Raw genomic sequence first — 60,948 nt, forward strand, 5'->3', positions numbered from 1 at the left:
GATGTTTGAAACAAAAAAGTGAGGCCTGACAATTCAGTTACAGGCAAACAAACAAATGGTTTGCAACAGAAATACAGCATTCCAATACTGAATATAAATGTGATGTACATTCCTGACTTCACATTTTATTTACATAGGTAGTTATAATCTGGAATTGGAATTATGAACCAAAGGAAAAGCTGGAAGGTATCCGTCATCCTCATCCTTTGGTCACAGTTGCAGCTGTTAACTTTGCATGTTATCTCAAGCCTTTCCTGTGTAACAATTTGCTGTTGGAGTCAAAGTTAAGAAATGGAAAAGAAACAGATAATGTTGTATAGTAGGGTTATGACCAGAAGAAGCAAAAGAAAAAGGCCTTTCTTTCTCTTCTCATTATCCTATATAAATTCAGAGTAATTCCAGTTCAAAGTTAAGGAAGGGTAAAAGTTACAGAAGAAAGAGATAAGAAGAGGTGTTTCTTATTCCTTTGTTACAATGTACTGGCTTTCAGGCTTCGTTTCAATTTAAAAAAAAAAAGTTATGGTCAATCATAAATAAAAAAGTTAATGCTGTATCCTCTTGTATAAGCCAAAAATCATTCTACAATATGGTTCTTTTACTCCAATTGGTACTGCTTTGGTTTTGCAGCCTTCCAGGAATAACTGAAAGTGTGTCTGAGGTTGGTGGATCAACTGTTAGATTACTTACCTGAATCAAGTTTTCTTCTGAAAATCTTGCCCACTGATTTTAGTACTGCTGCCACTACTGTTAATAGGAATAAGGAGGACCCATATAACAAAGCACATGAAATGTCAAATACTCCTCCTTGGGTTGAGTAGCGCTGCTAAAGTTTAGCAGGAACTTCCCCTAAATGCTTCAAAATTGCTCCTCTGCAACTGTAATGTAATCGTGATCTGAGAAATTAAGAGGCTTTAGTCTAGAAACAGAACCATAGTCACTGATTTCCAGTGTGCTATGGACAGGCAGTTTTGCTAGTATATCACCTAATACAGCAGTGGGTGCTATTGTACGTCACTTTTTCAGCTTCTAAACTGGGGAACTATGTTAGTTAACCTTATTTTGCTTTTTATTCTTCTTTTAGTTGCTTTTTCATTGAAGGCAACATTTTTTACACAGGGAGATGTGAGGGTCTTTAAGATATTTTTTAGATTTCACCCTATCATATGGCTTGGCAATATGGTGAAAACTTAGCAATTGCCTGCTGTCAGGATGATTTAGTACTCTGACCACAAACCTCTGCTACTATCTCCTCCAATAAGGAAATATTTAATTCAGAAATGCATCTCTTCATGTCTGTTCCAATGTGTCTCAGAGATACAGAAGAACGATGAAAAGGGAGAAATGTTGTATGTGGGCTAATTTGATTCATCCCAGGGAGGAATAGAAAGCAGTGGTAATTTTTGAAGCAATGCTGTGAGAGGAAAAGTTGTTCTTTTCTTTAGTAGAAGGGAGTGACAAGCTTTCTTAGCTGTGAAGGCCCACATAAACACTAGCAGAAGCTTGGTAGATAGTTATTGTATAGCAATTCCGTAGCAGACTGACTGTACTTTGAATTTTAAGAGCATTGCTTTGCTAAGTCATGCATTACTTTCCTATTTAGTAATCATCAAGCAGAAATGCTGGTATTCAGCTTTTTTCTTTCTCTTTTCTAAGTTTTATAGTCAAGGCCGGGTCTTTGAACTGTCAGTGTCCTGATCCTCGCTCCACTGAAATCAACAGAAAAATTAAACTAATTGAAGTTGAATGGGTATTTAGTCCTGTGTTGTAGCTTGCTTTAACTACATCACGGTTTCTGTAAACTCTTGCCCCCTCTAGTGTCAGAACTTGGCTCCTGTTTCCCCTAAAGCATTCGAGCAAGGTATGGCAAACGTTGCAGGACTTGGCATTTCATTAAATCCAAATTGTGCCCTTCAGAAGGTCACAGCTCCCAGTGGTTCCTAGATTTCCTCAGTTCTTGTATGTAAGAGTAATATTCGATTGTTACTATCAAAGTTTACTCCTCTAATCACATACCATCAGCGCCAATTTTACCATCACCGTCCTTATCTCCGGCAGCCAGAAGAGCCTTCGTCTCTTTGTCTGATAGGTCTCTTCCCTCTGGGGTAAAGCCCTTCAGTACAAACCTAAAGAGGAGGCATGGAAAAAAGGAAAGGGTTTTTTTCCAGAGCAGTTTCACTTTGTATTTGTACTCCTGTTTTGATATGTAAGTTGGAACCCAGGTCTGTATCTTCTGTTATTGATGTTCTTTTACTTTCAGGAGGAGCTCTTTACTCTTGAACTGCATTTGACTGAAGAACTATCAGTAAGGTATTGATCACTCATTTGTTCCAGGGTTCTGCAATAAAAGCTACTGCTAGCTACCTCCAACACACTTTAGATCATATAATCAGCAAACAACTGATTATTGTACACAAATACTACTCAAGAGATTGAATTGTATTCTATTCTCTAGAGTCTTGTAAAAAAGAAAACGGGACATTTGACTCTTAAGGTGAGGTTATCTGAGAAAGGACATATCTTTACTTACTTTAATTCTTCCTCTTCGATGAAGCCGCTCCGGTCTTTATCAAGAATATGGAAAACCTTCTTCACATCTTCTGGGCTCTTCTTTTTCAATCCTACCATCTCGAAAAACTTCTTGTAGTTGAAAGATTCAGCCGCTGTAAGAGATGACAAGCCAGAGAACTGCTTAGAAAAATAATTGAAACGTATACCAACGCATACCCGTGGTTTTCTTCCAAACTGCTGTCCCCCCTACCCTGGGAGGCACCATCTAACCCAACCGTGGTAGGAGCTAGATGTACACACTGTAATTTTCTATGCTTCACAGGGACCAAGTCAAATAAAGGAAGAAGGAGGGGGCCAGTGTCTCCGTTTTGCGAATGGAGAGCTGAACTACAGAGGGATGGAGACTTGCCCAAGGTCACACGGGAAGTCTGTGATAGAGTTGGGAGCTGAAGTCTAACCTGCTTGGTGTCATTTTAATGCCTTAAACCCGTTTTTTCGCTAAGTTTTACGCTGAAACGGTCATCTGGGGGCACATGACTATTAGATCACTGTCACTTTTTGACATTTCCATACCTGAGGAAAAAAAAAAAAACAAACAAAACCCAAAAACACGCTCTTGCTCAACTACGGAGCCTAGCATTGACGGGAAGTGTTCCGGAGCACATGCCTGTTACAGTTCTGTTTCGTTTTTTTCCTGAAGACTTACTAGAACTGAGTGTTGCGTTTCGACAGCTGAAGCTATGTGCAATCGTGGTTTGTAAGCTCAGACGCTGCAAGGGAGTGCCGTGCTGGCTGCTGCCTGCAAGACCTTGCGAGGCACGGTCGCCGGGGAGGGGAGGCGGGGGGGGGGGAAGAGAAACAAACCCAGAGCCCTTGAAATCGGAGCTGAGATAAATGAGTTTACCTGCTCCACCTCTCCTGTCCTTTAACCGCACCCGCTTTTGTCCCACCCCTGTAGTTTAACGACAGTGGTGTGGATTAGAAATCCAATGCAGTGACCTCCAAAACGTGCTGTGGACTTTTTTTTTTTTTTTTTTTCCTGGTGCATCCTTATTCCCGCCGCAGCTTTTCGTATTACGTAAAATTAAGGAGGCTCAGTCTTTCGGGATCTGTTTGACTGAGATCTGTCATTAGTTGCTGCTAATTGCACATGCTCCGGGGCTTGGAGCAGACCCCAGAACAATGGAAACTAATGAGAAAGGCAGCTGCTGGATGGAGCAAAGCAGTTTGTCGGTCCCTTCGACTCTCCGGCTGCTGAGTTTATTCGGGCTCAGCGAGTTTTGCGCTTCTGCCTGTGTGGGAAGGTCATCGCACAGAGCAGGACAAAGAGGTTGCTCTTCTGGCTGGCGGGATCAGGCAGGTAGTTCGGGGGTAAATATAACCTGTGCATCCCGCAGCACCATTGCTGGCGTTTCCTCGGGAGCAGCCTTAACTACCTGGATCCCTGTAGGCACGAAGAGGGTTTGCTGTCAGTTTAGGGGTCCCGATGAATTGGAGGGGCAGGGAATATCTGAAAGCCGGAGGAGTCTGAGGGGGAAGTATGGACCGCTGCAGCCATTCGTCCTGCAGAAAGCTTCTGCAGTCGAGCGGTGCACCCGCTTGCTCTACTGTTGCCTTCTGCTCCATCCCGAAATGCAAAGCCCACCCCGTGGATTCCGCATAGGAACTAAGAAAAGAGCCGTTTCTTATCTCCTTGAAACGAGAAACAGCAGTTCCGTAATACCTGAAATTGAATTTCGGGGGTGAGTGGGAAGCTGCCGACATCCACGGCTGACTTCCCTATCCCACATCAAGATATAATCCACCCCCGTTCGCCGAGGATTTTGTTCCCTTTGAAAGTATCCTCTCGGTAGAAGCAAAGTCTGTCCGCAGTTACTGCTTGCCTGCCTTTTAAATAAATACTTCACCTCTGTAACGTGCAGAGCAACTTTGCTGAGGATGCAGCTCTGCACTTGATAAACCTGTCACGCTTTCACTGCACTCCTGAAAACACATCCTCATTTGATATTTTGTCCAGCCGGATCCTATAATCTTTCCCGATCTTAAATAGATGCACTGCTATCCTTAGCTGAAGAGACGAAAGAGGGTAAAAGAAGAAGAAGGAAAAAAAAAAAAAAAAAAAAAGCACTCACCTGAAAAGGCTCCCACAGCCTTCTTGATATCCTCAGCGCTGAGCACGTCAGTCATAGCCATCCTGCAACTGTTTGAACAGGGAAGCAAGTGCGAAAAGATTAAAAAGTGCTTTTCTCATCATTTCTGCTCATATGACCAAAGCTGCAGTGCTGTGTGGGGATGGCACACCGGGAGAGGCTGGAGCCGTGCCAGCTATATAGCTCTGCGTGGAGAAGTGCCACGGGCTGTCGCTCTCCAGTTTGCAGAGCACCAAGGAGTCCACAGACGCGAGGGTTCGGCTCAAGAGAGGGGACGGGGGATGCCTTTGCGGGGACCGGGGTGGGGGAGGACGCGAGGTGAGGGGTCGCTCCCTGGAAGGTTGGAGCCTGAGCCTTACTGGAGCAGCGCCAGAGTCTGTCGTGATACCGGCGGGAGAAAGAGTTGTGCCAAGGTCAAGTTCTCGGGTGCGGTGGAAGAGGTAGTGGTGCAGAGCAGAACCTTTTCCTTTAGTAAGTCAGGACGAGCTTTACCAGTTATATTCGGTGATGAGTAAGGAACTGCAGCATATGCCAAGCTTCAAGCTGCTCTTGAGGTCGGGAAGCAAATGTAATGTAGCTTTTGAACATTTGCCTTATCGCTCAAACACTTTAAACATCTCCCCCTTCTCCCTCCCCCCTCCCCTTCGCACACATATTCCTTTTAGACCTCGTTTCTTTCGGGCCAGTCCATATTAAGCATCATCCTCGCTGAATTAATTATCACATCCCTGCGAATCCTACAGATCCCGTTTGTAATGCACAATATGCTGCAGAATCTTCCGCGATATGATATGGTGGAACGAGATGCGAGGCTCGTGGGGAGCTCCTGTGCAGTGGTGGGCTTCTCAGGCGGGACCGGACACTTCCCGACATCGCCAAAGAAGAAAGATTTAGGAATTGTAATGTGTTTTCTAGGGTTGTTTTTTTTTTCTCCAAGAAACTGTGCCCATATGGCAAGTAGTCCAGCTCGTTCTCAGAGCTTGGGCAGGAGCCATTAGGCTGAGATAGCCAAGGTTAGGGCCCAGTAGTAGGGCAGATCTCCGCAGGAGCATTGGCATCTCAGCTTCAGGACAGACGGGGGAGGGCAGAGCGGTGGCAGCGAGGTCCCCACGCTGCCACCAGCGGGTACAGCCCGGTCCCGCTGACGCAGTTGCACCCTTGTCCTGAGAAAGCGGCCTGGGAAAGGAGGCGGCTGCTGCAAAAACTCGGGTCGCTCCGTCAGTAATTCCTCAGAGCTTTCAAAACTACGAGCCCCCATCCCTTTCCGCGCGGCCCAAGTTCAGATACAACGGATGAGTCATTAGCATGTCACTGAGCGCAGAAGGACGGAGGAGGAGGTGACATTGGGGTCCCCCCTCTTTTTTTTTTTTTTTTTTTTTTTTTTTTTTCCCTTTCTTTTTTAAACAGCGACTCTTCGTTGTGGGAGGGACTGTCGTTTTTCTCTCGCTGGAATTTTCCCCCTCTCCCCCTCTCCCCCCCCCCTCCCCCATTTCCGTGTATTTCCTGAGATACAGGAGAGGCTTGGTTTTCTCCAAGGACAAACAAGGAGACGGATGGAGGAGCCGAGTCCCTCTCCCTAGGCCGAACGCTTCTTCTTCCTGATGGAAAGGAAAAGAGGAGCTGCACGCTCGGATCCTGGACCCGAGATAAGCTGCAGTCCCGTAGAAGGGCTCCACGCACCTTCCCGCATGGGCAGCTCTCCCTCAGCTGCCCCCCTTGTTTCGGCGCTGAGAGGTGAAAGGGGGTGCGGTGAAGACAGTTCCCGGGTTACTCGCGTCTCCTGCTTTAGCGGGGTTCGGCTTGGAGAACGGAGTTGAAAAAGCCTCGTGTAGCACAGGTTAAAACCCAATCGTTACTCCGTTTTAAGCTTAGGTTAAATGTAGACCCATCAATATACAGCTATTTACAAGAGAAATCAATGTGCACAAGCTTCTGTAATTGGCGTCCCTTTACTTTTCCTTAACTGGCGGAAGAGGGAAGAGTCTCTCCTCGTTCCCAAGTGCAGATACCTCCACCCCTATGCGACCTGACCGTCCGCTTCCCTGCCCTGCTCCCTTCGGCATCGGTGCAGCTTGCAAAGGAGCTGGGCCTCAGCCTCCACCCTTTCTTTTGCTCTCTTACGAATCTTTTCCAAACCCGTTGCTGAGGTTTCCTCGTTCTTGGAGCCACCGACCCTCCTTTTAGGTCCCTGCAAACGGGGAGGCTCCCCACCAGCGGCCAGGGAAGATGCTCTCCTTGCAGGTGACTCGTGTTTCGGTGTCAGCCCGGCTCTGCTGACAAGGCAGAGCACATTTTGGAGGGCTGCCCTCGGCGGTAACTCAAGCCGGTGGCTGGCAGAGGCGATGCGCAGCGCTGCCTACCCTGCTGGCAGACGCCCATCAGCTTAACTAGCCTCACGCCAAGCAAACCGGCCAGAGGCGCGTCGCTCCGGGCCGTCGGAGCCACATTCCGCGCCCGCCTCCCGGGGCTGGCAGCCCGGCAGCTCCCGCCGCATCCTTAACGATGCGCGAAGCGCTCCCCTTTCCCCCGCCATCGGATCCGTCAGGGCCGCCGCGGCCTCATCGTGCTGTGACGGCGAAAAGTGAGAGGTGCCAGAAAAACGAGATCAGGTGGAGCCGTTCGTGAAGCGTAAATAGCATTTCCCCCAGCTTCCCGGCCCCTGCTCAGAAGTCGGGAGGCTCCAACTTCCACGGGGCCAGAAAAGTGAAAGCGGCGACACACAGGTTGACGAGGCGGACGTTTGGGGACCTAACATGGAGGGGGTGGCTGAGGCCCGTCCCTAATCTCAGCGGTACATCCGTTTAAGGGACAGCTAGCAAACTTCTAGAAGCTTTTAACCACCGAGCTGTAGTCAGAACTGTTATGTTATTCTAATATAAGGCAGGCGTTTCACGAATTGACAGTTTCACGCTCGACCCTTCACCTTTTTTCTCATCATCCCTGCGAGATGAATGACGCGTTTTTCTTTATTTCTGAGATTTTGCCAATTTTCCTGCCCAAACTATTTGCAAAAGGCACGCTGTGGATTTCCAAGTTGTCTGCACAGAAGCTCTCGTATGGATCAACTCCCCCTTCCACCGGCGCCAGAATGATGATATTCTCACTAAGTAAACGATCAAGTAAATGAAGGAGGAATTAAACCGCCCTTCTCAAAAGCAAACAATTCAAGGAGAATTGCGTGAGCAGCAAGAAGCCCCCACGCCAAACGTTGAAGAAGAAACCCGGGAGTCCTTTGCGTAAAGGGTGACACGTTTCCTCCATCTTCCTAATGACCACACCAAGGAGAACAACTTCATCCGGTCGCTTACGATCGTCTGTGCATAAGGAGAAATTTCACTTCTGCGACGTGTTTTGGTTTTTGCCTTTGGTTCGCGACTGAGCATCCAGTAAATTTTGTTCCCCGAGCCTTCGTTGGCATCCTCCTTCACTTCCCCTCCTCCCCTACCTTGTTTTGTTATTTCCATTTTCTCACTTTCTCCCCTCTTTTTCTCCTCGTTCCCTCTCAATGTGTTCACCTATTTCCTCCCTTTTAATAGCCCTTTCTTCTCTCTCGTTTTCAGTCTTCTCTGCGGGGAGCCATTCCTCTGTGTTGGGAAGATTTGCACCTCTTTGGGCTTTTGTTTGTATGCAGGGGGATAGGGTCGCAGTGATGGCAGATATCCTTATCTGCATTCCTTCGGGTGAAGGCTCTGTGTTCCTGCTGGATCAGCCGAATCCACGTTTGCTGTGGAATTTTGAACATTTTCTTGCCACTTACCTTTTGGATCTCTCCTAAGCACGCTTGAAAAGGGTGTTAGGTATGGAGGTGGTCAAAAAGAGGTGGAACTCGGGGTGGGAACCCCACTTATATAATCTCTCTCGCTCTTTCTATTTTTAGCAGGTGATACCCACTCCTCACTGGTATCAGATATTGAGGGATTTTGGTGGCGGTGTCACATTTATCTTTCCCTTAACTAATCAAGGAACACTATTAATACTCCTTGGCACTCACCTTCCCCGGGCCGTGAAAACCTATTACCTCGGCAAACTGACGGTCCGCTTGAAACTTTATTGTTAAGGGTAGAGGCAGGCGGGATGAATCAGCTATTTGGGGGCAAATAGGAGCTTCGTCTTCCATCAGATGGAGGTGGCGGCATGGGGAAGATCAGTCGCGATGAATCAGGAGGTTCCGTTCGAGATATGGGACCCCGCTCAGAATGAAGGGAATAGGAAGATGCAGCCTCCTCATCAGAGAGAGGGAAAGAGAAGAGTTACGCTCAGGTGTTTGTCCTTTTCTCTCTTTAGCCCCGGCAGATACTACTCGAAATAAGAGGGAAGAGCCCTAAACTGCCTCCGGCACCTAAAGCTGCAACGTTCAGCTTATTGAAGGAAGGCAGAAAAATTTTTTTCCTGCAGGCAACAGCTTACAGAGGGCATCTAACATTTTCATTCTGGGCCGCAATGGGCAAGGTGCTGTAGAAGTCTAAAAAATGTACAACCTGAGTTTTCTTAGGAGAGGCAGAGCGTTGTAAATGAAGAGATACCATATATACAGTCATAATATATTGACTGTAACATTTTCAGTATATAAATTCTCTTTATACTGAGTTACTCGTTCCAGGGAAAGACACCTTTGAAGACACCTCAATTTTTACTCTGTCAAGCTATAGTAACAACAATAAAAATGCTATTGAGATGCATTTGCCATTCTGTAATCCATCTGGGGACGCTTTTCCCGATATTTAATGTTGGGATTTTTTTTTCTGGCAAGGGGAATCACTTTATAAAGGACTATGAATCACATTTATCTGGAGTACATTTGTGAGTAAAGAAAATATTTTTTTTCTGTTTCAGGACTCAAACCCAGCAGTTCCTGGGTTAAAAAGCAACCAAGTCTGTTGTGATATAACTGAAATTTTCTTTTGGGAAAGGTAGGTGCTGCAAAAGTGAGATTTGTTTTTTCTACCTCGATTAATTGATCCTAGAAGGGAGGAAAGATAATTGAGGTATGTGTGGCATAAGAATATTTACAAATATTTCTCTACTGCCAGTATCATTTTGGTGATGAGTTTTGCAATGAACTGGAAATTCTCCAGCAGCTTTAGATAATCTCTAAAGAGGAAGCTTTATTGAATCAAACACGACAAAGGTTAATTCAATCAGATTAATGTTCTCTCTCTTATTTATTTTTATTACATTTCCTGTAGTGGTTTCTGAATTTTCAGTGTGCTACAGTAGTAGGGGAAGTAATATTATTTTTCAGGTAGCCTCCGTTTCTCACAAACACTGTGCCTGTGCCTTAGCTCAGAGCAGGTGAGACTTTGTATTTAATTACAACGTGAGATAGCTGACTCTTGTTGGTCCAAACGTTTCAACCAACAGCTGTGTTGCCTTTGGAACAGTATGATTCAATGCTGTTTGCTAAATTCAGTGATGTGGGGTTTGCGTTACACTTTCACACGTTACATACCCTTGATGTAGTACCAAGATTAGATTCTGGTTTAGAGATACCAGTGTCTCGTGGAGGTTAGCGGGATGCTCTATTTCCATTTGGTAGCTGGCAGAACAGCTCTTCTCTCTTACCTTCTTTTGGCAGCTTAGAGAGGATAAGGATTGTAGGATTGTCTTTTTGGCTACTGGAGTGTGACTTCCATTTCTGTCTGCTCCATTGGAATGAGTGCATTTGTCCACTGGTGAAAGGAGAGCAAATGCTGGGCTAGTCATTGTGATTCCTCTGTGTAATTCAGCCGTGTGAAAGCAATCCTGATTAGTGGAAATCCTTCCTTATCCTTTTAGTTAGTTCCTACTAAGGCTTATTTACAAAGAGAAGAAGCAGATTTACGAACTCATTGGGCATATAGTGAGGTCTTTGTTATATGTCAAGTATTTCATTAATTAAAAGAGATTTTGTTGGTGGTTTTTTTTTGTTTTGTTTTGTTTTTTTGTAAGAGGAATACAGTCAAAATCTGACACTTATAGGTTATTTGTACAAATCTGCCTGAAGCTGAAAGACATGGAGAGTTGTGGGAACAGGATCATTGAGAGCTCACCTATGTGAAATGATAGAATTCAGGGAGGAAGTTTATGTTACTTCAGTCATCAGTTTCAGTAATGTGGTTACATATTTACCATCATCTCAATCGGGCTCATTCAGGAAAAAGATTAGGGCTGGGCTTCCCCTTTAGGATACATATATACTGCAGAGTTAATTGGGATGCTCATCCATTATAATTTCTTTTTCTCTTTCCTACCACACAATTGGGAATTATTAGGAAGATGAGATGTCAAATCCCACATTAGAAGTTCTCCAGAATTTTAGGACAAACCTCTCCTGGCAAAAGTACCATTAAGCCTTTCATGTTGGTGAGTACAAGTTGTAGCTTTATCAAAAGATACATTTACATAGTAAAGAATGTAGCACTTATTAAACTTAGTCTGCCAAGGATGTTGTGATGTTGACAGCTTTTATGTGTCGGAGAGGAGAATGGGCAAATTCATGGAAGAAAGATCCATCGAAGGTTACCAAACTCATAGAGGCCACATCCAGCTTGTGAAGTTCCTGAGCTAAAGTGGTTGGGATTTGGGATAGGATTAGGTGAAAGTGTCATGATGTGATTCCCTTGTGCTTACATTCCTCCAAAGGCTTTTGTCTATGTCCTCTGTTGGGGACAGGATACTGGGTTAGAGGACTAGAGGAAGCTTATTTTGGTCCTGTATAGTGGTTCTTAACTTATTTTCTTCAGTGTAATTTATAATACTACACACGTGTGAAAAGTGGAAGAATCAGATGGACAGAATGTATATGAAAAATAAATCAGTTAAAAGAATGACTTCCAGTACCCATAGAAAAAAAAATATTTTTCCTTGCTAATATAAAACATGAAAATTCAGTCCATGTTTACTGTGACTCTTTGCTTATATGCTGCTCTTGAGTTCACATATGATCTCTTTAGGCTGCATATGAGCATATTTGTTCAGGCATATGTATATATTGCTCTACTACCCTGTGACTGAAAATGTCAGTTGTTTTGTATATACTAATTATAATTTCCTTCTGCCAGATGGAGTATATGAGACTGATTCAGGCTTTCTAGGTTCCATTACTTTTTCATAGTCCATGCAATGAACAGTTCTTTGGTTTGCCTGAGAGAAGTCTGTATTCCTAGGCTCAGATATTAGCGGTTCCATTTTTACATACAACTCCTCGGCTAACTGGCTCAAAAGCTGGAAATAGCAAATGGCTACAAGAGATACCCCAGTGGCTAGAGGTAGGTCAGTAATAGTCCATGCTACCAGTGGGCTTTGGGGACTCTCCAGCTTGTATTGCAAATGGTGTGGAAAAGAAAGTGAAATGTCTTGGACAGTATCACCCAAAGGAGATAATACAAATGAAAAACAGCAATAGGTGTTTCTGTGCAAAGCCCTGGTGAGAGTTAGGCTCAGATTACCAAACAAGAAAAAAGCTAGTGCTGAAAGAGTAGGTCTGTGTATCATAACACCTCTTAGCAACTCGCAAATGGATACTTACAGCAGGAAAAAAAGCTGTCAGTCCCAGTGGGAAACCCTGACCCCAAGGTTAAGAGAATGGAAACGGTTTTCTTTGCAACAGACACTTGTGGGTATCAGACATTTGTCATAATTGACACTCTGGTGGTGTTCACACTGGGATGGATAAGCCCATGTAATTATTACCCCAGGGGTTATATTCCAGAAAAACTAGCACAGCAGAAAGATGGCTTCATTACTTATTCCCATTTATACTAGGCTGCTGGTAGGAGAGCAGTAAAAGCATTTAGATCAGGGTAAACAGCTTTTGGGAAAATTTAACTTTAGTTTTAGCAGTTGGAATCCTGTGGTAACCCAGATTTTGATAGTTATTTTGTTGGTTTTTTTTAATGAATATGTTGTAGTTTTGTTTGTTTGTTTTTACACTCTTATAATTTGTTTCAGAGCCGTTAGTGCACAGTGAGATGGATTTCAAAGTCAGAGGTTTGTAAAGGAGTCGTATCTTTCTGGGTAAACAACAAGTGGGAAGAATTTTATAGCAGTGATGCTCAAATGGAAAGTTGGGGCTTTTCCTGACAACCTCCCAAGTGGAAATTGCTGACTATGAAAGTCTATAACTAGCAGGAGAAAAGGAGCAGCGTAGTGTCAGCTGTTTATCTATTGTCAATATTTCATTAGAAAACAATTCTTCTATTTACAAGATTGGTAAGTGAGATATCTTCTCAGGTTTAGGTCATGATTTGAATCCAACCAAGGAGAATACCAGTAAATATAAGTTGTTATTCTGTAGTACTGCTTCAGTCACCTTGATGAAATGAATTGAACAACCCCAGTCCAGTTGTTAATAGACAGACAAAACAAACTTATTTGCACTAAAAGAATATCTCCATGTAGTTCATGGCCTGAATCAGACCCAAACTCTGAATTTTCCTGTACTTTCTCTTCTTTATCTCTTTAGGTTGCCTAAAGGGAGGACTGCAGGTAGGAAATCTCTACTCTTGCTACCTGTGCTAAACAACTTTAGAGAGTGGATGGACGTTCAAGTGTTAGCTTGGCCAGCAGCATTCACTTCTGCTGCAGCTGGGGTTCCCTCAGGTAAATGTCAATTTGAAAATTTGAGTTTATCTTTCGTAACATCCTTATCCTCTGTCTTCTGGAGAGAGTTTTATTAAAGAAAGACTCTCTGGCATATTCTTAAGGGAAGTATGTTTTCCCTGCCATTACCAGTGTACCACAGCTTTTTCTTACAACTCCCTTTTTGATATCCCTTCTGATAATCGTCTTATCATCTTCTTAATAATCTTATGTATGGGGATTTCTTTTTTGTCCTAGGCAATGTGAAAAAGTTTATTCCCATGATTTAAAACATTCTTTTTTTAAAAAAAAAAAAGTTTTATTGGACTAACCTGCTTTATAGAAACTTACATTACATTTTTTATATGCTACACATCGGAATTGATGCTTATTATGGGCATACTTTTTTTTTCCTGGATGTTTGTATTGTTTCTCCTTCCTAAAAAGGTTTACAGTTGCAATCTCTTACATAAATCACCTTATTGCAGTGCCTTTTTGCACTTCTCCTTTAAAAAGATTGGATATTACTTGTGTAGGTGAAAGGAATGTTTTAATCTAGAAGTGGAGCATCAACATGGTGTGATACAGATCTGAATGATATGCAACAGCACTTTTAGCTCATGCTATGGCATTTTGACAGTTATTTGTAAAAGGCAGTAGCTCCCGGGCCCTTTGAGTTTTGATCTCAGTGGGACACACAAGAAGAAGCTCTCTTGAAGAAGAATGAGATATTTCAGTAAGTTGATCATTAATATCTTGCTTTTGGATGAAACAGAGACTCACAAGATACAAGTGGTGTGCTGATTGGCAGCATTTTGCCTCTTTAGAATCACAGAATGGTAGGGGTTGAAAGGGACATCGGGAGATCATCTAGTCCAACCCACCTGCCAAAGCAGGTTCGTCTAGAGCAGGTTGGACAGGAACGCATCCATGCTGGTTTTGGCTATCTCCAGAGAAGGAGATTCCACAGCCTCTCTGGGCAGCCTGTTCCAGTGCTCTGCCACCCTCAAAGAAAAGAAGTTTTTCCTCATGTTGAGATTTCCTGTGTTCCAGTTTGTGTCCATTGCCCCTTGTCCTGTCACTGGGCACCACTGAAAAGAGTCTGTTCCCGTGCTTTTGACACCTGCCCTTTAGATATTTATAAGCATTGATAAGATCTCCTCTCAGCCTTTTCTTATCCAGGCTAAACAGACCCAAGTCCCTCTGCCTTTCCTCATAAAAGATATGCTCCAGTCCACTGATCATCTTCATAGCCCTCCGCTGGACTCTCTCTAGTAGTTTCTTGTCTTTCTTGAGCTGGGGAGCGCAGAACTGGACACAGTGCTCCAGATGTGGCCTCAGCAGGGCAGAGTAGAGGGGGAGGAAAACCTCGCTTGACCTACTGGCCGTGCTTTTTTTAATGCACCCCAGGATACCATTGGCTTTCTTGGCCACAAGGGCACATTGGTGAGATGTATCATCTCTGTTATTTTTCTGCACTTCTGTTGACATTTCTACCCTCTTTTGGTAAAGAAAGAACAAGTAGCAGGGCATACTAAAAACTTCATTAATCTCTGAGGTAGTGTCCCTCCATGTCTTCCATTACTATTGTTTGACTGTCTTGGGCTTGATTTTTCCAACAACACTTTCTCCTGTTAAAGGGCAGACAACTGAAACACCAACAAACCAACTGTTTGGATGAGACCACACAATATAGTGGCACAAGAAATTGCATGTTGCATCCTGTTTTGGGATAATATCTTCCAAAATGGACCATCCTTGTCTTTTTTGTTGCTCTCGATCTTGATTGGGAGAAGTACAACTTGTGGTGGCAGTTTCACTTGGCTGGAGCAAAGGGATTATCCCTTTCACAGAGAGCATCCATTTGTTTCTTTACCTCTTCTTTGCTACCAGGTTCACCCTCTGTATTGCACAGAATGTTGACTCTTTTCAGTTGGGCTTCTCTTACTCTTTCTTAATAGAGCTAGATTTTTTCCTAATTATTAATATTATTCATAAGCAAGTTTATTATAATAATGCTTAAAGCTGTAATCACAAGAGGCAGGGGAAGGAGAGTGGCTCTTCCTTCTCCCAGGAGAGGGAAAATTTGCTAATGCCCTGTGAGGGAATGACAGATGATTTCTCTCTCAGGTTACACACGCTCTAAATCCTCTTCACCATTTCTCTCCAGCAATGAGGAGACAGATGCTACTGTAACAGCACAGAACTTGTGCAAATCCCTTACAAGGACCCTTTATTACTGCTATGAGTAAAACCAAGTGACTTGCTTAGCCTTTCATCCTATTTTTAGAGAGGTTCATGTTTCTGAAGGACATATTTGATCCCCTTCCATGGTTTTGGCTAGTTTTCTGTTGTTGACTTTTTTTCCTCTTCTTTTAGTGTGATATGGGATGATGAAGGTGGGAGAAAGCAAGCGTCTGTTTCTCTGAGCTGTTGTGTTGAAATTTGTTAACCTGACATTTTGTGTGCTGTGATGTGCCCAATTCCCTTTCTAGCTGTTTCTAGTAGCCATGGGGATACAGACAGCAGAAATCACACTTCTTACACACGCTTTCTTTCCTGAAAAAAAAACTGGTGAAAATGATAGACAAATGATTTTGGAAACAAATCTTTGATGTGTCCTCAGAGTAAATGCCATGAAGCCTTTGGCGAGGAAGTTTGTTTTTGTTTCACCAGTTTACAGTATCCTGGTTTGCAAGAATTGCTTTACATCCAGAGAGCTGTAGTCGCAACTCAGTTGTCTTTTTAGGACCTGAGCCATCTTCCATCATTGTCTTTGGGACTCTTTCTGGTGTTTTCAATGGAGATTTCACCAGGCCCTTCTTCTAGAGCTTTTTACAGAAATTGCAAAGACATAGGGATCAATTAGTACCACTGAATAATTACTTTGTAGAGAGAAGCCCAATCTCTTAGGAATTTGATTGACACCATCAATCTATGTGGGTACTGATCTCTTGTAATACATCAGTGACTTCTGAGAGCTACAGATGGTTTACATTGCAATTACTTCCCACGGCTAAAAAAAAATCTTTATGCCATTTCCTCTTAAACATCTATATTTTTTCTATGTGCTTTTTTCTTTTTAAGAAAGACTACATACTGGACTGTCCCATTTTATGTTTTGTTTTGTCTGTTTTTTTTGTTTGTTTGTTTTGTGTGTAAGGATACATAATTTTCCTTCTTCTGACATGGAAGTACCATAGAAGTTCACAGTTCTGGAATAATAAGAGATTATCATATATTGTCATCAAAATTGATGAATTATTGATGTTGACAAGCAAATTATTTAAGACACTATTTTACAGCTCACTAAGAGCAGGAGTGAGAACAGGAGGGTTATCTGTTCTGATAATTATTTATGACTGTGAGTGAGAGAAGCAAACAAGGGACTGGTTGATTGTGTGAGGACAAAGACTGGGGAACAGATACATGTGTGTATGTGAGATATATTGATACATGTAGATAAATAGCTTTTTACCACGTGTGTCAGTTGAAATGGGTGTCTCAAGCGTGCATGCAGCCTTAGCCTAAGTGTATGTGTTCACATACTTTCTCAATATATAATATACATACTTGTAGAGGAAAGTACATACCTGTGTGTGAATTTATGCACACACCTGCTATGGAGTTAAATGACATGTTGTTTCAATAGTTGAATTCTTGCATTTATAAAATCAGGGAAATCGTGTTGATCTTGAAAAATGTGTGGCAGCTTTGAGAAACCTTTAGAGGAAAGGCATGGTTCTCCTACCTCTTGGTACGTGGAACATTTGGAGTTTTCTGTTCCGCCTCCCCTACCAGAAGTGCATCTGATACACTGTACAGGGATTTCAAAGTTTAATTTAGCTTAACTCTTTGCTGTATTCAACTGCTGATAAATTTAGTTAGGGGATTAGGGAACCTCAAAGACTAATAGTTCCTTAAAAGGAGCCTGAAGATGAGACAGCAACACAAAAACATTTCCTAAAGTCTCCTTTAGAATTGTAGCACACCATACAGTCATAGTTTAGAGAAATAACTATGTTGTTTTCAGGCAAGAATTGATTTTTGGAGATAAAGACACTTGGAGAAAGAAAACCAAACATGTAATTATTTAAGAGACTTGATCCCTTTACAAAGTGAAGGAAAGGATATCCCAATTGGAAGTAATAGCATACAGCAAATACCCTTCTCCTGTAGTTCTAGATATTTTGCTAGCCCATAAAAAGTAGTTATTGTTAACTACTTTTCCCCGTATTTTTTTTTTTTATAGATTGGCATGTTTAGATAAAGTCTTTGCACTTCTGAGGCAACATTAATTCAAGTCTGAATTCTTAAGCATGGCTACCACATCTTCTTAACACTCTCTGTGGACACTAAAGTAGATGTGTTGACTAGTATTTCATATGTACAGCCAAAAATGGAGACTGAAACAAAATCAATACAAGAAAACTCAGTCAGATATTTATTTGGAAATAGACTTATTAGAAATTACTGGAAGTTTCTTTTCCTAGATGCTTCTTTCTCACTTGTTTTTATACTGCATCAAATTTTTTAGATCCAATTGTCACTTAGGCCTTTCATAACTATTGTACTTATATGTATCATAGCAAGAAGTAATTCTTGTGCCAAAGACTCTGTGATCTTGCACAGCCTTCTGCTTTATGCTTAACTTTTAAACTATGAATAGTCCCTCTGAAGCCAGATCTGGTGCCTAAATGAGAATCCAGTAACTATTTAATGCCTTTTTTTTTTTTCCTTGCCTTCTTCAGGCTGCCTTCTGTTGTCCTACAGTTACATTTTACGTTTTTCTATTGCCCAAAGGCCCAAGAAAGGAGTTAGGTGAGAAAAGGTTAAAAAGAAAAAAGCATTTGAATAATTATTATTCAAATTAAGATGGAGTAATCATTTGATAAAATTTAAATCTGCTTAAAACGAAATGTCCTTTCACAGTGTTTAATTATCTTGTGGGTTTAGCAGCTGGATGGCTATTATTTCAGCAAAGAGTTTATTGAGATTTGAAGAAGGATTATAAGTAAAAGTAGACTATCTGCTCTTAGCTGAGCTAAATCTGGTAGTCTTTGAAAGCCTAAGACAATATCAGTAGGAGTAAAAATGTGAACTATATTGCCAAGGCAAGCAAGTGTGCTTTGTATTCATTTTTTTCCCCTGCAACGTATGGAGTTAAACACTATTGGAAAGAAAGTATTCAGGGTAGAAATACAGGTTTACTCTGATGAATCAAAATATGGATTCAGGAGTGAGAGAAACTAACAATTTTTCTAGTATAAAAATTTCTGATGTTCATAAACTCTTTGTATAGTTACATCACGACATAGGTGGACTGGTAAACATACATGAACAGTGACTTTTCTGTAACTGAGAGCAAAATTACACTGAATTTTCAAATTATATCTCTGAGATACCAGTTAGACTTATGTAGTTATGTGGTGAAAGTGTTATCTTCTGTGATTCTTGTTCTCCGAGACAGACGTTTGTAAAACTCTGCAGGCTTTGCAGCCTTTCTGGTTGCCCACTAGTTAATGGTCTTAAGAATCCAACTTCAACTTGTGTAAATTCTTCTTCAGTCTTTTTTACCGCCAGACATATAGCCATGCATGCTAAGTTTCTATAACCAATCTATTTCTTACAGTAAGACTTTTAGTGTCTAAAGGTCACAGCACTTAAAAGAATAAAGAGACTGAAGGTAATGGGAGCCAAACTATTAAGGCAAAAGAAAACCTGAAGAACTACATTTATTGCTAATAAAATTAGTGCAGGTCTAGTGCTTGTGTGGTGCATAAATTTAGTCTCTCTACTCATTTTCATGGTAGCCATATTCTCCTCCTCCCTTCATTTCAAGCACCAAATGCTTGATGTGTCAGGCATCATTTGAGGAAGGCTGGTCTACGGTACTTTAGGTATCAGACTCTCTTGTTTATTTTACAAGGATCATTAATGTAGACCAGGCTTTCCCTGGGATTACCAGGTCAGTTTATGGGCTTCTTGGTCATTCCAAAGCTTCCTCACACACTTGATACACCTGCTGACAAGAGAGAGCTGACAAAACAGGAGTGGGCCTGAAGCCAAATAATTAGCTGCTCTTTAGGGGAGATGCCCTGAAGAATTCTTTTCCAATTCAGGATCAGAGATTTAGGACTAGAAGAACAAAGGGTAAGATAGGGATCAGAGAAAGACAATAAAAAAAGGTGATGTGGAGAGGAAGATGGGCGAGGAGAGGGATGAGTGCCACAAGATGAAAATGATGAGGAGGGAAAATTTGGTGTTCAAAGAGAAAAGAATTGGTGGATGCATGAGGTAGATAGTATAAGCAAGGCACAGAGGTCAGCTAATTGCTTCTTACTGGCGATCCAATCTGAGAATATCCATCAATATGTTTTGCTATGAACTTATTAAAGTTGATGTTTTTAGAAGTCTTGTTTTTAGGAGAACTTGTGTTTCCTCACGTGTTTTTTTTTTTTTTTTTATACGGGAAATTTAATTTTAGAGCACTGTACCGTAGACTTTCTGAAATGCTCACAGTTGCCAAATGTGTGTAAGATTTTAATTTATGTCAAGCTAATTGTCTTGGACAAGGTGACCAGTAACTCCAATGGAGACTTTGGTTAGCTGAAGATAGTATCTGGTGTCTGAACATAGAATAAACAATGTTAGAAGGGGCCACTGGACGTTATCTCTGCAATGCCTTGCTCAAAGCTGGGCTAATATAAAAGACAGATCAAGCTTGCCTAGTCAAAATTTGCATATATCCCCGGATGGAGATCCCATAACCTCTCTGGGCCTTTGTTCCAGTGTCATGTTGAATTATTTTTTTTTCTTATGTCCAATGAGATTTTTCCCTTGTTGCAACTTGTGATTCTTGTCTCCAGCCTTATTTGTCCTCTGTTAAACTTTATCCAGGTTGTCAATATTTCTCTTGTTTTGGAGGCTCCTAAACTAGTGATAGTATTCCAGATACAGCCTTATAAGCATTTAGTAGAGAAGAAAAATAATATCTTTTGACCTACTAGCCACTGTTTTGTTAATGCAAAGTAAAAAAAAAAAAAAAAAGCAAGCATATATATATAGAAATAAAGGAGATAAACAATGGAGGTATATGAAAAAAAAGGAAAAGAAAGGATTTGAGCAAAGCTTGGTCAGGAAAATTGCAAGTATTGTGGATCCGAAAGCGTAGTTGTGCTAGGCAGCCATGCTATCAGGCAGTGGGGAAAAAAAGGCTCTGATCTACTAGCTTTTATAATGGAGAGGTCTTGGCAAGGAATAGTGCCACCTCAGGACACCTGCAGATTTTTATGTGCCAACAGGGTATATCCCAGGCAGTGCCCATGACAGCAAGGGCAAGATTCTTATTCATCCGTTTTCCTTTCCTCTCTCCTAATGTAAATCACCTTGGCTTATCTAAGAGATATAATTTATGGCCAGCCTGCTGGCTGGTCAGCTTCATGCCTCTCATAAATCAGATAGCCAGACAAATGTGGGTCAGGTTGGGAAATGCAATGCATGTCTTTAGAGGAGGGACAGATTCTTCCCAATCTTTCTTTACATTTGATTGTTTCTACACATCCCTATTTTTTCCTTTTATGCTCCTCTTTTTGTCAACTGTGCATTGTCCCTGTTTTTCCTCTCTTTTTCTTCTTTTTCTCCAGTTGAGCGTGTTGATGGCTGTACCAGATCAGTATATGAACTTATCTGACTTTTATGCCTAACCTTTTTCTTATCCCACACCTCAGATACAGAATAAAGAACTGTGTTCCTCTTCCCAGTCTTTCCTCCCTTGTTCTGTCTACATAGGCACATATTTCATGTTCAGAGAGGAACTGAAAAGAAAGGTCTCTGGATGTCAAAGCTTATGATGTTCTGGTGTTGCAGCTGAACGGCAGTGAAAGTCCTAGCTCTTCTCAAATTCTCAAGAAAGACTGTATTTAGTCTCAGAAATGTCTGTGGGCTATAACAGCACTTGCTGTACAGCAAGGCCTGATATCCGTTATTTTTAAGACCAGGTCTGTACTTAATTCTGCTGATCAACACAATTATAAGAGAAGAAGCATTAGTGAGGAGGATGCTGTACCATGCAAAGAAGTCTTTACGTAGTGCAGTTTATTTTGTTCTGGTAGAAGTGTTTGCAGTAGGAGAAGTTATTGATATAATTCTGTTATCAAAGTTTTTTTTTTTTTTTTTTTCCTTTTTAACCTGTAGCTCCCTCTCTGTCTAGTGGTTGATGCAGTCCAGAGAAGGAAAAGTTGGAGTTTGGAGAAGACAGTGGTATGAGGTGTTCTCTTTCTGGCATTATCAGCACCAGGGTAGAAGTACGTAGTATCAAAAATGGATCTAATTCAATATTTTCTCTACTGTGGAAAGTGATGATTCCACTGAAAGGCTTCAGCAAAAATTGGTCCAGTTACCTGGAAGCAAAGAGGGGTGTCTGGCACAAAGGCTTTTCTAGTCAGTTAATGGGGATACAACCAGTTCACTTCTCTTTTGAGTACAATTGGACCAGGTTATGAAGGTTACTTGTCCATTCTCGTTTTAGTGGAATATGTTGTGATGCAGACTGTCTCTGTGAGATGCAGAGATGCTAACCAGGGTGGGGAAAATTAATTCCGTGATTATAATGTTGCAGAAATCACTTCTTATTGTGTCTCAGGGTAGTATTAAAAGAGTCTTGTGGCCAACAGCCTGATTTAGTATTAGAGCAGCCAGATAGATTCTAATATGGGAAAAAAAGGAGAAGAGTGAGAGCCTTAATTTGACCGAGTCTTTGTAATTGCTGGCAAATTCACTGGACCAGTCTGTTGACAAAAAGGACAGGGAGAGCTGGAGATAGATCCCTGGTAGATCTGAGAGCCAAAAATCAGCTGAACATCTTGGACAAGTTTGGAAGCTTGTTTTTTGTTTCTTGTTTGGCTCCTTTCCTTCTCCCTTCCCCCATTTCTCTGCAGCAGAAGCAGCGTTGAAGGGTGTGTACTCAGGCAGGCTGCTGTAGGAGTCTCTGGCCTCAAATTACACAGCATGAGGACGCTGTGCATAAAATTAGCAGCAGAGTTCTGTGTATTAGGCGCCAGGGAAAAATGTCACATTCAGCAGAACTCGGAGGCGAGAGGTGGAACAGAAAGAACTGGAACGGGACATCAACCCCCTTCTGCCTTTTACTGTTTTGCAGCAGACGTATCTGAGGGTGTCAGAACCAGCTGGCTTGGAGCAAAGATTATTTGGGTAGTAAATAGATTTTATTGCATGTCTTAGTAACAGCGATGTTGAATTTTTCTCCCTCCCCTCTCCCGTCCTTCACTTGCTCTTTTTCCTTTATTCTGAAGATTTCTTACTTTTTGTCTTTTCACAAGGAAACCTTTTCAAGTGTTTTCACTCATGAAGAAATCCTATTGGCATACAGTTTTCTGCTCTCCTTTCCACCCTCCTGTCATCTGATTCCCGGTGAGAAACCCACTGTAGTGGCACTACATTCAAATTCTGCAATAGCTTATACAAGTTGTTTGTAGTGAAATCTGGAAAACTAAACAAAGTGCTGGCAAACAGGGCAAAGGCATTAAAGCAGAGAGAAGCAGCTATTCCAGGGCTGGATTCTTTAGATACCATCTCAGTAGCAGCCATCTCATTCAGAAAAAACTATTACAGAAAAGTTCATGGTTTGAGGGTGCATTTTGGCTCCTTCCTTCCATCATAAACATGGTAAAATCCTTGCCACAACAGTGTTAGATTGCCCTGAAGCATATGCATGCGAGAGGCTGCATTAGTATCTGTATGTGGAGATGGATTGCCAAGAGACATAAATGCACACTTGCCTGAATTGTTTGGGGATGTACTATGTACACACATACCTTCACTGCGTTGTCAGAGTGCTTTCCTAAGACAAAGTTATCAGGCAGCAATGCTGATTTAATATATTCCTTCCCATTCGTCCTCCATATTGATGTCTGTGCTGTGAGCTGGGCTGGGAAATTGATCCGTGACTTAAAAAAAAATTTTTACAGCTGGATCAGTTAGCTGATGCATTTTGCAACACAGCCTCAGACTTGCCTTCCTGTGGGGCAGGAAAAAGCAAGAGTACATGAAGACATGGAATTTCCTAAGCTGATACTGTCAACATACAGTCATTTCTTGAAATCACAACTTCAAAGTCCCCCATTTTACCTCTGTTTGGCTCAGATTATTGAAACAATCCACAAGCAGGATGATATATTCCCAGACTGGATACCGTTCTGGGGCAGAAAGCTATTCTTCATTTTGTTTCCTTGTTCTTTTCCGTAGTAGGGCAGGCACACTGGCTATGGCTGTTTAACATACCTGATTGTTTAGCAACTGTGTTATTTTCTAAGGGTTTGGGAATCAGTTCTAAGGCCTGGCATCAGAGCATCACTGGCACATTTTTAAAAAGCTACATTTTTATATTGTTTTCAGTTTGCACTGTAGGTGATTTTGAGTGCTAAGGTTTGGGTTGCTAAGGATAACGGTTGTAGTTTCTCACTTTTCACCTGACTTTCCCAAAGAATTATACTTCTGTTGAGCCTTTTACCTCCTCGCTCTCACCCATGAGAAAAGTATTACTGTCAGCCCCATTTTACAGTTGGAAAAGCTGAGGCATAAGGAATCACATAGCAAGCCAGTGGCTGAACTGAATGCAGTTAATTGAGAAGTCTCTTATTTAGAACTGGCTTCACGTAACAAGGCAGCCTTCTGTCTCTTGAGGTATGGGAGACACAAACTCCGGCCTTCCACACTTGAAATGGTCAGACTGGCAGCTGCTTGGGATCAGTTTCCTTATTGGTACAGTGATTGATGGACTCCTTCCACAAGTTTATTTTTCAAGGAATAAAGGCTGAAGTAATAAAAGACCAGTAGGTGAGGCAGCAGGTGAGACAGGCTATTAAGTATATGCTGTGAGGAATACTGACAGAACAGAACTTTGAAAATTACAGGATCTTGATACTTATTGCGTCTATATTTGCCACTTGCCTGCCTACCCTAATCTCTAGCCCCCTTGCTCCCCAATTTTATTAGGGAATATTTTCCCAATCTATGAACCATTAGAAAATGAGCCATAAACTCTCTATAATTGGCAGACTGGATATGTCTGCACCAGAAAATTGTGCTTCTTTGACTATATAAGTGTATCTTAAGTAGTACAACTCCCCTAGGGTAAAGACAATTATACCAGTGTAAAAGTGCATATCCAAATATAGCTCAGTCCCGAATGGGAAGGTACCTTTATACCAGTAATAACTAGGTCCGCAGTAAGGCACAGATTTATTTCCTTAACATTAGGAACCTGAGGTGATAAAATTGGGTATATAGCTATTTTATAATTCATGTATATTCTGAGGAGACAGATAAAACCTTCAGAGGGGGAGTTGGCCCACTTGAGGTCTGATTTACTGGCCAGTGGTGCCTGTCTCTCTTCACTGTCTGTTCAGAGAACTTCTGTGGAACTAAAGGCAGTTATCTAAAGTTTCTAAATTAAGTAAAAGGAATTTGGTCACAGGATTTCATCAAATGGATGGGGAAATGAAACTATTAGGAACAGTGTAGGATGGTTTGAATGCAGCACTGCACAACTTTTGTCAAATCCCAGCCCTATTTTGAGATTTGGGAAAGCTCAGTGAATTTTTTTTTTGTTTTTAGTAACTTTGACAGGTTTTTTGAGGTTGTGAAAAAGATAAAGCAGGATTTTATTTGTCTTCAGTAGCAATAACTCTGACAAATTTTTGACTCTCAAGATGATTAGGAGACTAAAACACAGAGACATTCCTGCAACAAAGGGTCACTGCTGCTATGCACTCAAAACTAGGTTTTAAGCTTCTGGAAGAATGGTTGTAGGCATAGCTCTCTCAGGAGCTCTTGGATGGAGCTATGCTGCTGCTTTGTCTGGAATGACCAGTTACCAGATTTTGACATTGATCAAAATGTCAATGTCAATGGTTCCGTGCAGGTCCACCTCCAGCCCACATCTGTCATACACAGTAGCAGCAGCAAGCTCTGCCCTGTATTTTCCTTATTTGCCTCTTTTATTCTGGAAGTGATATGCTATCTGGGTGAAGAAATGTTCTGTTGCTGTTTCTGAGCTTCCATTTTTCTCACTTAGTGTAGTCTTGGACATCAATATCCATCTGAGCTCTGCAAGACCAAAAAGCCCCATTGTTCATCAAGGAGAAGTTACTACTCCTGTGGAAAGACTTCCTCTAACTCTTCCAATCTTAAGTGATCCTATTATACCAGAGAGAAATCCTGTCTCTTTTTAAAAGATTTTTAAAGGAAGCATATTTATTGTAAAGGAAGAATTATTTCCCACGGAGAGGAAAATCATAATACTGCTTGTGATGTTGCTCTGCATAAGAAAAGCTGGCAAGATCTGGCTATGGCATCATGAACTAACAAAACCCAGAATGATACTGTTGAATGTATATTTCCAAAACAGCTGATAGTGACTAAAGAAAAACCTACTTTTCTGGGGTATTTTTTCCTGCAATACTTATTCCTTCTTTTGCTTAAGCAATTGAGGTGCAAAAGGCAAGACTTAGTTATGGGATTTAGTTTGATGTTCCAAGAAAAATGTCATTAAAAAAAAAAAAAAGGCTGCTGTTTCTTTGCTATTTGGTTCTGTAAAGCCCTTTCATGTTGAGTAGCAATTTATTCTAGAAATGACACCATCAAATTCCACTGTCAGGAACAGCGGGAGATGCTGACCTTTAAATTTCTTTAGTTCACAATGGATTGTTTAGCTGTGTTTATATCAGCAGGGCATGATCATAGTCCTTTTCTGCAAATGCCCACTAGTTACTTTTCATCCTAAACAAGCAGTCATGAAAACTGTGTCCAGATTTACATCAAAGCATGTTTCCAAAGTTCTGTTTATCTATACTCCTGTACCCTTTTTTCTCCCAACACAATGTGTGACAGGGAGAGTACCTGTGCACTCAGCCCATGTGGATTGAGCCATTATTTAATGAAGAATATAAAACCAATCAGCTCAGCTTATCACCTCTTTGTTTTTTTCAAGGAGTTCAGAAACATAGGGACAGCTTTAACAACTTTTTTTTTTTTTAATGGGTTTGTTTTCATCTGTCCTGAAAACATATACCAAAGAGAGAGAGTCTTGTTACTTACTGTTGGACCAACTGCCTTCTAAGGATTTTGTAGCACTGCCTTCAAAAGAGCACTGAAGGCCAAAATGATAGAGTAGCTGCTGCCCTAGTAGATATGGTATGTGGTGCTGTCATCGGAATTGATTCAGCTGAGTATTTTTGCTCTGTTCCTTTGATATACCTTTTATTAGTGGTTCACTATCTTTAGTGATTTCATAGAATCATAGAATGGTTTTGGTTGGAAGGGACCTTATAGATCATCTAGTTCCACCCCCCTGCCATTGGCAGGGACACCTTCCCCTAGACCAGGTTACTCAAAGCCTCATCCAGCCTGGCCTTCAACACCTCCAGGGACAACATTGCTATTTTCCATTGAAATTCCATGCTTGCTCTGACTGTTTGGTTATATACTCTCAGATTTCCAAGGTGCTATGTATCCTTGTACAAGTATTTTCTAACGGCATATGCATTAGACAGAAGGCCACAATTTCATAGCTTACAGGCATACAAGGCCAAAATAATATAGTAGGTGCAGGACTGTGAAAAGGTATGTAATGGTGTCAACATATGGTCATGATTCAGTCGAGTATTTTCTTAGTAGTCTCCTTAGTTAATTAATTTGGTAGCATTTCTTCCACCTGGATGCCTGCTTTCTCTTGCATATGGATAAGGGTTGGTGCATAGTGCCATGATGACCATGGTGTATGGGTGGGTTTTCTCAAAACTGAGAGCTGACCGTGTCAGCTGATGAAACTGGATATTTTCCTAGTGCAGATGTATCTCTTGACCTGGGTACTGCCATTATGGTATCAATTTTGTAATGGACTTTTATTTCATTCATCAATAATTTGATGAATAATAAGTAATTATTTGAGCAGAAAGAAAATGTGTTTTACTAGGTCCAGTCCATTTCCTTAGCCCAAATAGTAGAAATTGCTATTTCTGCTATAGTAGCACAATAGTAGAAATTGAGACAAAACACCTGGTAGTTGAGGCACTGATTTGGCACAGAAGAACATGGCAAAGCAGTGTTTCAAATGTTAGTCTGTCACTGCCTATGTGAGCCCTCTAACCAATCAGCTATCCTCTCTTCTGAGGTAGAAATCTGCCTTTTCATCAGAAAAGATCTTTGTTGTGGTTTAGTTCAGAACAATAAAACATTGTAGAATCAGAAACTTTCTTAGCAGGTCTAGCATTATTCTGTAGTATTATTACTGGCTATAATCTGTAGTAGAGAGTAGTGGAATTGAGGAGCTGCTCTCAATTTGATTTACTCAGCTTACAGCAAAGCAGCTGCACAGACGATTCATCTGTGAGGTTGTCTGTCGACTTGTTCTTGGAAAGCCGTGACTCCAGATAAACAATGAGCAAGTATTTTTGCATTGTGTCATATCCTCTGTCTCTTAAAAGATGTTCCTGCATTGTATCTAGATTATCTTGCAAGAGATTTAAAAAGACTAGAATATCATTGTCATGATTTTCTTGTCAAAACAATGATATGCATTAAATATAAACAGTTACCTTAAAAGCACCCCTCCAGCCTTCCTCTTTCACATCTGTTAAAGTTTGTGCAGTTCTTGCACTTTCCACAATCTTTTCTGCATGTGTCAGGAGGACCCTGCTGAATTTTCATGAGTTCATATATATTGATCCTGTGATTAAGAGTTCTGGTCAAGGTGATCTGTTCCTATTTCCTTCTGAATGTCAGGAGAAAGCAAAAGGATTGCAGTCAGAAAACCTGATTATTGTCTCTCTCACTCAAGGCAAAGGAAAGAGAATAATAAGCCTGACTTTAGGTTGCATGAGACTGTGCATTTAGCAGGCCCAATCAAGAAAATGGAACACAGCAGGGTGTGAAGGTCTGGGGAAATACTTATATCCAACATCACCACTTAAAACTACTCTGCTAAGTCTGTGTGGGCAGCACAGAGTAGCAGATCACTCAGAAAACACAGTTCAGAATTTTAGGGCTTCTCCTGGTCCCTTCTGATCAGCAGACACTATATACCCTCTCAAATTCTATAATGGTGCCTTCAGTTATCCACAGGAAAGAGATGGGTGAAGAATTTACTTCATTAGAGTGCGGTGAAATGCAGTTTACTCTCAAGGCTGATGATTACAGTTGTAAATAGATTTTTATTTTGAAGGATGCTGGTTGACTTTTGCTTCATTCAGATGAAAATTTTTGCGCTTGACAGCAGGAGGAGAAGGAACCAAATATGTATTGACCATGAAAATGGAAGAGAGTCAAAGGCTGCAATGGGGAGGCAGAGATACTGCACATGACAGCTTTTAACTAAGGCAGATAAGCTATGCTGCAACTTATCTGCAGTGTTAGGAAATGATGGTTTCCTCACTTTCTTCCTTTTATTTTTCTCTTGAAAGACTGCAAGTAATGCAGTAATATATAGTAATGCTATATCGCTACCCTTTGTGTACAAGGTTAGGACAGTTAGGGTTCTCTTTGAGACATTACCCTGTCTGTGTAGGCGGCAAATGTGGATTGTTTTGAACACATGAAGCTGAAAAGTTCTCTTCTCTTTCAAGGACTCATGTCTTACTTGCATTGATCCATCCTTCAAAGCTCATTTCTGAATCTCCTGTGCCTGATAACCTGGTACCCGTATGTTTGACAAGGTTGAATTTCCTGACCATACTTTCTGCTCCCAGTTGAAAATTTATTCTTTAGCTCCACCTCCTGGCTCTTAGTCCATGGAAATTAGGTTTATTGGGAATCACAGAGCCTCAAGAAGGGATCAGAAGTATTCGTCCTAGTTTACAAGCATTAGTGTAGAGGTGTATTTGGGGCCATTTTAGCTGGGGCAAACCAGAATTTGTTGAGCCCACTCATACTGGTTTTCCACAGAAGCAGACGTTTTGATGAAGAGGTGGACAATGGAATATGTAGCTTATAGTTTCTGCTTTTTGTTGGGCTTTTGGTTTCTCAACGGTAGCAGTTTCAATACATCACAGACATCACAAAACAGTCTTCTCTTTATGACTGTTTTTTCTCTAGTACTTCCTCAATCTCATGGGGGTGGGGAGGTACAGAAGAAATCGTCTGACACTGAAACATTAAAATAAAGATCTCTGAGGCCTTGCAAAGGAGTCTTGATTCACGCAGGGAGAATTGCTTTGACCGTGCTCATCCTATTCAACCAGGAACTGCCCAAGAAGTGGAGGAATAGAGCTTAGCCATCTGGATTTAAGAAGCTGAAAAGCATGTCTCTTCCACGACAGCTGCGAGAAAAGAGGTAGTGTGTCTCTCCCTCCTTCCGCCTCCCCACAAGCCTACGTGTAACTGCTATGATCTGTTCGTTTAATTTGGATACAGGCTTCTTTAAGGATTCTAAAAAACTTGTTATTATTGTAGTGTCCAAACTATTGGGCTGCTCAGTGTGGAGCATGCTATTTCTTAAGTTGGAGTGGACTTTCTTTCTTTGCCTGGGCAAAATTCACCACCTAGGACAATAGTGGGTCATTGTCCTCTTTCTAGCTGCAAGCAGTTTCCCTTTTACTGGCGTTTGTGATATGAGTGTTTGTGATATGACTAATTATATCTCTTGATCTCCATAACCACATCCCTCTTCACAGTAAGTGGTAGTATTTAGGGTGTTGTGGGTGGTGCTGATTCATGTCATTCTCCCCGTACAGCAAGCTGTTGCAAGACTTTGCATCATTCCTTCAGCCTTCCAGATGGGCTACGCGTTGTGGAAGCCCCTGCTTGGGGTATTCTCCTAGCAGAATAAACTGAGCCAACTGCCATGCTTTTTCTATTATCAGAATATTTAACATCATGTAAGCTTGGCATTTCTTAGATGATCCTTTTCAAAGTTTCTCTACCTCATTTATTATCCTTTTTTCCTCATTCTTGATCCTTTTTACTGAAGTGTTAATATAGATACCACTTAAACAACGTTCAGTTGTAAGATTGAAGCAAAGGTGAATTTGTCTTTTGTTTGTCCAAGATGTTATACCAAGAAGAAGGTCCCAGAGGGAAAAGCACCTGCCAATCTGTGCTGTTTTACTGTGTGGATAATATAGACAAGAAACATAAGAGTATGGTCATATGGCTGCTCTTTAGGTGTTCCTGCAGGGATCCTTCCTTCTCTCTTGCTTCAAGTCCAATACTTTCCGGGATCTGTAAAGCTTATTCTAACCTTGCCCACTGTCATGTGTTCCTTCACACATTTTTGACATTTTCTAACAATTATCTTTGTGCTTGCTTCAGGTTATCTGCTGTGACTGGGAGATCTCCCTGTAAATATTTGCTAGGCTACTCGTTCTTTTTTTAAAGTCTCTTTAAGAAGTCTGCTTTACTATGATATTTACACTTTTTGACAACATTTTGACTGCTGATGCAGGCACCACTAGTTATGATATAGAACATAATAGAACTAGTAGAACACACAGAACTTTGTTTCTTTGCTTTTTCTTTTTTTTTTTTTTTTTTCTCCCCTGTTTGTGCTTATCCTTCTGTCTTATATGTATAAGGTACATTGTATGCATCTTACACATACAGTGTAAGGTTTTTAGGAATTAGCTCTGGCCTGTCAGTGTCCAGAGCACCTAGCACAACAGAACTGTTTCCTATTCCCTACAGTAATGCAGTAATAATAACAGCATAAATCGTGGTATACAATGATCTCCTTAGAATAAAGGTTACTGCTGCAGGGTTATTGTAAGTCTACTAGATGCTGTAGGAAGGATTAAGAATATATCTTCAGCTGATCATGTTTCTCAGGAAAAACTTACCAGCTCAAGTGTTTCTTTTGTAGTCCTGCTACTCTAGCAAGCCTAGGAACAACAGAGATGTTTTTCAGGCTTGGTGAATCTTCACAATGGTCACTGACTTTTGCTGAACTTACAGAAACTTGACATCTCAAGATCAGACCTCCAGAGGAAAAGAACAACACCACGAGTTTCTAAATTCTTGGTTTTGACACTATATAACATGATGTTGCCTAACTAATTTTGTTCTGTATGGCATAGAGACCTCCAAAGGCTAATGTCAGTATGAGTAACCTAAATCTTTTGTTCTTGCTTCACAGTGATTTTGACCAGCTTCCAGATGATGTACCTGTTTCAGCTAACATTGCAGATATTGAAGAGAAGAAAGGCTTTTCTAATTATTATGTAAGAAGGGAGATTTATCCTGTCTTTATATGCCCTCATCTGTGACTGGTTTGGTTGTGGGAAGCAAAATGCAGTTAATCTGGTGTAGTTCTTTTTAGCATGAATAGTTCTGTGCGGAGAACTTCTCAGTGCTTCTTTTTTTTTTCTGGAATGGAGGTTAGTCTATCACAGATTTAGTCTAAAAATTTGTCTGGGTGAAATGTGACAGAGGTATCCCCCAACATTGTTTGTTTCCTAAATTCTTACTTAATTTCTGATTTATTTCCTGTTAGAGTGCTGTACCTTTGGTCAAGATAGTGGAAAAGGAATTCAAAGAGGGTAGAAGGGCAGGGTCTTGTCTTCATTACCGTGTGGTACTGCCAAGTTAGGATGCTTCCATCTCCACAAAAGCTAGCGTATTAATAAGTCATGAAAGAGCACAAAGGAAGGAAATAGTAGGATGAAAGAGCACACAAGAAGGGGACAGTAGGGAAAAGAACTATGAGATTTTCTGAAGAGGGATTTTGGATAAAATCAGCTCAGTCTGACTTCTGCAGGGTGTGCTGCTTTTGCTGGAGACATTGCTCATAAAACCTTCCCACTGCAGTATGTGGGTTTTACTCTGGAATATAGTGATGCTTGGTTGCTCTGTCTTTATGTTTTCTGAAGGATCTGGCTGCAACGTGATTTGGAGGTCAGTGCATGGAAATCATGGGCTCCTATAGAGCAAAGCAATTATGGCAAGAGATAAGAAATACGATAGTAGTTGGAGGAAGTCAGACCATAATTTCTGAAATTGTGTACTTTAAAGTCAAAAAGAAGCAGGAATACCTCCAACTCTGAAAATCAATTCATTTAGATATCTGTCTATAGATTTAGGTGTCCAAAGAATCCTAGTGTAAAATATTTGTATTTACCTCCCTAATATGTTTTGTTTGTCACTGCGGGAAGGAGTGTAAACATAGACCAGCATCTAGTCATTTCAGGTTTCCTTATAAGTTTGTGTAACAGAAAGTAGCCACAGGGACAGGATTCACAGGAAAGATGGACCCACATGTCTACCGCACTTCTGGTGCTAATTTGTTATTTTCTAGTACCTGAGTCTGCAGATGCTTAACTGAAGTCTTGCTTTCCATTCTGCCCAAACCAATATTCCCACTACCAGGGCACTGATCTTACTTTCCTATTGTATGTCTCACTTTCATTTGGTAAGTATTTATAGGGATGAACATCAGCCTGAATCCCCATTCTCTGTTTCAGATGTTTGTCATTGAAGTAAAGCTTAAAGGTGGTGGTAGATACCTGATTTTCCGACGTTATCGTGAGTTCTATGCCCTGCACACCAAACTAGAGGAGAGATATGGGCCAGAGAGCAAAAATAGCCCTTTCACCTGCACACTCCCCGTATTGCCAGGTAAGCTGTCAGTACCAAATCTTTGCAAAATCAGCAGCTTCCTCTGCCCCACGCTGTCCTAAACAATGCATTGTAGGGAAGTAGTTGTGACAAAGAACTAGTTCCCATCTGTGGATGCTGGAGAAGTCAAGTTCCATTGGCAGTCCCTCCACTTGTGGAGTTCATTTAGAAACCTAAAATCCTACAGAAAATACGTATTTTCTTGGAAATCCTACTGTCTCCTGATTGCTTCATTTCTCTGACAATCTCCATTTTATTTTTTTTTTTCAATATCTGTGACAGGTTTTATATTTTCCAGGAAAAGTTTATGTTGGGGCCAAAAAGGAAATTGCTGAGAACAGGATTCCTATCCTAAATATCTACATGAAGGTAAAACTTAAAATTAAGGTAGAGATTACGCTGAGCACTGCAGATACTTACACCTTGAAATCAGCTAAGAGAGACAGTACTTTTGTAGTCCTGCATATCTGCTTCTCTCCGTGTTGTTTTTCCTGAAGACATAATGTCCACACTGTGGGACAACCTGTGGTGCTATTCCCCAGATTGTTTAGACTGCAGGATCCGCTAGAGTACGCAGTTCGCAAAGGCTCGCTCCCTGCCTTAATATATAGATAGATATCCTTACCAAAAAAACCAACCTCAAGATGCATGAGGAAATGGTGAAACACCAGGCGTTGCATGAATATAGAGTTAATATGTGCACCTAAAGTACTAGGAGAGTGAGGTGGGCTTCTGGGTGTACCTGCTCTACAGTAGAAGACACAGCCAGTAACATTGAAGAGAGAAATTCTTTGTGTGCAGGTTAACCGAAGACCTGACTTTAAATCAGTAAAGGTCTGAAGCACTGGCCAAGATTTCCAGTGCTTAAGATTGCCTTCTTTCCACAGTCATTCATGCTCTGAAGGGAAACACAAAGAGCAATTTATTCCTTCTGCAGTAAATCAGGCACAAAAAGAGTGAAGCAATACATTGGCCAGCTCCAGGAGTAAACAGGAGAAACTGTCAGCTGTTCAGCTGTGTCCTGCTGAGTGAGAAGGGAAAGGAGGGAGATTTCTGGCAGTAATGAATATCCTTCATGACCCTGTAGGTCAGAGAGGCATATTTGTTACATGTAAATAAATAGAGAATTGGTCTCTCCCACTGTTACACTCTGCTTCCTACTTGCTGTTGGCACAGAACCTACTCTGCCTACCCGTTTGGGTGTTGATGGATGAAGAGGTCCGGCTGTTCTTCTACCACTCAACCTTTGATGGTGAACAGGTGCCTCACAGACTGAGACGGCTTCGCCCACGGACACGCCGAGTGTAAGTGATTGACATGTTTTTTCAGTATTGCTTGATGTAAGAGATGCTGTCCAATTTTTGGGGAGGAGAGAGATGAGGATCACCACTGTGTTTTCTAAGTGAATCCATGAAGTCCTAATATGAGTATCTTTGTGGTAGAGTGAATGCAGGGTATTTCCTGTTTTCGGTAATCTCAAATTTTTTAAAGGGGATGTGGTACTTGCACTAAAGGAAAAACTCTAAAATGGGAGTATAGCTTGCCTTTAAAAAGATGCTGCTCAGCTCTATCTGCTGATAATTCTTTAATGGTAATACCTATTATAATGTGCAGGATATACAGGCCAAGCTTAAAGACATAGGCTTGCACCACTGAAGGTAATGTGAGTTTTGGCACTGAAATCAGTGAGATCTGGTTCAGACACTAAATGAAACTGAATACTTAATTTGTTCCTGTCCTTTGTCTAAACAGGGGCCTGTCCTACATAGCAGCATTGACACCCCTTTGGAGAACTGCTAAGTAGACGTCATACTTCATTACCCTTCAGACAAATTAATTCTCCTTTCAACATAGCAAAGATGGACCCGCTTCCTTTTCACTTATCTCAAACAGTGCGAAAACTGCATGTGTGTATGATGGCAGAGTTTGAACTGAATGCCATAAATGCTAGAAACAGGGATGCCCAGAAGGCAGAGTAGGGGAGCTGAGCAGTGCTGTGGAAGAGAGGTCCAGGATACAGACTGTATTGAGAATTCCATCTGTTCTTAGCAGCAGACACCATCGGATTGCTGGTGCTCTGCACTGAAACACAGAGAACTGGGGCAATGTTGTTGTTGCATCCATATTTATTTACCTCAGTGCTGTGCACAGATTCTCATGCAGTTTCTCCAGTGATCTATGGCATGCCTGCCTCTTAAACAATGAAAATGCAGACATGGTACTACTGATCGTGTAGTATTTTTGATGACTAGAAAGACATTTACTTCTCTGTTGTCTCCTTTCTTTGCAGTAAAAGCATTTCACCTCAAGTGCCTACTTCTGACCGCACGGCAGCTCCACGGGCTGAGGTGAGTACTCTGCACGATCTGTCATAGGATGGGAGATTAAACTCTGTTTTACTTTGGTATCTCATTGATCAAGTTGCCTTTTCCAATTAGAGCTTGGGGAAAGAAGGGAAAGTGAAATCGACACAGAAAAGCAATTGTTTTTAACAACAGGGAATGAAACAAAGGATGGAAAGAAGTGTTCTGTTCCTCCTAGCTTTAGTAATAAGAAGGTCCATTGTGAAGTCAGAATGACAGGAGGCTCAAAATTGATAGGCACATACAGCTTACGACCAAATGTTCCACATTTACATAGTGATACCCATAAATTAAATTTAAAACAAGCACAAACTTCAGTCTCATTGACTTCAGCAGAAGTTTAGAATCTTTGCAGTTGAGTCATCTTAGTATTTTCTGTAACATAACTGTTTTACTGAAAAGTGCCTTCTCTTTTGCTGTATACTGTCTTGGTATGAAGCACACGGAACTGCTTTGTAACCAGCGCTTGCCTGAGTATGGTCTTGCTTCCTGGAACACATAACTTTGCCATGTAAGATTAAAAAAAAAAACCCACGCAAATGCTTTGAGGTTTGTTGGTTTTTTTTTTTTTTTTTACAGTGAGTATGGCAGGTCTTGGATCAGTCATACCTCTTGCGTTTTATCTATTTTATCTAATATTAATTTATTAATATTGAATATACCTACTAAAACTTTTCAATAGATTAAAAAAAGGCTTTTGAAAGAGCTGTTGAGTAGACATGTTAACTACTAGCACAACAGTAGCCATTGTCTTTTTTTCTTTATTAGGAGACTCTTGGCATTACCAAGACCAAAAGAACCATGACAACACAGAATAAAGAACACCCTTTCATTTTTACTCCTCCAAGACCATTTAAATGGCTACCATGTTCTCTAAGGATGATGGGGAAGATGTGCATTTTTGTTAACTTGGCCACTTGAATTATTCAAGGACGGCTTGTTAGGGTGGTAGTATCTGCTTACCTCCTTTTTCTTTTTCTTTTTTCCCTGAAACGGGCATCTAAGTTCCATTTTAACTAGATGTCAATTTCCCAGACTTCCCCAAATCTCTCAGTTCAGTATGCAGGCCTGAAAGCTAGATAAAAAAACAGCATTTAGTAACTAACAACAGTTAGTTACCCTTAAATTAGGACACACCACTTCTGCAATTTTTTTTTTAAGGCTCTTCGTGATGTTTTGTAGCAAATAAGAAAGCTGTTAAAACTGCAACAAGAAAAAAAAATATATATTTCTTTTCAGTTCTCAGGATTTCAAGTTTTCAAGTTGTCAATTGTCTTCAGCTCTGTTGACTTACTTGCTTTTAAGTGTTTTCAACTTCTTTATTTCTCCGGTGGTCAATGTCCTGCACTTTAAGAATCTTAGCATGTAGCACTCAGAGCTGTGTCTGTCCTAGTGCTTTAGCCACTTCTTCAAATAATTTTTGCGTGTGCTGAGTAGGAGAAGAAATTGTGAGAACTGCAGACTATGGATATTATACATGACCTTTCCCCAGAAATACATCTGTGATGACAAAGTGCATATTATCGTGCTGCTTTATGCTCTTACCCCAAGAAGAGAACAGAAAGAAAGATTCACTTTTGTAATTCTGTGAATTAATAACTTCAGTGTTATTACTTTCCATAGGCACTGTTTGATTTTTCTGGAACCAATAAACTGGAACTCAGCTTCAAGAAGGGAGCCTTGATCTATCTACTTAGCAGAGTAAACAAAGACTGGTTGGAGGTAAGACTGCATCAGTGGTACTGAATAATTACCATACCTTGAAATATATGAGTAGAAAGGGCTCTCCTAGTACTTGGGACCTGTCTCCTCCTTTCAAGGAGAAATTGTATCATAATCAGGTCTAACTGTCAAGAATAAATCCTTGACTCCAAATTTGAAATTGTTTCCTTCCTTGATGGATTTTAGCTTACCAATTTTCTGCCTTCTAGACTTCAGTTTTCATTTGCATTTGCTTCTGCTGGAATGTTTTTAAATTCTTTGGAAGTGATTAGAACACAAAAAGGCCACAGAAAGGAGATGGAAACTCCATTTCAGCGATTAATTGGTTTCTTGCCTCAGGGGGAGTTGCTATATACTTCATGCTTCATACCACAACACACGTCAGCCTGATTAGAGAGAACTTGGGCAATGCAGCAATGTTCTGAAAAAGGATGAGGAGAACATACTGTGTGTTTGCTGATATGATGTCTCTGCTTGCTCAAACACCACAGCCTTCCTTGGTAACCATCTGACTCTCATTTTTTACACACTGTTTCACTCCCCCGCCTTGAATTTGACTACACGATTGTATAATCTTTTCGTAGGGATGCCATCAGGTCACTTCCATAGCCTTTGTTTTCTTGATCGCAGCAGAAAAATTCTTACTGTTGTTGCCATGGAAATTAATTGATTTCCAGAACTTATTGCATAAGGCCAAAATGGCACGGTTTTCTTCATTCTAACACTTCCTATTATTCCAGGGAACAGTTGATGATGCCACTGGGATTTTCCCATGTGCTTTTGTGAAGATCATAAAAGATTTACCACAGCAGGAAGACACAGTTAATAAAGTTCGCTGTTATTACCATGATGAGACTATGAGCACTGTCAGGTAATAAGAAAATAGCCTTCCAGTTTACTGCTGAAGAAATGATGACAATTCTCTTTTCATGGTGTATAATGATTACATTTGTTCTTGTTACAGGGATATCTCAGTGGAAGAGGACCTGAGCAGCATTCCATCATTCAAAGATCTCATGGAATTAATGAGGTACAATGCAAGCAGTTAGTAATGTGCTTAGTATCATTTACACATTTGTAAAGTTCCTTCCAGTCCTGGATTTTCCACATGCTGCTTCGTCATCACCACATTTTGGGTGTGAAATATTTTTCAAGTGTCCTGAAGAGTTGTACTTTGATTTGGCCTAGAGCCATCTGTGCAGACACTAATCTGCCTTGGAATTGTCAGTAAGTATGGAATGCCACATGATTCTAACAGTTATACTGGGTAGAAGTTTCCATTTCTTGTTCTAGGATCAGAGCCATACCCCCATGCAAGGATCTTTTGTCGAATATATTTCTTCAGGAGGCAGGACACTGCCTTCTAACACCTGTTAAAATAGTGTTAATCTAGGTTAATCTAGTGTTGAACATCAAATGTTAGTAATAGAATACCTACTAGTAATAGAACACCTAATGGAAGAATAATATTCTTCCGTTCCTTAAACCTGCCCTCCCCGCAAAAAAAAAAAGCAACTGTAAGTAGGCAAAAGTGGGTAGTAACTACAGTCAGCTCTTATGTATGGGAATTTTATCAAACTCATAGATGCATTGTGCCATGCATGGGGTGTTCCTGGAAATGGTTCTTGGTTCTGACAGTTTTTTTAGCTTAAACACAATACAGCATGAATGTGGCTGTATGCTTTCTAGTACTAGCTGTATCAAGAATGGCAAGACACCCAACGCTTTGTGTGGCTTTTAGCAGAATGAATTAGATTGCCGGCTTATTGTTAATGATGCAGTGCCTCCCATGCATGCCTTGATTTCTGGGGATCAACCCATTTCTTTTCTGCTAGGCGGGAGTTTGGCCGAGATGACATTGTTTTGAATTACCGGGACCTTGACGGTGATCTGATCCGGCTGCTCTCTGATCAAGACGTTGAACTCATGGTGTCTCAGAGCAGCAGAAAGCCCTCTGAGAACCATTTCTTCCCTTGGAAGTTGCACATCACTCACAAAGATGACCTGGATGTCTACAACACTAGTCCAGGAATAGGTGCTACTCAAACAGCAAAAGCAACATAAGTGCTATATAAAAATGTTCCAGTAGTATGTAGTACAGTCCTTCCGTAATCCCTCTCCGCAGACAGTTTCCTTTAACAAGCCTTTGAAGTAGGCTTGAAAAGAGTAATTTTTAGTAATATATTACCTTTCAATGTAAAATCTGTACTTAGTTAGCTTTTTCAGCTTTTTAGCACTCCCCTGTAATAGAGATGTCTGCATAGAGACCACAGAAAATGAGGAATAAAGAAATAAGATCACTGGCCATATTCATGAAGCAAATCAGTGTTAGTCTGCAATAGAGGTTTAGTGTCCTGAGCCTCAAGACCTGCTCTAATCTCTATTCTCGCTCCCAGAGCTAATTATTTGTCCAGAATGTCTTCATAAGCTTTTTTTCTAGACTGCCATAATTTTCTCTTCACTTGCTGATATGAAGGTTTGTGTGCCAGTGCTTATGAATGCACAATTATTTCTGTTACATGGGAGTCTGACTGGGCATTCAGAGCTTGCTCTGGGAGCATCAAGAAAACTTTCCTATTTCAGTGAAGAAATTACAGCCCGCCTTTGCTTTCTTCTTCCAATATTTTGAATTCTGTGAATGAAACATAGTACACCTGTGGTGTACCTCATAGACATTCTTGTAATTGTACAGACTACTGGATTCCGGGAAAATTTGTGTGATACCTATTCAAATAGCAATTTCTTCTCTGCCCGTCTTCTGCTTTCTGACACCTCATTGCAAAGTAGAACTAACAAGAAATTACTGTATCACATTCTTCAACAAATAAAGTTACATAAGAGTGTATTTTATCAGTTTCTAGTCAAAAGACGGTTTCTTTGAGGGGTGAAATAATTTGCTTTTTTTTTTTTTTTTTGCATGAAAGTGAGAATTTTGAAAAAGAATTTGAAAGCTATTCAGCTTTCCTTAAAGAGTAGTTCATTATTTAATGAAAATATATCTTGCAATAATTTCTTTAATGCTCATGCAATTAAAATATTTGTTTCTTTAACAAATTTACCGCTACTTGTAAGAATTACAAGTTATATACGTTTTACATACAATATTTTAGGTATCATAGAATTTATTTTAAAAACACCATGCAGTCATGGTGTTAAAAATACACCACCATGTATAAATATAATCAGTAAAAAATAAGTTAAAAGAGCTTTCAAACACTATGCTTTGGATTTGACTGTTGATTTCTGTGGCATTAAGCTACAATTCTTCATTTTAAAAAAATCTTTGTCCTTGATCTGCTGCTAAAATTCGCACAGGCAAAAGGGAAGATTAACAAGTATCTGAAGGTACTAAGGAACAGTTAAATAATGAAGCATGAATAACTAACCTGCCCCTCCCAAAATTGGCAATATAATGTTTTCTCTTTTTCTTAGGTGTTACCTGTAATGTTATCAGGTAACAAGATCTTCAACAACAACAAAAGTATTTAAGGTGACTTATCCCTTAAACTCTGTTTTTTTTTCTTTCCTGATGTATATACATAAACTTATTTGTATACATAAGCTTTAATATTCTATTACCTGTAGTCCTGCATTTATGCATATATGTGTATTGGAAATAAAGGGAAGAGTTTGTATTTGAAGATAAGCATATTTTTTTCTATATTGGGATCCATAAATCATTTCTTCCTTGACACTTTATTAGGTGCTTAGTTTTGGCAGCATAACAATCCTGAACAGACTTGTATAAGAAAGTGTGCTCTTGAAAGAGTTGTAAGACATGCTACAGGCCACATCTGCTTCCCAGATACAAAGGTTCCACCTGAAGAATCCGTGCATATTAAATTTCAGAGGTAGGTAACATATTCAGAAGAGACTCAGATTATGTCTTCCTTTTTTTCCAATGATGGAAGGTTCTAGTTAACATTATTTTACTAAAACATTACAAAATGTAACCTCCCACTTCAAAGGCATTGTAGCAACGTGGTTTAGGAAGGAGATGAAGTCATATACGATGATAATGTTAGTAATCTTACACCTTGTGATAAAGAAAAGAATGCATTGTAAATTTGAAGCCTAATTGGCATGCATGGCCTGCAAAGCTTCTGGTGTGCAGGGTTACTTGTTTTAGCAGTTCAACAGAGCAAATAACATCTGAAGATTTGCACTAATGGCTGGATCCTGCGGTGTAACCAGCAACTCAGCAAGTCTGCCTGAAGATGGAGGAGCTGTTTGAGTGAGGAAGGAATGGGAGGGAAAATGTCTGCTGGGGAAACAAGAAACTTATTTTCTAAGGGTGGGGGAAGAACGTACATAATCTTACTGGCCTCTGAAAATCACAGCAGAATTCCTTTCTGCCTTTATACTGTAATGCAAAGTAAATTGTGCCCATCCAGGAAAGTCACATATTCCCCACCTTGTCTGCAGGTTTTAAATGCACACCTCCTGATAGTCCCAATGACACACAATTTCCTCAGATACTCTCATATTCTCCTTCTTGCTCCTCTTGCACATTTCCCTTATTCACAGTATACTTTTTTTTTCCTTGTATATTGACGTGGTTCTTGTGAGAGCCTAACTGTGCTAACTATGGTTTTGGTGGGTACTACAGGGATTTAGAGAAGGTGTAGTAGCACTGCAGGACAGCCAGGTATATTCTATATTTGGGGACTCATCTTAGCCCCCCACCCCTGTAGTTTACCCCTGAGAGCACAAACCTGAATGTGTTTTTCCCTTACAGCTACCTAACTTTCCTATAGATCTTATTATTGAAGGCTATTGGGCTAAGATTTAAAGCTGGATTTGAAACAGCATGGCTGCCTTTGATGCAGGATAACTTCAGATCAACTGTTTTCTCAAATTTTCTTTTGTTTCCTCCATACTATAATGCATGTACTATATATACTTATACTGTACTATAATACTTGTAATATATTATTAATTGTTGAAATTGGGAAAACTTACTTTTTAAAATATTACTCAAGTTAAAGGGTTACAGAGATACAGGTACTTCTTCTCCCCACCCACATATATGTGTATATATACGTACAAATAAACATAAAGTACAGAATGATCCCTGCCTTGAAGACTGTCTAGCCTAGAGTAAAGCAAGAAACGGCACTGGAGTAAAAACCAGATAATTCTATCTTAGCCTTTCTCACTTCTGCTGCAGTCAGTCCTCTTTTTTTCTGAAAATACATTAGTCCCATGGTCTGGTAATTGTTAACATGCGGATTGGCAATGACAAACTTCCTTCCCCTCCCTTCCCAGTTAAACAGTTCCATCTAAGTAAGTGCTTTTGGGGGCTAAAATAGGAAGTACATACTTCCTATTTCACAGGCAATTACACAGGCTTTCCCTGAAAGGGCGTGGTCTGCTGCTTTGAAAGCAGTATTTGAGGTGCATAGAAGATACTGCAGTTATTTTGAAGACTTACTTGCCAAGAAAATCCTGTGGTTGGTTTATACCTTCCGTCTCCAGTTTTAGGGAAGTGTGGTTTTGCTAGTTTCTGCATCAGAGGATTCTGATGCTGTGGGGGGAGGCTGGACAGGGAGAGTCACCCGTCGGGTTGGATCATCTGCCTCGCAGACAGCTCTGGATCCAGGTAAGGGAACTGCTTCCTCTCTGGGGAAAACACAATGGCAGAGAATCTGCTCTCATAGAAGATCTTTTGAGTCATTAAGAGATTCCTTAGCTGTAATGATTATTCGAGGGCTCAGCCAGCTATTTCTGGTATAAGGAAGTGGCATTCAGGAATCTGAAAGTCAATAGGAATTTAACAGGAGTTTTTTCCATGCTCCCCTAAAGTCAAAAAGAGTCTCAGCTCTGTAACTTACTTGAGTAGGTGGGGTTATTATACTTTTGAGAGAGCAATGAGAGATGGCCAACAGGATTTGAATTCCAGTATTGAACAATGTGGTCCATGGTCTTTGAACCACCCAATCCACTCTAAATCTCAACAATCCCATAAGAAAAAAAAAAAAAAGAGTTTCTTTGGTATTATTTCTACAATTTGCAACTTGTTTGGGAAGCAGCTGGAAAAGTAGCATGTTGAAGAGAAATTGGAAAGTGAATGAATATGTAAATTCAATCCCTCTAGCTCCCAGGAGCTGTGTGGTTGGGGATCATATTTTAAAGGAAAGGTGAAAAACAGAACACCATTGCAGTTCATTAGGAAGACTTTGAGCATGAAGAGCAAAAGGGTGAAGGAAGTTGAAAGCTGAGTTCTCTTCACAGATTAGGAGTATTTCTCACTGTTAGTCAGCTGAAAGAATTCCTGCACTTCCTTAAAAATGTGCATTTATTTCTTTGTTCTTTGCTCATATTGCAAGCTCACACAAGAAGAAGACATAGAATTTATCCTACAATAAATACTTGGTAGAAGTTCTTTCTGAATGTCACTCTGACATGAAGCCTAAGGAAGTTCCCTAATTCAGTTTTATTTCTCTTTATGTGAAATGAAAACAAGAAGCTCCCATAATAAGCCAAGTAAGAGAATAGCCACTGGGAAATGAAAACAATTGTCTTCTGAAGTAGGATCAAACTTCTGCACAAAGGACAGTATGACCATGAAAGAGATTTTCATCCTTCTGCTGAATCTGCTTTTGGTCTTCAGTGTCCAAGCCATTCGAGGTGAGTTTTAAAATTATATTCTCTTTTAGCATTACGTTATTGCCTTTCTTTTTGTATCTGTCTCCTCCTTTCTGCTAATCCTCTTCCTCATTTTCTGCTTGCTTTTCTGCTTCATTCTGCCACCATCTTCTATGCTGTAGGAGAGCAGACGTCTTTATCAAAAGCAGTGTGTAGTAGATGCATGTGCAGACAAATCAGTGGTAGATTGGTGGTATGGACAGGTGAAATACCGAATAAATGGATGAGATGAACAAACTGACTGTTTATTGAGTGAAAATAGACCCTGATATTTAGTCAAAACATAGGAAAATGAAGGGCTACATGATTCAGATGGTAGTATACAGGAGGAGAGACAAGTGGACACAAGATGGGTGGGTGTGTGGGAGCTACCAACAGCAACATCTAGATTACCTGATTTTCTTCTTGTGGAATTTCTGACAGATAAAGAGACCATCTGCCATATCCATTGCTTGCGTTTCTGAGTTTAATGTCTTTCTTCTTCTGATGTAATGAGAGCCCCTTCCCTTCCCTTCCCTTCCCTTCCCTTCCCTTCCCTTCCCTTCCCTTCCCTTCCCTTCCCTTCCCTTCCCTTCCCTTCCCTTCCCTTCCCTTCCCTTCCCTTCCCTTCCCTTCCCTTCCCTTCCCTTCCCTTCCCTTCCCTTCCCTAATCCCTGTATCTGCTGCAATCTCTCCACTATTTACATTTGTAATCACTGCATCTTTTTTTCGCCTGAATTCCTTTTTTCAGAGAGTATCCCTATGAAGAGCTTGAGCTGCTACAACGACTACAAGTCACAGGTGACCTGCACATGGATGGAGCATTCTGAGGCTCATGCCCTCATTGGTATGAGTCTTTACAAAAGGGATAATGTTATAATGTAAGTACCTGAAATGTGCTAGTGAATTTATTTTACAATTTTACCTTTACAAATATTTTCCCATAATTTTGTTGTGGGATCATAGATATGAAGTAAATATCATAGATATGAAGAAAAATGGGGCATATTGGTTGCTCTTAATGGAGTGGAGAAGATGGTGTCAGAACAAGTGTAAGCCTGAGTGTTGTTTATAAACCTAAAAGGGAGGAGACAATCCCCCGGTTATTTTGCCCGTTTAGGAGCATCACTGAGAGTATGGTTTTGATCACTTCTCAGAAACAAGTCAAGACTGTGTGTTTGTGAGATAGAGAAGACTGGTAAGTTTATCTGTGCTATCGCTTTTCCTCCCAAAGATACTGGTCTGTTTGTGACAGCATCTCTCTGTTACATCTGTTTCCTTATGAAAAGGGAACTGGATCACCAGAGTGAATGGATTGTGAGGATAAAAAAGGACAGAGAGGGAGGAATAGTCAAGGAAGAGAGAAAGACAAAGATGGAAAGCTGAGAATAAAATGAAGAGTCTGGATATACAGAAAGGGAAGGAAAGAGAAAGAACTCTTAATTTTATTGTAAAGGAGAAGGAATTAATAGACCTAAAAGCAGCTGAAATCACTGGAAGTTCTTCGGAACAGGATCTTGAAGCTAATACTTCTGCGAAAAGGTGGTATAAAATTACTCAGACCTTTGGAGAATTCTCAGAAACATGGTTACGTGATGGAGTGTGTGGATCACACAGGAAACATGACTGAAGTGAACTAATCAGACAAGCGCGTATTATGTGCGGCCAGTCACACAACTGAAATCAAAATGGCCAATGATTAGACAAGGTCAGCTCATAGATGAAAAATAGTTGACTAAAACCCAAATTGTAAAGTAATGCTAGCAAGTAGATAGAAATATTTTCAGGACTTCACAACCCTTGGGCTGACTTTTTTTTAAGGGTATGCACCTGTATGTCAGTCTCACCCATACCTCAGGAATATTCCTGGTTTCCTTGCTATTATCCAGCTTTTAAAAATAACAATAGAGCTGAATAATGCTTGCTGACATGTAGTTGGCTAGGAGACTCCATCCTATCCTGAAAGATAGTATTTGGCCTTAGATATCCACAACTTAATATTTCTCATCTGAACTGGAACAATATAATATACTGGGCATGAAGCCATAAGCACAAACAAAATTCCAGAGGGTACAAAAAGAAGCAACACATCTCTCCAGCAGCTCAGGCTACTGCAAGCACACAAAGCTTATCCTCTCATGTCTACTTTAAAATATTGTTTCTAATTTTCATGATGCTCCTTGGCCTGGAGAAAGGCTATATAAAAGGATGATTAACATTCTGGATGAAATCTTTAATGAATATGTAAGGTCTCTTGGCAGAACAGAACTACTAAGGATACAGAAGTAAATTTTGGTTGGATAATTTTTTTTTAAAGTGTCTTTCTGGGACTGCAAAATGAATGTCTTCAAGAAGCTAAGGATAATCAGAAACTTTACTGCCTTTTAGTCTGAGTAAAAGGTGCGTTTCCATGACATTATATTTCATCATAGTATTTCTCACATAAAAATATGAGATTATGTAGAATTAGGCTAAAAACTAACAAAAAAAAATCAAAATATTTTGGTATCAAAATATATTGGTATCAAAAATATTGGTATCAAAATAAAACATTTTACTGCAAAATTTTGAAATGGGAAGGCATTTGACAAAAATATTTGTCATACCAACAGATGCAAAACAGGACAAATAGGTACAGTGAGAAAAGGATCTAAGTGCTGAGTAAATTATAACAACAGGATGGGAAGGGAATGGTTTGGGTATTTAATTTTGCATTAACTATAGGTGTCCAAATCAGATCTTCATAGATCGCTTTCTCTATACACAGGGAGAACAAGGACATGTTTTGCAAACGCCAGACCGAAAATGACTTACATGAGGCTTCAGACTCCTATGTGCACTGGGTTTGTCACAACACTACAGATGATTTTGGAATAGGAATAGAGGATATTTACGGCTTCAAACCTAACAAGATACTTCAAGCAGAACTAAATGTTGATCTTTTCCAAAATGGTAAGGATTAAATTAGAGATGAGCACCCTAGTGGTGGACGACACGGAGAAAGCAGAGTTGCTGAATGCCTTCTTTTCTTCAGTCTTCACTGCTAAGGCTGTCCCTCATGAATCTCTGGCCTTGGAGGCAAGGGGGAGGGTATGGAGAGAGGAAGTTTTTCCTCCAGTAGAGGAGGACCAGGTTCGGGACCACTTGGCCAAACTGGACATTCATAAGTCCATGGGCCCTGATGGGATGCACCCACAAGTGCTGAGAGAGCTGGCAGATGTTATCGCTGGGCCACTCTCTATCATCTTTGAAAGGTCATGGAGAACAGGAGATGTGCCTGAAGACTGGAGGAAGGCGAACATCACTCCAGTCTTCAAAAAGGGCAAGAAGGAGGACCCTGAGAACTACAGACCAGTTAGTCTCACCTCCATCCCTGGGAAGGTAATGGAGAGACTCATTCTAGATGTCGTCTCCAAACAAGTTGAAGAGCGGGGGGTTATTGGAAGTGGGCAACATGGGTTTACCAAGGGTAAATCATGTTTGACCAATCTGATAGCTTTCTATGATGCTATAACTGGTTGGTTGGATGAGGGGAGGGCAGCAGATGTCATCTACCTTGACTTCAGCAAGGCTTTTGACACAGTCTCCCATAACATCCTCATTGGGAAACTAAGGAAGTGTGGGCTGGATGAGGGGACAGTGAGGTGGATTGAGAACTGGCTGTGTGACAGGACCCAAAGGGTAATGATTAATGGAGCAGGTTCAAGCTGGAGGCCTGTAACCAGTGGTGTCCCCCAGGGGTCAATACTTGGTCCAGTCCTGTTCAACATATTCATCAGCAACCTGGACAAGGGGACCGAGTGTATCCTCAGCAAGTTTGCTGATGACACCAAACTGGGAAGGGTGGCTGACACCCCGGAGGGCCGTGCTGCCATCCAGCGAGACCTGGACAGGCTGGAGAGCTGGGCAAGGAAGAACCTCATGAGGTTCAACAGGGAAAAGTGTAGGGTCCTGCACCTGGGGAAGAAGAATGTCAGGCACCAATACAGGTTAGGTGTGGACCTGCTGGAGTCAAGTTCTGAAGAGAAAGATCTGGGGGTCCTGGTAGACAGCAAAATGACAATGAGCAAGCAGTGTGCTCTTGTGGCCAGGAAGGCCAACGGAATCCTGGGCTGCATAGGGAAGAGTGTGGCTAGTAGGTCGAGGGAAGTCATTCTCCCCCTCTCCTCTGCACTGGTGAGGCCACAACTGGAATACTGCATCCAGTTCTGGGCTCCCCAATTCAAGAGGGATAGGGAACTACGGGAAGGAGTCCAGCGAAGGGCAACAAGGATGATTCAAGGATTGGAGCATCTCCCTTATGAAGAAAGGCTGAGAGAGCTGGGACTCTTTAGCCTGGAGAAGAGAAGGCTGAGGGGAGACCTTATTAATGCCTATAAGTATCTGAAGGGTGGGTTGAAGGAGGAGGGAGCCGGACTCTTTTCAGTGGTTCCCAGTGAGAGGACGAGGGGCAACGGGCACAAGCTGGAACATAGGAGGTTCCACTCATATATGAGAAGAAACTTCTTTACAGTGAGGGTGACAGAGCACTGGAACAGGCTGCCCAGGGAGGTTGTGGAGTCCCCGTCTCTGGAGATTTTCAAGACCCACCTGGATGCAGTCCTGAGTAACATGCTCTGACATGCTCTGGGCAATCCTGCTTCGGCAGGGGAGTTGGACTAGATGATCTTTATGGTCCCTTCCAACTCTAAAAATTCAGTGAAATACTAAATTCTCATTTTCCAGTGAATATTAGGGATCTTTGAGAATGTATTTCCTATTCAGTCAGGAAGTGACTCCCACTTCCACTGTGAAAATTGCCAAAGAGTTCCACATGGAGACGATGGATCAGGAAGGGGAGAGGGCAAGTTTCTGGGAGCAGCTTGACCTGGAAAGGGGACTCAAGCAGGAGCTACTTGGTGTGGCAGGGATAAGACACTCTGGAAATGGAGAAGCTTATCTAGGTGTTTTATTCCCTTCTTCATGTCCCTGTCCCCACTATCTCATCTCATGGGTTGTACCTTCACCTTCCAGTTCAGACCCCCCCACCTCAAAACCTCTCGGTCAGCTTGATGACATCAGGAGACTCCTTGCTGACCTGGAAAGCGGCTGATGGAAGCCAAGGGCTGGGCAGTGCCCTGGAGTATGAAGTCACTTACAAGCGGGAGTGGGAGTCCTGGGAGGTAAGAGTGGATGGGCTGGGCTGTCCTAATTTGGGTTGCAAATTTTTTTGGTGGTTGAGACCCTGTGGTAAACATTGTGCAAATGAGTGGCCTTTCCGATCTCAAGCACTATGAGGAGAGTCAACAAATGTTTCAAGTCAGGTGGAAAGGGCTCTCTCTTTCTGTTTGCAAATGACTTGTCCGGTGAAATACTATTTGTTCTGAATTGAACGCAAAGATCTGTTCGTCACTGAAAATAAAAAGCACTGTGCTTGGTTTTGAGTGGGAATTGATTTTGCCCTGAATGCCTCCCAAATGGAACTAAATCACGTTGCAACAGGAGCCTGTAGGTTCATGTGGGAAAATGGCAAAATACATTTGAAGCTGCTTCCCCTTTCCGAATTTCAGAAGGGTGTTTTTAGATTTGGTTTGTTTTGTTTTGTTTTTTAATTTTTAAAACTCTATATCCTTTGCCCTGTTGTTTCCCTAGATCTGCATATATTTCTGTTCTGTACCTGTCAGCTTGATCTTTAGTTTTTAAGAGAAGTATCTTGGCCAGATTCCCACAAAATTCTGCACTGAGCAGTATTGTGAACTTGCATAGCTAGTGCTGAAGACAACCAGGGCTCTCCAAGTGCAGGAGCGGGCCCACCTGCTGGTGTAGATTGTCCCCAGCAGTGCCTGTGCCTCACCCTTACCGTGCTGTGCTGGCAGCATGCACGCTGAAGCTCCTCTAGTATGGGAGCAAGGAGGACTTCATGGCAGCATGTGCATGGACCATCACATGCAAGGGACTGCTGGGAGACGCAAACTGGCAGTCACCTCCACCCGCTCTTTCCCTGTCTTCCCTCCAACCCTCTTCTCCATTCCTCAACTCCCCAGTCCTCCCTCCTCACTCTGCCTCCTTTCCCCAACAACAGAAAGCTGCCTCCCTCTTCCTCTCCAACACCACAAGTTGCCATTTCCACCGCAAGGACCTTCTCCCGGGGAGCAGCTACGTTGCCCGTGTGCGAGCCAGACCGGGGCAGGCCAGTGGCTTCTCTGGGCAGTACAGCGAGTGGAGCACGGAGGTGTCATGGCAGACCCCTGAAGGTAGCATGGGATGGAATGGGGTGGAAGCACTGGCTGAGAAGCCAGACCTTTCCTGTCACTTAACTTGCTCTCCTCTTCTCTGAAGGTGGCCTTCAGCCCAGCAACCTTCGCTGCCTCTTCAATGGTGCAGATCGTCTGATGTGCAGCTGGGAAGTGAAGAAAGCGATCACCACCTCTGTCCTCTTTGGCTTGTTCTTCAGGGCCACTCCAGCATCAGCGTATGTGCTCTGCCCATGCCAGCGTGCCTGCGCCTCTCCCATGGAGTTTCTGCTCCGTCCCGTTTCCTCTGATCTCAGCCCAACTTCTTTTTCTCCCCTCAGGGAAGAGCAGTGTTCTCCTGTGCATGAGAAGACTTTGCCCCATGTTCCATATGTGGTCCAGAGCTGCGAGATCCCTGTTAACAACTCCAGCAGTCAGAGCCAGTACCATGTGTCTGTCCGGGCCAAGACAGAGGAGAAGCTGATTGAAGCCTACAAGAACAGTGAGTTGCTGTGCTGTGTTTTGCTTTTGCTGCTTGTTTCTTGGAGAGGTGCCTGTCTGGGAGAGTGGGGCTGAGGCCAGCAGTGATGAGGAAAAGCAGATGGGAGGAGGAAGAGACGAGGACTGATGAAGAAAGGAACTGGATGCTGCGTCAGATCAGGGGTCTGGGAGAGGTGGCTTGTAGGTGTGGCGCTCCTCAGTGGCACTTGTTACTCTGAGAAAGGTGGCAGCGGTGGAAGCTGCTGTGCAGAAATTTGGGTTGTGACCCAGAGTGTCTTGGTGATCAAACGTCACCCGGCTGACTTGTCTGTGACTGACCTTCATGAGTGTCCCAGGTGACAGGGAACTGTGATGGGAGGTGTTGGCGTGGAGTGTGATTTCTCAAGAAGCCAGTGGAGCTCTTGAGGGTTTGTGCAGTGGGCCCTGGAGCACTGGATGAGATAGGACTCCTCTGCTGAGTGAGGTGAACCAGGGGGATCATCTCTGCCTGCCTGTACCTCAAGGTATCGGTGCTACTTTTTACAGACTAAAGCTGGGAGAGCTCCTGTAGTGGGTGAAAATATCAGGTAGTAGCCCCAAGAGAGCTGAAAATCTCTGGAAGTGTGGTGGACCAGTAAAGACGTTTCAAATAGTGCTTTAGTTCCTTTCTGTACACAGGGAGCGCTGTCAATATTAATGGATATGGATTTTCTGATATTTGGTGTGTCTACTGGTTTATTGTATTTGACTAGAAAATGCAGGTGTGGAGAATTAAGAAGTGTTAAAACTGCAAAAAACAGTGCATTGTTGCATAAAACAACATTGTTTTCAGTCTCCGGAAACTATTCGCAGCGTTGAAAGGGAGTGCTGGACTAGTACGTTGATAAGTAATCTAAGACATTCCGTGTGTCCCAGTTAAGGCGCTGCCACCTACAAACGTGTCAGTAACAGTGACAGAGAACCAAGAGTATGAACTGAGGTGGACAAAACACACTTTCAAATATGGCTTCATAAAACAGCAATACCAAGTCGAGTACTGGAAAAACAACCAACACAAAAAGGTAAGTCTTGGCAAGTGCAAGAGTCCTGGATTTCTCTTTGCAGGGCAAATTGGAAAGGCAGTTCCTCTCATCTTCATCGTTTGTGCTTCTTTCTTCTCCTTAGACTGCCGAGAAGTTAAATATCGTCAACGATGAACCTCCCTTCATCTTCACCCTGCAGATGTTGGCATCATCTACAGAATATAGGGGGAAAATGCGTGCAAGGGTGAATATGGCTCTGGATTACGAGGGGCCTTGGAGTGAATGGAGCGAGGAATTCAGCTGGAAGACTGAGAATGGTACTTTCCATGCAGGCTCCCTCTGTAAGCTTTTGTGGACCGCTGATGGCTGAAAAGCCTCTATAGAAAAATGCATTCCCTCAGCTGGGGTTGAAGTTTGGTCCAGCCATGAGACAGCTGGCGTGGCTTAACAAGGTAGCTGTCTTGTCTGCATCCTTGCAGTACAGCAGCAGTGCTAATGAAGGAGGTGAGCAGGAATGGCCTTTTAAGCTTGTTTCCCATTTCCCTTCACGAGGCGAGTACGACCAGCCATAAAGGTTTCCATATGGAAAATCAAGTGAAGGACTTGTCCAAAAGATCATCCTTGTTTCCTGATTCCAGTAGTCCATTCTGCTGTCAGTGCCTGCAGAGCCTGCGACAGGAAGGAGACAGAATATAAGCCATCAGTCTTTCATGTTTGCAGAGTGACTCTAGAGTTGCGTAAATTACACAGTAGAGTCCACTGGAGATAAAAACCTTTACGAGTGTTTGCTGTTTCTGAACTTAAGAGGCAGAATGTCTGCTATCATATGGTCTTGTGCCCAAATTAATATGATCTTCGTGATTTGTCCTGCGGATGCTTGTAGTGGTCAGACAGGAGGCAAAATTTGATGAGTGTACTCAGGAAGAAATTGGTATGTTGGTGAAGAGCAGTTACAGCCATTAGTAGGGGAAGCTCTTTCTTAGAAAATCTCTGAGACCTGATCTCGTCAGGACTGCACTGAGTAAGGCAGACCTAAGATGCCTGAAGACATGCTTGTTGTTCGTGGTGAAGTAAGGTACCTAGCCGTCTTTTTATTAGCATAAATTGTTTACTGTGATGTCACTAAAAAATAAAAAAGAATCAGTCAAGGAAACAATGAACTCCCTTGGTCAGTAAGCTGTTCAGGCCACACTTGGTCTCTCTCATTTTGCAGTGTATCCCAACAGTTTGAAGGCCAAACGATCCCGTCGCGTGACATGCCACCTACATTTCCCTGCTCTGCTTGCATGAAGAGTGGCCAGAGTGAAAAACCTGTTACTAGAAGCAGCCACCGTGCAGGTGGATACCTATTTCTCTTTTCTCTGTTTCAGTTCTGCCACCGGTGGTTCTCCCAGTGATGCTCCCAGCTCTCATCATCATCTTGCTTATAGCTGCTTATTGCAGCTATAGGTATTTCCTCAGGTAGGTCTGTGTTGTGACTAGGAGATTTTGCAGCGTGTTGGCCATGTGGGTGCCATAAAGGCTGAGGCACTCCTTGTCCCCCATGAGAGAGAGGTCTATGTGGAGATGAGCCTTGGTGTGCGATGGGCAGCCTTGTGCGTGTCAGTGCAAGGGTGAGAGCTGGGTGGTGGCGTGCCAGGGCCTTGGTGGTGCCTCGCTGTGCCTGGCCGCTCAGTGTGGGGGGTGCAGCCTTTTCTGCTTGCAGCCATGATGAAAAGCAAAAATTGGAAAACTCTGTGGTGTTGTTGCAGGAAGAAGCAAATGTGGGAGGAAAAGATTCCGAATCCCAGCAAGAGTCTCCTGATCCAGAGCTACCAGAGGGTAAGAGGGAACTGCACCTTGAATAATGTATTATTTCTCTCTTTTTCAGGACTTCCAGTAATCTTAAGAGTTCTTCTTGTCTCCTAGTCCACAATGAAAAGATATCTTCATTAGTCTATGCCTTATTTTTTGAAGTTGTGATCATATTCAACATAACTGTGTTCTTACACTTATGCTAGTAGACTTGCTGTTGTGCTTGTCAACATCACTGTGATTTAATATCAAGCTAGAAAATTTTCAGTACTTTAAAGTTTTGACTGACTGAAATAATCTAGTGTTATTAGCAAACTTTATCAGCTGGTGCTTTCAATCATTTCCAAATAGTAATTGACACTAATTCAGAGCTTTTTAGAATGGGGTGGTATTAAAGAAACTTTTATTTTAAGGATCTTAATTTTCTGGAATAAATGTGATCACATGCCTGTCTGTTACCAGGACAAGCATTCTTTATTGGAAATCAAGGAACACACTTAGATATAATTTGATGAAAGCTGTCTAAGTAGGACCTCCCTCCCGAAAAAACCCCAATATCTAGGAAGATTGGTGTAGGTATCTCTAGATTTTTGTGGTAAAATATTTCAGTCTTGCAAGGATAGCTAGTTCAATATTGTGCCCACCTCAACACAAACACACACACACATTTTTGTATAACAGTTGATTCTATTCTATGTTTATAAGGAATGGGTTACAGGAAGTATAGATACATGACAATACAATGGGTATAATTTACAACATGGCCTTTGTGTGGGGTGAATGAGCACTTACAGGACCTTTATTTCTGTGTGAGTGAAGGAGTTAACACATTTGTTAACCATTGCACATTTGTTACAGTGCTGTTAAATGGACTTTATTGTAATGACCTGGTTTAATATGTAATCCTCAAATAGATGGCAAAGACTAGGCATGGATTCTCTTGTGCCAGAAGACAAACTGGTTATGCTTATACTAAAGTCTCAAGTCAGTTTCTTTTGCCTGATCTTTACAGTAAAAAACGGAAACTTTTTCCCACTCTAAGAAGCACCTTAATAGCTTTGTTTCCTATCCCCTATCTGTTTCTCCATCCACAAGCATTCACTGCCTTAGTTTCGTGCTTTTGAAAGATTCTATTCCTGCAGTCAGTTACCTTGTCCTAAGTTTTATAAACGTCCCAGTAATTCTGTTTCTCTGGTCAGCTGGTACAGAAGGACAGTCACTATACCCCTATAAGTGAAATATTGCCCAGAGTGTCCTCATATGGTGCTGGAAAAGAGTAGACACTGTGCAAAGCAGTAGCTTTGATGTTTATTGTGGTAGGAATCTGCAGCATCTCTATGAGCTCTTTAAGGGCGCAGCTCCCATCCCCTATGCTATGTAAAGAGAGAAGAGGAGAGGAGAGGAGAAAACTTCAGTAGGAGGCAACCTACAATGATCATCTAGACCAGCTGACTGACCACTTCAGGGCTGACCAAAAATTAAAGCACATTATTAAGGGCATTGTCCAAATACCTTTTAAAAACTGACAGGGATGGGACATCAACCACCTCTCCAGGAAGCCTGTTCCAGTGTACATCCCAGTTTGGTGTAGTCTGCAAACTTGCTAATGGTGTCTTCAAATCATTGATAAAAACATTGAACTGGCCCTAGAATTGAGCCCTGAGGTACACCACTGGTGTCTGGTCACCAGCCAGATGTAGCCCCATTCACTACAACCCTTTGAGCTCTGCCTTTCAGCCAGTTCTTCACACAGCGCACTGTGTAACTACTCATCTCACTGTTGGACAACTTGTCCAAAAGGATGCTGTGAGTGTCAGTATCAAAAGCCTTACTAAAATAAAAAGAAAACCTACATCCGCTGCCTTCCCTTTATCTACTAGGTGAGTGACCTTATCATAGAAGAATATGAAATTAGTTAAACAGGACTTTCCCTTTGTGAATCCATGTTGACTGTGCCTGATGATTGCATTGCTCTTTAAATGCCTTTCAATAGCACCCAGTATGATCCTCTCCATTATTTTTCCAGGAACTGAGATTAAACTAACAGGTCTGTAGTTTCCTGGGTCTTCCCTCATGCTTTTCTTGTAAATTAGAATAACATTGGCTAGCTCCCAGGCAGCAGGGACCTCCCCAGACTCCCAAGACCTTTGATAGATGATCAAGAGGGGTCCTGCCACAATATCCACTAGCTCCTTCCAGAGATCATACAATTTCTTTTTCCTCTTGAGCTCCAGAGGGAGTTCCCTGTTCAGCCAAGCTGGCTGTTTGCCCCACTTGCTTGACTTACAACACACCAGAATTACCTGCTTCTGTGTTTTTAAAAGGCGTTTCTTAAAAACTGACCAACACTTATGGACTCCCAAGCCCTCAAAAGCAGAGTCTCAGGGGACACTGCCAAGTAGCTCCCTGAATAGCTTAATGTTTGTTCTCTTGAAATGTAGGGTAGCAACACTGATGTCCTTTTTTCTCATTACTCTGAAAATTTTAAACTCAATTATTTTGTGATTACTGTGGCCAAGACAGCCACCTACCATCACATCTCCCACGAGTCCTTCTCTGTTCACAAATAACAAGTCTGGGTGGGCATCTTTCCTAGTTGGCTCAGTGAGTATACTTGTAGTTAGGTCAGTGGTAAGGCAATACGGGTTTGAAGTAACTATCTTCTGGAGAACAGAACACACCTTCTAGTCATATTAGTGAAGTTGTATTCCTATTGCCAGATGCTGTAGGCTCTCCTATTTGTTTTCTTTGTCCATGAGAAATGCATGGTTCTTGATTCTACTGCCAATGAGACACTGCTCTTTTGTCATGTCTGCTTTTTCATTTTCAGAAAGTACATTTAGGAAACTGGCCAACAAGCAGCCTGCTGGACTTCAACAAATACAACTTTTCAGAGAAGATAGAGCAGGCTAGCTTCCTTCAAGTTGTGGGCAGGTGAGTGAAGAGCACATTAGAGTGACACTGTGGATGACAGTCTCAAAGAGCTCCTTAGTATACAATATTCAGGATATAATCACATGTTCTGTGATACAACATTCAGGATATAATCACATGTTCTGTCACTAAAAAGACTGTACAAGTTGCTTTGGAGGAATGGATAAATATATTTACTATCTGGGTTAGCCTGCTTCTCCAAGAAATAATTTTTTCTAATGTGTGTTTTCAACTAAGCTTGTTTTATATTTAATGTTTACCACAATATCTCTCATGAGGAACTTTTAACTTTCCCACATTCAGACAGACGAAGACTTTGGCAGACTCCCCTGAAGGGCAGGCTAAAAAGATGGATGTTTCCCCTGTTGCACTGGATCTACACAACTCATACCATGCTTTAAATGAGCCAGAGCATGCCCCAGTTGTCTGCTCAAGTCGGATTGCTGGTCATTCCTTTCCTGTTTCAAGGAGAAACAGTGCTGATGCAAGTATTGCTTCCCAGATGGCAGTCCCTTGCTTTGCTTTCAATGGTCCATACTTGTACAGCCCAGTGGTGACCTCCCAGCCTGATGTGCATCAGACCTTGGAAGCGGACCCAGTGGGAGTCCGTGAGAAATCAGCTTCCCTTCAGTATGTGACCCTCCCAAAGGAACACTGTCCCCAGCCTCCACAGAGGCAAGAGCAGCCAGCAGCAGGTCCTCCACAGCCCTTCCTGCTCCCAGATCAGAAGGAAATGATGCAGCATCTTGAAAATGAGAAAGAAGTCTCCCTGGCCCCACCAACCTGTGGGAAAGTCAGGGACATGAGAACAGAAGAGCAGAAATCTCCAAAGGCTCTAGGTTGTATCACGTCTCCTCAGCGGTGCCCCTTGGAGTACATCACCACAGAGAGCCTGTTACTGCCATCAGCCAGCGACTCCACCCATCCGCCACTTGTCACTGCTGGGGAGTTACCCTGTGACTCACAGGAGCCCCAGCCCTCCAGTGACCACTCTTGTCATGAGTTTTCTCCTGCAAAAACTGGTGTCACGGCCCCAGTTTCAGGTCAAGCACCAACCTTGTCACCTGAATTGCACCTGGATACATTTGGAGAGTATCTTACTGTCCCTTTAGATGTCCATGGACATTCAGAACCCACAAAGATTCCTTTGCCCGTCTTACAGAAGGGAAATTATCTTCTTAGAAAGCAGCCTTTGTCAGAGGGTAACTTGGTGGTGTTAAACCCTGACAGCACTGAGCCAGTTTTCCTTTGCCAGGTTGGTGACTATTGCTTCCACAGTGTAAAATCCAGTGTGAAGATGGATATTAGTCAGGAAGACCATCAAGTTAAGAAACCTTCTGAAGGCAAGACAACACCTGAGAAGCCTGTATCTGATGATGAAGCCATCACTGGCAAGGAAAAAGATCTATCAAAAATGCAGGCTATTAAGCTGTTCAAAAACCTGAAATCAGATGATTACTTTTCCTGGCAGCAACCTTTGAGGGTCACAGAAATCTGTTAAATGGGCAAATATTAATGAATACCAAAGCTACAGGTAACTGAAAGAGGTTGCAACTATCTGATGAAAATGAACCCTCAAACCTAGGAATAAATAAGTGCCAGTTCCCTTTTCCAGCTTCCAGTTCAACACGTTGAAAGACTTGAAATAGCTCAATATCCTTCTCAATGGCCTTCACAGATTTAGCATGAAAGACAATCCAAATATTGCCCTATTGGTGCTTTTCAAACTTTTTGGCTTACTCACAACGAACAGTTTAGCCTCCTCGTGAGGCTGCTACACATCACAGTCATCTCGCAATAATACCAGCTTGTCTGAGGCAACACTCATGGCAGGAAATTCAGATTTAACAGCTTGAAATGCTATGAGAAGAAGACAGGCTTGGGAACCTTTGAAAGAAATCTTATTTTCTTAAGAGCAGTTTTGTTGAACTTCTGTGTGTGTATAAAATAGAGCTAAGAGTCACCGAGGAGCTTTTGTATCTCTACCTTTCCACTACTGGTACAAAATACGTATTGTGTAAGGTGAAAAAAACCCAGACAGTAATAGAAGTGTAAATAAAAAATGAGAGAAAAAAATTGTTGAAGTCCAGGAAACCTTTCTTAATGTTAAGGTACAGTGTATCACAGCATATTCTAAGGGTAAGAAGGAAACATTATTGGGATACATAAAGTAGGCTGCAGAGAACCATGGGGAAGGAGATACATTACTGGAATAAAATGCAAGGGCTCGTAAGGTGCAGCGAGAGGAAGGGAGTGGTTCAGGTAACAGAAAATGACAGACAAGAAATGTTGTGAAGACTATTTCTAAGTGTTAAAGTACTATGTGATTTTCTTTTAAGTCCTTTGGCTGTTTATGCATGATATAATTAATCTTAGCTATGTCATTTATTCTTAGTGGCTTTTTTTTTTTTTTTCTGAATTATAAACTGTGTTGAGAAAGAGGAGCCATTTTTTCTCCCAGTTCTGTTGTAAAGAAAGTGGTGCAAGGTAAGAGCATTTATTCAGAGCTGCCACTCTGTGATCAGTAAAAGGCTTTGGCTTCAGACCTGAAGGTAGGCTTGCATTGCAAAAAAAAAAATGTTTCTTTTTTCAAATACAAAATTTGTACTAATAAAAATATTCCTATAAATCTTTCCTTTCATACATTAAGAGCATTGTGGTTACAATAACATTACTATTAACTCACCTGATCAGGCCTCAAAAATTCTATGGGTTCAGCTATGTCGCCTGTGAGGTAGGATGTTTTCTCCTGACTTTGCTATATTTGACAGAAACAATGAGAAGTTTTGCAATTTTGCCAACTAATTCCTCCTGCTGGGTTAATGGGACAGTGCTGATTCAGAAATTGCAGTGAAATGCATTGTTTTTTCATTGTTTTAAATCCATATAAATACCATTTTAAATCTGAAAGGCGTGCAAATTCAGTTTGGTGTTCTTGATAGCAAAAGGCAAAGCAGCAAAAGGCAAAGCAGCAAAAGGCAGCCTCTGACAGAGAATATCGACAAACATTTAAAGGGATTTTCAATTTAGTCCTTTCCTAATTAATGGATTTTTTTTTTGTTAGTCTCTTCTTTGGCCTTTTAAAGTAGCACAAACAATTGTTTCCAGGCTGTATGACTGTGCTCTATCTAGGCATGTACTAAAAGGAGATGCTCAAATTTGTATGTAAATTTGGTATCTGGATTCACATCTTAGATATGCATCACCTTGCTGAGACTTGGATTGAAGTGGTTCTAATAACTAAGAAGAATAGTGAGTGGGAGAACTTTTATTCAGCTCAGTGACTTTCAGATGAAGCCCATTTGCATTGTGATCAATACTCTAAGAGCTATCTGTTCCTCCTGTCCTTCTGCACTTCACCCGGCATTTGCGGAGGCTGCTTTTGGAGACAGAATTTATTGATACAAGAACATTTGATATGACCCCACAGAGCAGACATGATCTGAAGATCACCTCAGGAGCCTGGAACTTGCAGAGTAACATGCCATTGTCAGGTGAGGGGAGCTGAACAGTGGTTTTCTTTTGCAACTATAACAATTGTTTTAGGGCAGAATGAGTTTCTGCTCTAGGGGCTCGTTGTTCGATATCCACCTAAGCATCATTAAATAAAATGTGTAATGAACATTGGAAGCAGGGGTCACAATCTAAACTCTGCTGTGCCAGAGGAATCCACTTCTTACTGGGTTACAGAATTAAAGCTTCCATAAACTTTGTCTGTTGCTGATCCTATGAATCTTTCATTCTCTTCTGCACGAGGTCCAGCTGCCATGGGGGTGGTAAAAAGCATTTTACAATTTTGTAGCATTTTACAATTTTGATTCAAGACTTAGCAGCTCTTGTGAGTCCCAGGTCTTCAACTTTCTGACCACTAGCTTGAGCCACAAAGTTACTGTGCAAAAGGAGGTTGTTGCTACCTTGCCCAGTGCTAGGTACCGATATACAGGAGAGGAATCATCATTCTGACGATTCAGGAGCCAATTATGATACGCTTCTCTCTGTAGGGCTTCCTGCTAAGTAGCTCCAGCTCCTCAGCCTGTATATCTGCGTGATGATTTATCAGTGTTTCCTATATAGTTTAAAGGAGAGGTAGGCATCTCAATTAATACTGTAAGTCACATTTTACACCTATTTACTTTGAATATACAGTTAAGAAATCTTTGCAACCCTTTCCTTACTGTATGCTCAAACATCAAAGATTCTGCCTGTGTTTTAACAGCAGGCATTTTTCTCTTCACTGCTCTGAAGTAATCAGTTTATTATTCCCTTATCATAATCTTCCTCAACCAGAAATATATTACCTGAATTTGCATGAGATTAGGGTAGTAACTATATTGTGCCCTCAATAGTTCTAATTAAGATCCATGATGAACTAGTCTGTTGTTGTGTTTCTGCTAGCCTGGGGGTTGTCTTTTACGTAAGGAAGGAAAATGAGGCTGAATGATTTGCTAGAAAAGGAAGCCTGCAGTGGAAAGCCCTCTAAGGCCTCAAGGAACAACAGCTGGAAAATTTCTGAGAACCCTGTATCTCTGCAGGGTAATGGAAAACAATCCCAACCCCTCTTGTCAGTCCCCGTGCAGTTTCTTGTTCATTCAGTCAAACACATTTGTACACACAATCTTATTCCCATACAACTCCAATGAATGATCTCTGCCTCTTCTCCTCCACTACCCTCATGCTCCCTCTGCTCTCACTACAGCGCTGAAATTGCCATGAAAAGAAACCTCGCAATGTCATGTTCTGTACATGGGGAACAAGCAGCACAATGACTTCATGCTTGATTTTGGCCTGTTTTAAGTTCTTCCAAGTGACTGCAAGGATTCAGTATGCTCCAACCTTGACCCTAACAGCTCCTCATATTACACAATGGATATTTCACCATGGTGTTAGGTGGGTGGACCCAGTCTCCTCTGCAAACTTGCTCAACATGAGCCAGTTTTAGGTCAAAAGCTTT

The 60,948-nt window shown here is 41.5% G+C and overlaps 3 protein-coding genes across 3 annotated transcripts in view; 2 read left to right on the top strand and 1 right to left on the bottom strand.

The window, feature by feature from the left end:
- The window catches only part of PVALB (parvalbumin), a 9,684-nt gene extending 4,912 nt beyond the window's left edge, over positions 1 to 4,772 (bottom strand). Inside the window, exons 1-3 of the mRNA XM_074168175.1 lie at positions 4,641 to 4,772; positions 2,528 to 2,660; positions 2,014 to 2,123 (exon numbers count right to left, since the gene is read on the bottom strand). Coding sequence (XP_074024276.1) covers positions 2,014 to 2,123; positions 2,528 to 2,660; positions 4,641 to 4,701 — 304 coding nt within the window. The 5' untranslated portion in view covers positions 4,702 to 4,772. The remainder of the gene's footprint in view (positions 1 to 2,013; positions 2,124 to 2,527; positions 2,661 to 4,640) is intronic.
- A 24,764-nt stretch (positions 4,773 to 29,536) lies between these two features.
- Positions 29,537 to 38,992, top strand: NCF4 (neutrophil cytosolic factor 4). The gene is made up of 10 exons (XM_074168982.1): positions 29,537 to 29,568; positions 31,366 to 31,450; positions 32,690 to 32,843; positions 33,142 to 33,212; positions 34,020 to 34,147; positions 35,134 to 35,191; positions 36,830 to 36,928; positions 37,669 to 37,799; positions 37,893 to 37,958; positions 38,764 to 38,992. Exons 1-10 carry the CDS (start codon positions 29,537 to 29,539, stop codon positions 38,990 to 38,992), a joined length of 1,053 nt encoding a protein of 350 aa, XP_074025083.1.
- Positions 38,993 to 43,479: 4,487 nt separating this feature from the next.
- Positions 43,480 to 58,623, top strand: LOC141479754 (cytokine receptor common subunit beta-like). Its single transcript, XM_074169056.1, has 13 exons — positions 43,480 to 43,558; positions 44,307 to 44,436; positions 46,323 to 46,507; positions 48,569 to 48,717; positions 49,617 to 49,788; positions 49,874 to 50,006; positions 50,109 to 50,269; positions 51,163 to 51,308; positions 51,412 to 51,586; positions 52,640 to 52,730; positions 53,021 to 53,090; positions 55,894 to 55,997; positions 56,301 to 58,623. The coding sequence occupies exons 1-13, from the start codon at positions 43,489 to 43,491 to the stop codon at positions 57,496 to 57,498; spliced, it is 2,784 nt and encodes a 927-aa protein (XP_074025157.1). The 5' UTR covers positions 43,480 to 43,488; the 3' UTR covers positions 57,499 to 58,623.
- The last annotated feature ends 2,325 nt before the right edge of the window (positions 58,624 to 60,948 follow it).

This window comes from Numenius arquata, chromosome 2 (genome assembly GCF_964106895.1).
Source record: "Numenius arquata chromosome 2, bNumArq3.hap1.1, whole genome shotgun sequence".
Taxonomy (NCBI): domain Eukaryota; kingdom Metazoa; phylum Chordata; class Aves; order Charadriiformes; family Scolopacidae; genus Numenius; species Numenius arquata.

What these genes read in the sequence shown, in the direction of transcription:
- NCF4 (XM_074168982.1), top strand. Translation starts at nt 29,537, where the DNA reads ATGTCTCTTCCACGACAGCTGCGAGAAAAGAG. An exon ending in TAAACAAAGACTGGTTGGAG is followed by an intron (nt 36,929 to 37,668) that starts GTAAGACTGCAT and finishes CTATTATTCCAG; the next exon opens with GGAACAGTTGATGATGCCAC. An exon ending in GAGACTATGAGCACTGTCAG is followed by an intron (nt 37,800 to 37,892) that starts GTAATAAGAAAA and finishes TTCTTGTTACAG; the next exon opens with GGATATCTCAGTGGAAGAGG.
- LOC141479754 (XM_074169056.1), top strand. Translation starts at nt 43,489, where the DNA reads ATGACCATGAAAGAGATTTTCATCCTTCTGCTGAATCTGCTTTTGGTC. An exon ending in GGGAGTGGGAGTCCTGGGAG is followed by an intron (nt 48,718 to 49,616) that starts GTAAGAGTGGAT and finishes CCCCAACAACAG; the next exon opens with AAAGCTGCCTCCCTCTTCCT. An exon ending in TGATCCAGAGCTACCAGAGG is followed by an intron (nt 53,091 to 55,893) that starts GTAAGAGGGAAC and finishes TTTCATTTTCAG; the next exon opens with AAAGTACATTTAGGAAACTG.